This window comes from Oncorhynchus nerka, linkage group LG24 (assembly GCF_034236695.1).
Source record: "Oncorhynchus nerka isolate Pitt River linkage group LG24, Oner_Uvic_2.0, whole genome shotgun sequence".
Lineage (NCBI taxonomy): Eukaryota > Metazoa > Chordata > Actinopteri > Salmoniformes > Salmonidae > Oncorhynchus > Oncorhynchus nerka.
The window spans coordinates 42,750,515-42,804,699 of NC_088419.1; the positions used below are offsets into that span (position 1 = coordinate 42,750,515).

The 54,185-nt window shown below is 43.6% G+C and overlaps 1 protein-coding gene across 4 annotated transcripts; it reads right to left on the reverse strand.

The window, feature by feature from the left end:
* Positions 1-15,230: 15,230 nt before the first annotated feature.
* LOC115108021 (Golgi resident protein GCP60-like) lies at positions 15,231-51,800 on the reverse strand. 4 transcript variants are annotated; one of them, XM_029631888.2, is made up of 8 exons: positions 51,515-51,800; positions 26,297-26,438; positions 25,862-26,002; positions 25,579-25,737; positions 25,268-25,442; positions 19,544-19,742; positions 18,726-19,010; positions 15,231-18,422 (listed from the first exon to the last, which is right to left on the reverse strand). In XM_029631888.2, exons 1-8 carry the CDS (start codon positions 51,762-51,764, stop codon positions 18,208-18,210), a joined length of 1,566 nt encoding a protein of 521 aa, XP_029487748.1. In that variant the 5' UTR covers positions 51,765-51,800; the 3' UTR covers positions 15,231-18,207. The 4 variants fall into 4 exon arrangements, with proteins under 4 accessions (XP_029487748.1, XP_029487747.1, XP_029487746.1 ...); XM_029631887.2 differs by having other exon boundaries at positions 18,726-19,013; XM_029631886.2 differs by having other exon boundaries at positions 19,523-19,742.
* Between the last annotated feature and the right edge of the window lie 2,385 nt (positions 51,801-54,185).

Sequence of the window (54,185 nt, forward strand, 5' to 3'; positions counted from 1 at the left end):
TTCAAATAAAATCATTTACCTTTGAAGAACTTCGGATGTTTTCAATGAGGAGACTCTCAGTTAGATAGCAAATGTTAAGTTTTTCCAAAAATATTATTTGTGTAGGAGAAATCGTTCCGTTTTGTTCATCACATTTGGCTGAGAAAACCACCCGAAAATTCAGTCATCAAAACGCCGAACTTTTTTCCAAATTAACTCCATAATATCGACAGAAACATGGCAAACGTTGTTTAGAATCAATCCTCAAGGTGTTTTTCACATATCTATTCGATGATAAGTCATTCGTGGCAGTTTTGTTTCTCCTCTGAATCACATGGGAAAATACATGCAGCTGGAGATTACGCACCAATTTCGACGGAGGACACCAGGCGGACACCTGGTAAATGTAGTCTCTTATGGTCAATCTTCCAATGATATGCCTACAAATACGTCACAATGCTGCAGACACCTTGGGGAAACGGCAGAAAGTGTAGGCTCGTTCCTGGCGCATTCACAGCCATATAAGGAGACATTGGAACACAGCGCCTTCAAAAATCTGGCTCACTTCCTGTTTGAAGTTTCATCTTGGTTTCGCCTGTAGCATTAGTTCTGTGGCACTCACAGACAATATATTTGCAGTTTTGGAAACATCAGAGAGTTTTCTTTCCAAAGCTGTCAATTATATGCATAGTCGAGCATCTTTTCGTGACAAAATATCTTGTTTAAAATGGGAATGTTTTTTTATCCATAAATTAAAAGAGCGCCCCCTATATCCAAGAAGTGAGGTGGAAGGTGTGGTGAAGAGCTCAGAGCCCAAGCCTTGCTTCGATGGACATGGTTATGATAAAGAGGACTTTGACCCAGTGGGAGTGAGATTCTTTGAGAAAGTTGATCCAGGCCTATTGGCTGATCCATATAGAGACGTGTTAATTGTTTAGCAACAAAACTGATGCATGCGCATCTGGGGCAAAACAGAAGGGGTTGTCTTAGATTGTAGACAACATGAAAACTATATTTAGTCTCTAATGTGTTTTGTAAACATATATACATTTGCGCAATGAGCACTTGTTGTCTCTCAAATACCTAATTACAGTTGTTGGTTAGCTCGTGAATTTGAGCCATATTAACATTGTCATGAAATCAGTCAAAACACCTCAAAACAAGACATGGTACACTACATGACCAATAGTATGAGGACACCTGCTCTTCGAACATCCCATTCCAAAATTGCTGCGGGGTCTTGCTTCCATGCATCCACAAGAGCATTAGTGAGGTCGGTCACTGATGTTGGAAAATTAGGCCTGGCTCGCAGTCTGTGTTCCAATTCATCCCAAAGGTGTTCGATGGGGTATACTTCACTGGAACCATGAAAACAGCCCCAGACCATTATTCCTGCTCCACCAAACTTTACAGTTGGCACTATGCATTCGGGCAGGTAGCATTCTCCTGGTGTCCACCAGTCCATTGGACTGCCAGGTTGTGAAGCATGATTTGGGACGGCTGGTAGCCTAGTTTTTAGAGCGTTGGGCCAGTAACCGAAAGGTTACTGACAAGGTAAAAAATCTGTCCTTCTGCCCCTGAACAAGGTAGTTAACCCACTGTTCCCCGGTTGGCCGTTATTGTAAATAATAATTTGCTCTTAACTGACTTGCCTAGTTAAATAAAGGTTAAATAATAAAATACAAATGATTCATCACTCCAGAGATATGCATTTCCACTGCTCCGGGGTACAATGGCAGCGAGTTTTACACCACTCCAGCTGACGGCTTGTCATTGCGCATGGTGATCTAAGGCTTGTGTGCGGCTGCTCAGCCATGGAAACCCATTTCATGAAGCTATTGTGCATTTCATAAACAGTCATTGTGCTGACGTTGCTTCCAGAGGCAGTTTGGAACTCAGTTGAGTGTTGCAACCGAGGACAGACGACTTTTACACACTACACACTTCAGCACTCTGCGGGCCCGTTCTGTGGGTTTGTGTGGCATACCACTTTGCAAGTGAACCATTGTTGCTCCTAGACGTTTCCACTTCACAATAACAGCACTTACAGGTGGCCGGCAGCTCTAGCAGGGCAGAAATTTGACGAACTAACTTGTTGGAAAGGTGGCATCACAGGACGGTGCCACGTTGAAAGTAACTGAGCTCTTCAGTATGGCCATTCTACTGCCAATGTTTGTCTATGATAATTGTATGTACTGTACACAGCTGTATACACCTGTCAGCAATGGGTGTGGCTGAATAGCTGAATCCAATTTGAAGGGGTGTCCACATACCTTTGTGTATATAACGTATTTCAATATCTTACATTGTCAATTGATTTCCCTTTCCTACCCCAGGTTTGGATGAACCAGACCCTCAAAGACTGCCATTGGCAAGTACTTTGTCGGTTACCAGGAACGGTGAAGGACAATCTGAAGGTTTCATTGCTTTTTTAATCATGAAAAAGTGCTGAAAAATAAGTTTCAAATTTGTGATGCAGAAACGGTGTCTCCCGTCATGCCGAACTAGAAGCAACAATTTTTTTTTTTTTAAAGTGCTGAAAAATATGTTTCAAATTCATGACCTAGAAAAGGTTTCTCCAGTCATGCCGAACTCGCTGCATGCCGGACATGGCCTAAACAAATATTTTTGTCCATATTTGTCCATAGCTGAATATCCATGTCGTCATTCAGTCACGATTCCGTGAAGCATAGGATATTACAGTTTTTGATGTCCCCGTTGGTAGGATATTCGTGATCGTACCTCGTTTAGTTTATTGTCCAATGATTGCACGTTGGCGAGTAATATTGACGGTAACGGCAGCTTTCCTAGTTGTCTTCTGCGGGTCCGGACGAGGCATCTGGCTCTTCGTCCTCTGCGTCACTTCCTTTTGCGAATAATTGGGACGTCTGCCCTGTGGGGTGCTTGGAGAATATCGTTCTTCAACAACAACAAGCAGGGCTCACACGATGTTCATGGAAAAGTGGTGAAAAAAATGTTTCAAATTCTTGACCCAGAAATGGTGTCTCCCGTCATGCTGAACAAGGTGCATGCCGGATACGGCCCAAAAAAAAGATTTTCTTCAATGTTCATAAAAAAGTGGTGAAAAATATGTTTCAAATTAGTGACCCAGAAACGGTGTCTCACGTCACCCTGATTTAGCGGCAAGCTGGAAAGGGCCTAAAAAATTTTTTTATTCAATGTTCATGAAAAGTGGGGAAAAATATGTTTCAAATTCGTGACCCAGAAACGGTGTCTCACGTCATCCCGAATTAACGGTAAGCCGTATAGGTCTTAAAAAAATGTTTGGCCATGGCCATGAAAAAGTGCTGACAAATATGTTTCAACTTCGTGACCCAGAGACGGTATCTCACGTCATCCCGATCTAGCGGCAAGCCGGATAGGGCTTAAACAAAGAGATTGGACCATGTTCATGAAAAAGTGGTGAAAAATATGTTTTGAATTTGTGATCCAGAAACGGTGTCTCCCATCATGCCGAATTAGCGGTAAGCCGGATAGGGTTTAACCCTCCCGCTGTCCTTGGGTCATTTTGACCCAACCCGACACTGTGTTGTCCTCGAGTCATTTTGACCACACAGTGTTGACTCTCCCGCTGTCCTTCGGTCACACAGTGGCCTTTTGGCTATTTCAGTTCCATGCCATGTTAGCACCCCCTAGCGGTGACAATTGAAACAACATGATTCAGAAACAACACATTCTCTGAGTTGTGGACGGTGTGCATCTTGGGTATGGATTCAACATTCCCTGGGTTGTGAAGACGACCATGGATACCTCTTAGAAATTGTAACCGCAAAAGGAAAGACATACAAGGTAACGTTTGATAAGTCTGGGATTGAGCTTGAGACCGGTATACACTTCACCACCATGAGAGGTTTGCTGCACTACATGAGCACGGTTGAAAAGGTGACCTTTGTGACAAGAGCCTTTCCTACGATGCAAGAGCTCTGCAGGAGCAAGATTGAGAAGGATGGAGCAGGAGGAGACGATGGGAGATGGAGATTCCACCCCATCTCAATGTCACGCCTTGGTCATTATATTTTGTGTTTTTGGTATATGTTTGGGTAAGCCAGGGTGTGACATGGGTTTATATGTTGTGTTTCGTATTGGGGTTTGTAGTAATTGGGATTGTGTTGATTAGGGGTGTGTCTAGTTAGGCTTGGCTGCCTGAGGCGGTGCTTCTCGTTGTCTCGGATTGGGAACCGTATTTAGGTAGCCTGTGTTCACGTTGTATTTCGTGGGTGATTGTACCTGTCTTTGTGTATTCACCAGATAGGCTGTATAGTTTCACGTTCCGTCTGTTGTTTTGTATCTCACAGTTATTTCATGTATCGCTATTTCCTTTATTAAAGCACATGAGTAACCTACACGCTGCATTTCGGTCCGACTCTCTTCTTTCCCTACAGCAATGTGAAGAGGGCTATAGACAAATGGAGTCAAAAAGGAAAACACGGCGACGCAGAGCGAAAACCGAAAGTAACGGGGGAGAGCGCAGAGAGAGAGTGGCTGAGTCAGGAGTCAGACCTGAGCCTACTCTCCCTGTTAATTGCGAGGAGCAGCAATATAGGGACTTCTGGTCTTGGGAGAGGATATTAGACGGAAAAGGACCCTGGGCGCAGCCGGGAGAATATTGCAGTCCCAAGGAGGAAATAGAAGCAGCTAAAGCGGAGAGGCGCAGGTATGAGGAAGCAGCATGGCGACGCGGTTGGAAACCGGAAAGTCACCCCAAAAAATGTATTGGGGGGGGGGGCTAGAAGGGAGAGTAGTTATGCCAGGTAGGAGACCTGCGCATACTCCCTGTGCTCACCGTTGGGCTAGAGAGACCGGGCAGGCACCGTGTTATGCTATGGAGCGCACGGTGTTTCCAGTGCGGGTGCAGAGCCAGCTGCGACACATACCAGCTCTTCCTATTGGCCGGGCTAGAGTGGGCATCGAGCCAGGTAAGCTTGGGCAGGCTCGGTGCTCAAGAGCTCCAGTGCGCCTGCACGGTCCGGTCTATCCAGAGCCACCTCTACACACCAGTCCTCTGGTAGCAGCTCCCTGCACCAGGCTTCCTGTGTGTGTCCTCGCGCCAGTACCACCAGTTCCAGCACCACGCACCAGGCCTCCAGTGCGCCTCGCCTGTTCAGCGCAGCCAGCGCTTTTCTCCTCTCCTACTCTCCTACGCTGTTGGAGTCTCCCGCCTGTTCAGCGCAGCCGGAGCCTCCTGCCTGTTCGGAGCAGCCTGAGCTGCCAGTCTGCAGAGATCTGTCAGTCTGCATGAAGCAGTCAGAGCTATCAGTCTGCCCAGCGCCGCCAGTGCTCCCCGTCTGCCCAGCGCTGCCAGTGCTCCCAGTCTGCCCAGCGTCGCCAGTCTGCCCAGCGTCGCCAGTCTGTCCAGCGTCGCCAGTCTGCACAGCGTCGCCAGTCTGCCAGGATCCGCCAGAGGTGCCAGTCTGCCAGGATCCGCCAGAGGTGCCAGTCTGCCAGGATCCGCCAGAGGTGCCAGTCTGCCAGGATCCGCCAGAGGTGCCAGTCTGCCAGGATCCGCCAGAGGTGCCAGTCTGCCAGGATCCGCCAGAGGTGCCAGTCTGCCAGGATCCGCCAGAGGTGCCAGTCTGCCAGGATCCGCCAGAGGTGCCAGTCTGCCAGGATCCGCCAGAGGTGCCAGTCTGCCAGGATCCGCCAGAAGTGCCAGTCAGCCAGGATCTGCCAGTCTGCAGAGAGCTGTCAGCCTGCATGGAGCAGTCAGAGCTGTCAGTCTGCATAGAGCAGCTAGATCCGCCAGCCAGCCAGGAGTTACCGGAGTCTACTACCTGTCTGAGCTTCATCTCAGTACTGGGCGTCCTCTCAGTACTGGGCGTCCTCTCAGTACTGGGCATCCTCTCAGTACTGGGCTTCCCCTCAGTCCCGGGCTGCCCCTCAGTCCCGGGCTGCCTCTGTCCCGGGCTGCCTCTGTCCCGAGATGCCCCTCTGTCCCGAGATGCCCCTCTGTCCCGAGCTGCCCCTCTGTCCCGAGCTGCCCCTCTGTCCCGAGCTGCCCCTCTGTCCCGAGCTGCCCCTCTGTCCCGAGCTGCCCCTCTGTCCCGAGCTGCCCCTCGGTCCCGAGCTGCCCCTCGGTCCCGAGCTGCCCCTCAGTTATGTGGGGATCAGGGTGAGGACTATTAGGCCATGGTCGGCGGAGAAGGTGGATTATCCCAGGACGCGAAGGGGAGGAACTAGGACATTCATGGAGTGGGGTCCACGTCCCGAGCCAGAACCGCCACCATGGACAGACGCCCACCCGGACCCTCCCTATGCTCTTGAGGTGCGTCCCGGAGTCCGCACCTTAGGGGGGGGTTCTGTCACGCCTTGGTCATTATATTTTGTGTTTTTGGTATATGTTTGGGTAAGCCAGGGTGTGACATGGGTTTATATGTTGTGTTTCGTATTGGGGTTTGTAGTAATTGGGATTGTGTTGATTAGGGGTGTGTCTAGTTAGGCTTGGCTGCCTGAGGCGGTTCTCAATTAGAGTCAGGTGCTTCTCGTTGTCTCGGATTGGGAACCGTATTTAGGTAGCCTGTGTTCACGTTGTATTTCGTGGGTGATTGTACCTGTCTTTGTGTATTCACCAGATAGGCTGTATAGTTTCACGTTCCGTCTGTTGTTTTGTATCTCACAGTTATTTCATGTATCGCTATTTCCTTTATTAAAGCACATGAGTAACCTACACGCTGCATTTCGGTCCGACTCTCTTCTTTCAACAGACGAACGCCGTTACACTCAAAGGCTTCATACAGGCCAGACCACATACAAAGAGATGGAGAACATGACCATGGAACTCCTGCGCATCTCAATGAATATGTCAGCCCGTATAAGTGTAATTGAAGTGTACCATATGTAACCCTGTTACGACTTGACATCAATAAATAAAGTGAATGACCAGTAATTTCAGAGATGTGTTCTTTTTATTCATGACAGTACAACTATCATTAATATTGTCAGCTCGCTCATTTCACCCAAACGGTCAGGATTAGCATGTTGTATAAACAGGGGGCTCATTTATCCAACCGTGGCTGGTTTATCCAACCATCTACCATTCATCCAGCCGTGTCTGTTTTATCCAACCAGGGCTCATTCAACCAACCATGGCTAGTTTATCCTTTCTAGCGCAGGCGTTCCACTAGCGACTCACCTCAACAACATCCAGTGAAATTGCAGAGAGCGAAATTCAAACTACAGAAATATAAATATTTAACATTCATGAAAATAAATGTGTAATACATCAAAATAAAGCTTAACTTCTTAAGTAATTCTGTGTGATTAGTTAGTTAGTAAATAATTAATGAAGCAAATTTGTAGATCGCTGATTCATCATTTATGCTAGGGTTCGTGCAGATATTCAAGAGCTTTGCAACATTCAGAATGAGACTGATGAGGTAATAAGAATGAATGATTTGACCTGTGACTGATATAAGAGATATGTATATCTTAGAGTTTAGAAGGGAGATAGTAGCTCGTTAAATAACTTTTCCCGTGGTGCCCCAGATTACTACTTAATTAATAGTTATATGATTCATTGAATTGCGTAATAATAATTGAACGTGGTATGTAATTAACACATTAATGATAGTAATGAGGACAGAACAATGCTTGCTTTTCTCCGTCTGCTCCACTACAGATGGAGACGACTTCCTTGGCAGGTATGTTCCCGGTAGTACAGGCCAATATAATAGACAAGCCTGCTGGCCTTACTGGGTGGATAGGAACTGATGGGTTCTTAGATATGAAATATACTTATTCATGTCACTGGGGGAGAGGGGGGAATGTATAACGTTTACACTCTGTCAGAATATGTTATTGTTAGCCACCAGGGATCCTATGGGAGGAGAAGAGACACAGTCTGGTACAGTCAACATGACAGCCGTGAGTTAGGGAGGAGTGAGCAATTTGGGTTCAGGTAAGATGAAGTGAGGAAGAACATATATCATTCACCTTCTGGGTAGCAACAGAAATGTATTGGCTGTTCAGATGAGTAAAGAGGGGCTCAGCATAGGGGAAAGGGTTAAATACCAGTACTTGTGTGAATATGTTCCTTGTCTTATGCAGCTGTGGTGTGAGCTTTATTAAGCGTCCGTGAGTTTTATTAGGTTAATTTAGAATCTAACAGAACATTAACCCGAGCTGTTTAGGAGGGATATCACACCTGGCACAAATTATTATATTATTATGTATTTCCTGCAGGGGGTGCTCTATTTGCACCCAGAGGGGAGTAGTTCAACATCCGGGTACAGGGGGTGGCTTGGGCCTAAAATGATTGTGTGAGCCTTGCTGAGGGCCCTGATCTTCAAGATCTCATCCAAGCCTGTCTGTTTGACTAAGTAGTGATTTTAGATTTTTTTATTGGTAGGGAAGATTTTACAGGTCTTATTAGGCACTACCTGACTCAGAGGTTTACATAGTTTGTCCTCAAATACCTCCCATATAGTACAGTCAAAACACCCCTGGAGACCATATGCCTCCCACATAGTACAGTCAAAACACCCTGGAGACCAGATACCTCCCACACAGTACAGTCAAAACACCCCTGGAGACCAAATACCTCCCATATAGTACAGTCAAAATCCCCCTGCAGACCATATACCTCCCACATAGTACAGTCAAAACACCCCTGGAGACCAAATACCTCCCATATAGTACAGTCAAAACACCCCTGGAGACCAAATACCTCCCACATAGCACAGTCAAAACACCCCTGGAGACCAAATACCTCCCATATAGTACAGTCAAAACACCCCTGGAGACCAAATACCTCCCATATAGTACAGTCAAAACACCCCTGGAGACCATATGCCTCCCACATAGTACAGTCAAAACACCCTGGAGACCAGATACCTCCCACACAGTACAGTCAAAACACCCCTGGAGACCAAATACCTCCCACATAGTAGTCAAAACACCCCTGGAGACCAAATACCTCCCACATAGTACAGTCAAAACACCCCTGGAGACCAAATACCTCCCACATAGTACAGTCAAAACACCCCTGGAGACCAAATACCTCCCACATAGTACAGTCAAAACACCCCTGGAGACCAAATACCTCCCATATAGTACAGTCAAAACACCCCTGGAGACCAAATACCTCCAACATAGTAGTCAAAACACCCTTGGAGACAAGTGATACTGTTCCAGATCTGGACAGTTTTAACTGTGGGTTTCTCCCTCTCCAGGAGCCGACAGTAGGTTGGCCTGAGGTCGTTTTATCTGTGGGTTTCTCCCTCTCCAGGAACCGACAGTAGGTTGGCCTGAGGTTGTTTTATCTGTGGGTTTCTCCCTCTCCAGGAGCCGACAGTAGGTTGGCCTGAGGTAGACCACATTGTGGTCTGATGTCCCCAGGAAGGTCTGCTGGTGCCAGAGAAAGCATTAGGTATTGTCCCAAAGCACAAATCAAGTCTTATTTTTCCCAGTATGGCATTTCACATACCGGTGGTGCGTGAGCAGGACTTTGAGCAAAGTGCAGTTGTTAAAATCTCCTAAAATACATTTGGTTGTCGGGTGAGATGGATTCCAGTTTCTGTGACAGATTATAAATATATTAGCTTTTGGTTGAATGTACACAACGGTAACAAACAGTTACCAACAGTTACCAACAAACAGTTGGGGGAATTTACAGGGCTGGTAGTAGGGTTGCAGTGACACAGAAACCGGTTCAATGTTGGGGGTACAAAGTCTCTCTCTCACCATGATCGATTTACACCACTGGTCCCGTTTTCCACTTAGTCCGTTTGTACCGGGTATGAACACGATCAACAAGATCAATCCAACAACCTACCATTGTAAAGCTATCGTTGACAGACGGTTTACAAACAAAGTGTAAAAAGTTAAAACATAAAAGATCGCCTTTTAAAATGATAACCTTGGATTAGCTAACACAACGTGCCATTGGAACACGGGAGTGATGGTTGCTGATAATGGGCCTCTGTACGCCTATGTAGATATTCCATTAAAAAAATCAGCCGTTTACAGCTACAATAGTCATTTACAACATTAACAATATTTGATCATTAGAAAACCCTTTTGCAATTACGTTAGCACAGCTGAAAACTTTTGTCCTAATTAAATAAGCAATAAAACTGGCCTTCTTTTGACTAGTTGAGTACTTGGAGCATCTGCATTTTTGGGTTCGATTACAGCCTCAAAATGGCCAGCAACAAAGACCTTTCTTCTGAAACTCGTCAGTCTATTCTTGTTCTGAGAAATGCGAGAAATTGCCAAGAAACTGAAGATCATGTACAGCGTTGTGTACTACTCCCTTCACAGGACAGCACAAACGGGCACTAACCAAAATAGAGAGAGGAGTGGGAGGCCCCGGTGCACAACTGAGTAAGAGGACAAGTTCATTAGAGAGTGTCTAGTTTGAGAAACAGACGCATCACAAGTCCTCAACTGGCAGCCTCATTAAATAGTACCCGCAAAACACCACTCTCAATGTCAACAGTGAAGAGGTGACTCTGGGATGATGGCCTTCTAGGCAGAGTTGCAAAGAAAAAGCCATATCGCAGACTATCCAATAAAAATAAAAGATTAAGATGTCCCAAAGAACACAGACACTAGACAGGAAAAAAGGTGTTATGGACAGACAAATCTATGTTTGAGGTGTTCGGATCACAAAGAAGAACATTCGTGAGATGCAGAAAATATGAAATGATGCTGGAGGAGTGCTTGACGCCCCAAAGTCTACTTGGACTGAAACGGAGATGATGACGTGGCAGGTGGCAGCGTGGTAAACACAGCTTGTCCCATGAATTAATCACAAAAATTGAGGATTCGCTGATAACTATGAAACAAACATTCTGGATAATATGGAGAAACTGGAACTATTTATTGATCAGCATTTTGATATGCTCGGAAAGAAACGGATACATCGAAGCGAACAAGAGAAGACCTTTCCTCGAGTTCTGCTAGCGAAACGGGAGGAAAGCCCCCGTCTAAAATTCCAAATTTAACATTAGAGGGGACGTTTTTATAACTATGTCTCCAGCAGACAGAGCATTGCTTACAAGCATGAGCGAGCAGTTCCATTTTTTAATCTATTGCCTGGGCTTCTGGGGGAGGTTGAGGCCTTAAAAACAGTAATGGATTACAGTAATAAAATGATGGAAGAAATACGTGTGGCAAATAAGTTATTGAAAACTACCGTGGACTCCCTAAAAGACACTACAGAGGCTACTGTATGATAATAAAAGAATGAAAGCCGAATTATTTGATCTAAAGTGCAGAAGTATGAGAAACAATATTGTAATAATGGGAATAACGGAGGATGAAAACGAAAACTTTCAGTCCATGGAGGAACAAGTTAAGGTGTTCATGAAACGTAATCTCAAAATGACAAGACGAAAAGGTGGAAACAATTGATTTTCAAAGAGCTCACCGTTTTGGTGGCAGAGTAGAGGGAAGGCACCGTCTGATCATAGCTATGCTCACCCACTACAAAATGAAAATTGGCTTGTTTTACAACAGGGTAGGGATTTGAAGAACACCCCATTCTCTATTAATGAACAATTTCCTCATGAAATAGTGGAGAGACGTCATACATTTACATTTAAGTCATTTAGCAGACGCTCTTATCCAGAGCGACTTACAAATTGGTGCGTTCACCTTAAGACATCCAGTGGAACAGCCACTTTACAATAGTGCATCTAAATCTTTTAAGGGGGGGGTGAGAAGGATTACTTTATCCTATCCTAGGTATTCCTGAAAGAGGTGGGGTTTCAGGTGTCTCCGGAAGGTGGTGATTGACTCCGCTGTCCTGGCGTCGTGAGGGAGTTTGTTCCACCATTGGGGGGCCAGAGCAGCGAACAGTTTTGACTGGGCTGCGCGGGAACTGTACTTCCTCAGTGGTAGGGAGGCGAGCAGGCCAGAGGTGGATGAACGCAGTGCCCTTGTTTGGGTGTAGGGCCTGATCAGAGCCTGGAGGTACTGAGGTGCCGTTCCCCTCACAGCTCCGTAGGCAAGCACCATGGTCTTGTAGCGGATGCGAGCTTCAACTGGAAGCCAGTGGAGAGAGCGGAGGAGCGGGGTGACGTGAGAGAACTTGGGAAGGTTGAACACCAGACGGGCTGCGGCATTCTGGATGAGTTGTAGGGGTTTAATGGCACAGGCAGGGAGCCCAGCCAACAGCGAGTTGCAGTAATCCAGACGGGAGATGACAAGTGCCTGGATTAGGACCTGCGCTGCTTCCTGTGTGAGGCAGGGTCGTACTCTGCGGATGTTGTAGAGCATGAACCTACAAGAACGGGCCACCGCCTTGATGTTAGTTGAGAACGACAGGGTGTTGTCCAGGATCACGCCAAGGTTCTTAGCGCTCTGGGAGGAGGACACAATGGAGTTGTCAACCGTGATGGCGAGATCATGGAACGGGCAGTCCTTCCCCGGGAGGAAGAGCAGCTCCGTCTTGCCGAGGTTCAGCTTGAGGTGATGATCCGTCATCCACACTGATATGTCTGCCAGACATGCAGAGATGCGATTCGCCACCTGGTCATCAGAAGGGGGAAAGGAGAAGATTAATTGTGTGTCGTCTGCATAGCAATGATAGGAGAGACCATGTGAGGTTATGACAGAGCCATGCCCTGTACCCCACTTTCAAAGGGCTCCGAGCATAGAAGTATAATGTTCGTGTCTAGCGGTGGATAAATTATATGGAAACAATTAAATGTTTAAGGACTCGATGATTACAACGTGGCCGTGAGTCATCTATCTCCTGTTGAAGTAGTCCCCGATACATATTTTCACCGCATTACACAGTACAAATATGGATCATTTAAAAAAATAAAAAATATTTGGTCATTATGTGTACTTAAAATAAGGTTGCATTTATGGTAATGCAGAATGGGTATGATGAATTTATCCTTTTTCTATTTAGGCTATATGGAACTTGGGACTATATAGACATAATATCAGGCTTTGATTTAGGGGAAGGTGAGAATGGGTAAGGCTGAACTTTTTTGTTTTCTTTATGAATTTTTGTGTATTTAATTTGAAGATTGTACATTAGAAATACCAAGGTAGTTTTTAAAATCTTTTTAAAAATTATGGAACTGGGCAGTCTGGGCTGACATGCTTATAGCCTTGCTAGTTCTTTCAAATATGAGCATGCATGTATAAGATTGTACTGCTATTATTTATATTATATCCAAACTATGCAATAACTATTTAGGGAAGAAGCAGTCAGCTGCTATTCTGTCTATAATGGAGTGGCCAGCACAGTCACCGGATCTTAACCTTATTGAGCTGTTGAAGGAGCATCTTGACCATATGGTACGTAAAGAAGTGCCCATCAAGCCAATCCAATTTGTGGGAGGTGCGTCAGGAAGCAGGGGGTGAAATCTCTTCAGGTTACCTCAACAAATTGACAACTAGAATGCCAAAGGTCTGCAAGGCTGTAATTGCTGCAAATGGAGGATTCTTTGATGAAAGCAAAGTTTGAAGGACACAATCATTATTTCTAACCTTGTCAACATCTCGTCTCTATTTCCTATTCATTTTGCAACTCATTTCATGTATGTTTTCATGGAAAACAAGGACATTTCTAAGTGACCCCAAACTTTTGAACGGTAGTGTACTTGCGGATTGGGTGTTCCCACTGTGATCAGATCTGTGGTCTGTCACAATCCTCCGTGTGGGTGTCCACCTGTGAAGTGTTGGAGGAAGCCAGCCAGGTCCTCTGTTTCCGTGACGAGACAGCAGTCATCATTGGGGCTCGGCAGTAGGAGACACCATCAGCCACAGAGAAGTGGAAATACCCTTGAAGGGCTGCTCTTTAGATGTCGCTCTTTTGTTCTCTGTGACAGCTTTGTGTCAAAAGATGAAGATGGGACGATGACGAACTTTGCTACTGGTAGGCACATCTCAGGGCTCTTCATGTATCGGTCTAGTTTAAGGTCTGGTTTAGCAAGGTACAAGGGGTGGTGAAGTTCTCCTTGTTTCTTCCTCAAATTGATTTGAAATGTAAAATAATATATATATTTTTAAACATAAAATAATGAAAATAGTGGAGTTGTTGGGTAGAGGATACAAACCTGGTTTTGGTTTAAAGGGAAGGGTGGGGGATAGGATACCCTAAACTGGGTTTGTAAGGGGACTTGGTTTGAGGAAAGAGGTAAATAACTTGATTAAAAATAGAAAGTAGGTGATGGAAACGTGTTTGGATACTGGGAGGGAAGCAGTGCTTAGTGATTTTTGAATGTGTGACGAATGGTCGCAGTTATTGCTCAAGTTGTTTTCACTGTGTGAAGAAAAAAAATCTACTTACAATGAAGTAAAACTGCCATTTAGGTTGTTAAAATGTCAGCTTCTACTGTGGTGCCTATCAGAGGGAGTAAGAGTGGATAATATCACAATAAAATGCATCAGATATCCACTCTAAGATGGTCTTAAAAGTGATAAATATGCCCAATAGTTAAGCACAGGGGTGCTGAATAAAAATCTAGGTGGGTCAGCTTGTTCCTCCCAAATCATGGGTTTCAGAGGGTAAACCTGCACCCCAGAACAGCCATCCTCTCCTCTACTGTTCTCAGTCCTGAAAGTTAATGTATGTAGTGCGTTTGTGTACTTGGGTGTCTTGATTGCAAGGTTTTAAAGGTTTTAAAATGGTCTGAAGTTGACATGATACCTCCCCAAGTTCATACTCAGTGGCCAGATGTAGCTCTGATTGCAGAAGAAAAGGTGGGGCCATGACCAGAACAGCAAAGTACCCTCAGGTGGTTCAGGTGCTTCCTTCCCTCCCTCCTCCTGGAGCTCTATGTGGGCACTCTAGATCACTCCACAGTTGGCACACTGTGCGTCATGTTTCTCCTCAGTGTAGGTTTTGTGGTAGTGTCCCCCTCCACACCAGGTGTCTTCTGTGCAATGTTGTACGGTTTGGTTAAAATGCTGACATTTAAAACACTTTAAGAGTGTGGGCTTTCTTGATTCTGTCGTCTAAGTTGTCCATATAAAAACCCTCCTGAAGAAGTCTGGGGGCATCCTTAGGGCATGTGAAGGTAAAAGAAAATTAAGAAAGGAGCGGACTGCAGCCCATTATATGGGAAGTGGAGTGGCAGTTTCTCCTGTCTAGATGTGTGATTGTATCTTCCTAGATTGACTCCACCCTCAGGCATTACCATAGTGAGACAGGAGTAATTTAAATAAAACCTTGGCGTAACCCCTTGACTGTAATAGAGTTGAACACAAACTGTAATTGTAGATGTTTTACATTTACATTTTTTAAATGTGAGAATAAAATGACATTCAGGTAATAGAGATGAACATAAGTTTAATCAATATTAAATATGCCCGATTCTTCTTTAAACACATACAGATCAAAACAAGTCAAAGCAATACAAAAATGGATGAGCTTTTTCCCCCACATTTCATCCAGTCTTTCAGTTTACACTTTAGAGTTTGACATTTTTGGGAACAATGTACATAATATCCACTTCTCCATACTTTGCAGTGCATCAACTCTCAACTCATGCCCCCCCCCCCCCCCATCTCTAGAACCCACACTTAAACCCATTTATATAATGATATACTTACAAGGCTAGAACAATCTGTATCATTAGGCTTAAAGTTGGTGAGCAAAAGTACTTCAGACAAATGAACAGAACACAATGAAAGAGCTCAATAATGGAGACTTTCTTGAACTTTGTGGCTCCTAACTAGCTTTACCATCAATAGTGCCTTGCATGATGTATTTCTCAATTTCTGGGTCAAAACCATTGCCACAAGTCAACCAGTACAAACTACAACTAGGAGACGGAGTTGGTGATTGGCTTACCGGTAGGCCTTATTCTATTTCAATCTCTTTCTGACCCCTGTTGATGTGCAACCAATCTCGGCACAGTGGACGTTATTAAGTGTTAAGGTAATGCCAGGCATCTTTGAATGGAAAGGAGACTTGAAAACCCATCAGAAACCAAACAATGGTATGATTCATCGAAAAAGTAATTCAAAAGAAGAACAATTCATACAGAATGATCAGCTCCCGAGTTTGATTCCAGCCTGTATCACAACTGGCCGTGATTGGGAGTCCCATAGGGCGGCGCACAATTGGCGGTGTCCGGGTTACAGTTCGGCCGGAGTAGGCCGTCATTGTAAATAAGAATTTGATCTTAACTGACTTGCCTAGTTAAATAAATATTTGTTTTTCTTTAAATAAACAAACCCTGGTGGCTGACTTTGACTTCAAGTGAAACACAAAGCATGCAGATGCAATGTGGAGGAACATCTGACTGGACAATACCAAATAATGGCAACAAGATAAACAACTAAGAGATCATACAGTAAGAGTTAAAGAAAAACACACCTTCAGAGCTCAGTCCGAGTTCAGTTAGTAACTGATTACTCTCAACAAAGAGACATGGATGACTAGAGAGCTAGACGTGATCATCTCAGTTTATTAGCGATAGCAGACAGTCCTATTTGAAAAAAAAAAAAAAAATCAGAATCAATCCATCAATTAGGACAGAAAGATCAAATGCTCGAGAGAGGTCACAGTAAAACTCATCTTAAAGGGGAATGTGCAGTTGCATCATCCCTTTTCGGACTTCTGAATGAATGAAATATTCCCATTGATTCTTGAGGCATTTTCAAGTTAAATTCTTCATGACTTCAGTTCAACTGTCATAACCCATCAGAACTTCAAATATAAGCTTGTTTCACTCCAATGTTGGTAAACAAAGTAAATGTAAACAAGCACTATATATGGTTAAAACTATAATTGTAATCATGGATGGTCAGTCCTTTCATCCATAGCTCTGTCAATGAATTTGAGAGTGGTTACCTTTCTCCAGCCCTATCCCTCAGCTTTTTACTGAAACAGGGGTGGGGATTTCAATTTGTTATTGTTTCAACTGATGATTCCCTCTAAGTTATTAGCCGGCAGTTCGTATGTATGAAATAGGATTAGCATCTCCAGTCCATGGACAAACTCAACACACACAGGAGTGATCAATAGATGACAATACCCAGTCTCCTTCAGAACAGACATGGGGGTGTCCCAATACGCCTTACTGGATTCCTTTCCTTGTCCCCTGTCCTTCATAGCCACTGATAGGGAAAGATGGGTAAGTTTCCATCCTTATAATTTTCCCCTCTCATGTCCTTTGAGATCAGTGGCCATGAAGGAAAGGAAGCATCTAAAAGACTAAAGAGACATGTCTCCTGAAGCAGGGAGGCCACTGTTTGGAGATGAAATACACCCAAATATTATACAGACACAAAAATGATCCTACACTACAAGAAAGGGTGAATAATAAATATGAATTAAATGCTTTTTAGACACAATCTCGCTTTTTTCAGCATTCCATTTTGAGATACCAAACTTTTCCATGTACATGTCATATCCCTCTTCCAACCCTATACCCCTTCTAACCCCTTGCTCTTCATCATCCTTCGCTCAGTAGAACAGTGTACAATCCCAAATGAATCCCTAGCCCCTCCCCCGTTTGCACTTGTGGCGATCTGAAAGGACTTGCTTAGATAATATCAATATGATAATAGCTCCACCATGGCCTAGGTCAGGCTATACTAGAAATTCTGCAATATTGCTTATGTCTTAAATCCAACCCTCTCAGACCTCCAGAAGTATGTAGCTGGTAGGAGCTAGGGGTTGATGTGGATTTGGGCGTAGCTCTTGCAATAGAAGCGTTGCCACTTGAGGAGTAAATGATTGTGTTCAGATGAGTGTGTTTTAGTGTTACTCCGTGGTGGTCTATGAGGGACTCCTTCTGGAGTACAAAGGCATGGTGCTGTAGTGTAGTGTGTCACTATGTTGGACTCCGTTTGACCAATGACTTTCTCATTAGACAAAACCCCAACCCTGTTTGGACTTCAGTTGTGTTAAATTTGAACTCAGGTTAAAGAGTGTCTCACTCAGAGAGAAGCACAGCCATAACAATGACATGACAGGGCAGACTAGGGTTAGATGATGTTTGGGCAGGAAAGATGGCCATTAAATACAAGAAAGTCCTAGAGTTGTTCTCTAAGAGCGAGAAGACGACAGGTGGTGAACACACTACAGGGTTAACTACCTCCGGGACTCCACAGGCTCCAATGAGGTGTAAGCACACACACACACACACACACACACAGAGAGACAGGAGTCCCATCTCCAATGGGAGTGCGACGCAACTCCATCGCCCTCTGGAGATCTAGTCCAGAACAGATAATCTCATCCCCCCCTTCCTCTCTTCAAACACACACTCCCCGTCGCCTGTAGTCCCTCCAGGCTTATCTGGTGTAGTAGACTCTGTAGTAGACACTTTTTGACCTCCAAAGAGAGTAAGAGTTGTCGAACTTGAGAAGGTAGACCCCACGGCCAGGGTATTGGTGACTGCCGGCATAGACCTCCTCGTGACAGTCCCGCCTATACACCGGCACTATCTCATCCACCTGCGGCTTCCCTGCCTCTTTCTTAGCCTTCTCCTCCTCACTAGGGGGCTCACCTGGAAATAGAGGGAACGCAGACCATCAGGGGGGCTGGTCAGTAACTACTGGATCACACTACAAGATTATTTTCATCTGGTCTGAGGTGGCTTTCAGTGAATAGCCGCCTAGTGTTTTTCTAGCAGTATGAAAGGACCATACACATTAACAATAAGGGGCTATGTTAAAGACATGAAAAACTATTAACTATGACAAACAAGCAGGTATAGGCCCTCTCAATAGAGCTGTATCCCGGGTCTCACGAAATAACCCCATAACATCCCATTAGAAATCCAGCAGGCATCTCATCTTCCTCTCCTCACCTTCCTCATCCTCTTCTTCGTCGCTGGACTCGCTGACGTGCACACTGACCGAGGCATTGGCGGCATCTGTCCACTCAAAGAAGACTCCGAAGCCAATATCGTAGTGGTCCGTGGCAAACTCCCAGAAGAGGTAGGAGCCCTCCTCGTGGGTGGGCACTCGCACTGTCACTACCTCGCCACGCCCCACCGTGATTACACTGTCCACGTCCTGCCGAATCTTCTCCTTGAAGTCCTTGATCTGGGGTCGCGTCCACATGGAGGGGGCTGCTATGACTGGGGGAGAGTCTGCTGGGGGAGAGGATGGAATGAGAGAGGCGTGTAAATATAACAGTGGCAGATTATGCACAATGTACATCCATTTCTCTGGTACAACATTTCAGAAAAATACAGGATACAAACAAATGTATGCTTTTGAGTAGTAAAAGTGACTTTCATTTTCACTAGATGAGGCAGTACTGGCTTTAGGGCTATACGGGCACACTGTCTCCTTGTTCTATGCAGGATAACAAAGTAGGCAGAGATACTCTGCTGTAACCGATGAATGAATTCCATGGTTTGATTGCAATCCAGGAATTGGCATCCTCTGTCCTTGCCAGCAACTTCTTAGCCAATCGAAGGGTTAGGGAGGAGTCATTCACATATCCCTTCCACCTATTCATCCATTTCTGATCCCCAAAGTCGCATCACCAAGTGTAGAGAGTAAGGCATCACATTACAATTTGGAATGTGTGCACGCTTGTGGATGCTTGCATGTATATCTACCTGGCCGGTGTGTGTGCGTGCATGCATGTTTGTACCTGGCCTTTGCGTGTGTGTACCTATTGGCCCATTCTCAGTGGCCTCCTCAGCAGGCTCTAAGCGCTCTGGCTCTCTGTCCGTGCCCTCAGAGTGGGAGTCTGACTGGCCATTGAGCAAGGGGACCTTCTCTCTAGCCGGGAGCGCTGCAGCTACAGGCTCACTAGTGGCCTCCAGGGTGGCCTTCACCACCGCATCCTCCTGCTGCTTCTGTAAGGCTGCCTGGAAGGGTGAGGGAGGGGGAACGGAGGGTCAATGACTGGGAGGGCAGCAGAATTAAGACATTTCTGTACAATCTCAAACTTTTCAAGGACTTCAAGCAGAAGATTCGGCAGGACGTGGACAGTGTGATCACGGTGGGGCGTGGCGAGGTAGTGACAGTGATCACAAAAAAATCTCTTAATAAAAAATGAAAGACAACAGAAGTTGATAAAAACTCTAATTAGGGAAATGTTTTAGAATCAGTGTTTTAAAGACGTCCTCCAGCTATTTCTGAACTTTTCCTGTTGAAAAGCGATATCCCAAGTATAAATAGGGGAGAGTGTGGTAAGTTGAGCCAAAGGGGAAAAGTGAGCCACCCTTGTTTCTAGGAAACCATACACAAAATTAATCAATCACCAAATATTTAGGAAGAGGTCATCATTTTCATGGACACTGAAGGAAGAAACTACATGGGAAAAGTGGTAAGCAAGTTGGTGAAAATAGTTTTTTTGGACTAAGTCAAGTTAACCTGTGTTAGAAGTTTCATGATGCTTGTATCTAAACCAAAGTAGATACTTTAAAGATTCTAAGGTTCTATACATCAGTTGGGGTCTCTATTAGGTTCAATATGAGGTCCTAAACATAGCATGAAGGTGCATCCTTGTAGCTGTGTTGGCTAATTCCCTGAGTGTACAAAACATTAAGAACACCTGCTCTTTCCATGACAGTCTGGTGAAGTCAGGTGAGCTATGATCCCTCACTTGTTAAATCCACTTCAAAACAGTGGAGATGAAGGGGATGAGACATGCTAAAGAAGAATTTTCAAGCCTCGAGACAATTGAGTGTGTGTGCCATTCAACAGCCAATTTTACAGATCTTGAGGAATTTTAAAAAAAGAATAAAAGGCAAATGTTTCACAATCCAGGTGTGGAAAGCTTTTAAAGGTTACCCAAAAAGACGCATAGCTGCAATCGCTGCCAAAAGTGTTTCTACAAAGTATTGACTCAGGGGGTGTCAAGGCGCCGACAGAGATGGCCGCCTCGCTTCGCGTTCCTAGGTAACTATGCAGTTTTTTTTACGTGTTATTTCTTACATTAGTACCCCAGGTCATCTTAGGTTTCATTACATACAGTCGAGAAGAACTACTGAATATAAGATCAGCGTCAACTCACCATCTGTACGACCAAGAATATGATTTTCGCGAAGCGGATCCTGTGTTCTGCCTTTCAAACAGGACAACGGAATGGATCCCATGCAGCGACCCAAAAAAACGACTCCGAAAAAGAGGGAAACGAGGCGGTCTTCTGGTCAGACTCCGGAGACGGGCACATCATGCACCACTCCCTAGCATTCTTCTCGCCAATGTCCAGTCTCTTGACAACAAGGTTGATGAAATCCGAGCAAGGGTAGCATTCCAGAGGGACATCAGAGACTAACGTTCTTTGCTTCACGGAAACATGGCTCACTGGAGAGACGCTATCGGAGGCGGTGCAGCCAGCGGGCTTCTCCACGCATCGCGCCGACAGAAACAAACATCTTTCTGGTAAGAAGAGGGGCGGGGGCGTATGCCTTATGGCTAACGAGACATGGTGTGATGAAAGAAACATACAGGAACTCAAATCATTCGGTCCACCTGATTTAGAATTCCTCACAATCAAATGTCGACCACATTATCTACCAAGAGAATTCTCTTCGATTATAATCACAGCCGTATATATCCCCCCCAAGCAGACACATCGATGGCTCTGAACGAACTTTATTTGACTCTTTGCAAACTGGAATCCATTTATCCGGAGGCTGCATTCATTGTAGCTGGGGATTTTAACAAGGCTAATCTGAAAACAAGACTCCCTAAATTTTATCAGCATATCGATTGCGCAACCAGGGGTGGAAAAACCTTGGATCATTGTTACTCTAACTTCCGCGACGCATAAGGCCCTGCCCCGCCCTCCTTTCGGAAAAGCTGACCACGACTCCATTTTGTTGATCCCTGCCTACAGACAGAAACTAAAAAAAGAAGCTCCCACGCTGAGGTCTGTCCAACGCTGGTCCGACCAAGCTGACTCCACACTCCAAGACTGCTTCCATCACGTGGACTGGGATATGTTTCGTATTGCGTCAGATAACAATATTGACAAATACGCTGATTCGGTGTGCGAGTTTCATTAGAACGTGCGTTGAGATGTCGTTCCCATAGCAACGATTAAAACATTCCCTAACCAGAAACCGTGGATTGATGGCAGCATTCGCGTGAAACTGAAAGCGCGAACCACTGCTTTTAATAATACAAATATACAAATACAAACAGTGCAGCTATTCCCTCCGCAAGGCTACCAAACAAGCTAAGCGTCAGTACAGAGACAAAGTAGAATCTCAATTCAACGGCTCAGACACAAGAGGCATGTGGCAGGGTCTACAGTCAATTACGGACTACAAGAAGAAAACCAGCCCAGTCACGGACCAGGATGTCTTGCTCCCAGGCAGACTAAATAACTTTTTTTCCCGCTTTGAGGACAATACAGTGCCACTGACACGGCCTGCAACGAAAACATGCGGACTCTCCTTCACTGCAGCCGAGGTGAGTAACACATTTAAACGTGTTAACCCTCGCAAGGCTGCAGGCCCAGACGGCATCCCCAGCCGCGCCCTCAGAGCATGCGCAGACCAGCTGGCCGGTGTGTTTACGGACATATTCAATCAATCCCTATACCAGTCTGCTGTTCCCACATGCTTCAAGAGGGCCACCATTGTTCCTGTTCCCAAGAAAGCTAAGGTAACTGAGCTAAACGACTACCGCCCCGTAGCACTCACTTCCGTCATCATGAAGTGCTTTGAGAGACTAGTCAAGGACCATATCACCTCCACCCTACCTGACACCCTAGACCCACTCCAATTTGCTTACCGCCCAAATAGGTCCACAGACGATGCAATCTCAACCACACTGCACACTGCCCTAACCCAGCTGGACAAGAGGAATACCTATGTGAGAATGCTGTTCATCGACTACAGCTCGACATTCAACACCATAGTACCCTCCAAACTCGTCATCAAGCTCGAGACCCTGGGTCTCGACCCCGCCCTGTGCAACTGGGTACTGGACTTCCTGACGGGCCGCCCCCAGGTGGTGAGGGTAGGCAACAACATCTCCACCCCGCTGATCCTCAACACTGGGGCCCCACAAGGGTGCGTTCTGAGCCCTCTCCTGTACTCCCTGTTCACCCACGACTGCGTGGCCACGCACGCCTCCAACGCAATCATCAAGTTTGCGGACGACACAACAGTGGTAGGCTTGATTACCAACAACGATGAGACGGCCTACAGGGAGGAGGTGAGGGCCCTCGGAGTGTGGTGTCAGGAAAATAACCTCACACTCAACGTCAACAAAACTAAGGAGATGATTGTGGACTTCAGGAAACAGCAGAGGGAACACCCCCCTATCCACATCGATGGAACAGTAGTGGAGAGGGTAGCAAGTTTTAAGTTCCTCGGCATACACATCACAGACAAACTGAATTGGTCCACTCACACAGACAGCATCGTGAAGGCGGCGCAGCAGCGCCTCTTCAACCTCAGGAGGCTGAAGAAATTCGGCTTGTCACCAAAAGCACTCACAAACTTCTACAGATGCACAATCGAGAGCATCCTGGCGGGCTGTATCACCGCCTGGTACGGCAACTGCTCCGCCCACAACCGTAAGGCTCTCCAGAGGGTAGTGAGGTCTGCACAACGCATCACCGGGGGCAAACTACCTGCCCTCCAGGACACCTACACCACCCGATGTTACAGGAAGGCCATAAAGATCATCAAGGACAACAACCACCCGAGCCACTGCCTGTTCACCACGCTATCATCCAGAAGGCGAGGTCAGTACAGGTGCATCAAAGCTGGGACCGAGAGACTGAAAAACAGCTTCTATCTCAAGGCCATCAGACTGTTAAACAGCCACCACTAACATTGAGTGGCTGCTGCCAACACACTGACTCAACTCCAGCCACTTTAATAATGGGAATTGATGGGAAATGTAAAATATATCACTAGCCACTTTAAACAATGCTACCTTATATAATGTTACATACGTATGCATATGAGATGAATAATGTAGGGTATATACTGTACTCTATATCATCTACTGCATCCTTATGTAATACATGTATCACTAGCCACTTTAACTATGCCACTTTGTTTACATACTCATCTCATATGTATATACTGTACTCGATACCATCTACTGTATCTTGCCTATGCTGCTCTGTACCATCACTCATTCATATATCTTTATGTACATATTCTTTATCCCCTTACACTGTGTATAAGACAGTAGTTTGAATTGTTAGTTAGATTACTTGTTGGTTATTACTGCATTGTCGGAACTAGAAGCACAAGCATTTCGCTACTCGCATTAACATCTGCTAACCATGTGTATGTGACAAATAAAATTTGATTTGATTATTTGATTTACTTATGTAAAATTAGATATTTGCAAACATTTATAAAAACATGTTTTCACGTCATCATTGTGGGGTAGTGTTTAGATGGGTGAAAAAATATATAATATTTAAACACTTGAATTCAGGCTGTAAAACAAAATGTGGAATAAGTCAAGGGGTATGAACACTTCTTGAAGGCACTGTAGGTTGACAATTATTTGAAAATATGTCCGTTAATTCATAGTGATTTTGCAAAAGAAAAGCCACGCATTTCAATGCATGCCACTGGAACACCTAACATATGTCATACTTTGACTAAAACTATGACTTATTGACATGGGTAAGCTCTGGTCATCGTCTTTCAGCTCAGAAAAGTGGATTCCTACTGGTGAAGGCGTTTAAAAAGACAAAAGCGTTTGTGATGGTGTTAAATTGTGTTTGGTTTTAAAACGGTAGTGGTAATATTTTATTCAGTACAGAAATTTGTAGGTGGCTTAAAAGAAAACTCCACCAAAAAACAATATTTTGGTATTTGTTTCATTAGTCCATTGTTGATATAGTCCCAACATGTTTTGCATGTTGTGCATGTCAGCAACTTGATTGCTGACATGCAAAACATTTTGTGACTATATCAACAAAGGACTAATGAAACAAATACCAAAAGATAGTTTTGGGGTAGAACGGTCCTTTAACTTAGCCTGTCCTGCAGCTCAACAGACCCCATGACCGTAAGTTGTGCCAAGAGACCACTGTTTTTGGACAAGCTATGGTTTTCAAAACACATTTTTACATGAATTCTGATTATTTCTGGGGATAAACATCATCCTGAAATATATCTAGATATCTTTGTTAGAAAGAATACTATATTTTCCTTGGAGTGATGCTGAATGTAAAAAAATATATAAAAAAATTGCCCAACTTACCCCACTCTCCCCTATAGTAATGTGCACACACTTATGGATAAAAAATAAAATAAAATGTTTCGCTTAAAACAGTGCTTTTTTGACAACAGCAAACTTCAAGAAGTATTGCATTCAAGGAGTTGGTCTGATGTGATGTCATTGTCCTACCCACTTGCTTGAGGAAGATGTGGAGTGCATAGAATGTTGTTGTGTGTACCTGTTGTTGTGCCAGCTGGACCTGGTAGAGCTGCTGCATGTACTGTTGGTAGTGTTGTTCCTGTAGCTGGTGTATGAGACCCAGCTGCTGCTCAGGGCTCTCTGGGTACTGCTGGGCAGCATACTGCTGGAACTGCACCGCCGTCTGGGCATTCAGTGCTGCCATGATCTGCTGTCTGCACACAGGGAGAGGGAGGATGGAGGAGAGTCAACTCAGCACCCTTCCTTCAACAAACACTGGACTACTGTAGAGAGGTAAAGCTGAAGCTAAAGAAACTGATAATCTATCATACACACAGACACAGTACTCACTTCTGCTGCTCCACCCGTAGCCTCTCCTCCTCCAACTGCCTCCTCTCCTCCTCCTCCCTATTCAGCCTCTCCTCCTCTTCGATCATCTGTCTCTCCTCCTCCTGCCTCTGTCGCTCCCTCTCTTCATCCTCGCGGCGCTGTCGTTCCTCCTCCTCCCTCCTGAGGTAAGATGGAAGGAAAGAGACAAAAACACGACAAACTTGAGTAAACTCCCTAAGTCCTAGGGTAGTTTCCACCATGTTGCTGTCATGGGCAGAAATGTCTGTCCTCCTGGACAACTTACCGTTTCCTCTCCTGCTCATCCTTCTCTATTTGGTGGGAGGTGACATAGGGTGCAAATAAATTACAGCATTTGTTCAACAGCTTGACAAACTCCACCATAGCCTCCTCCTTCTCCATGTTACCCAGAGCAGCCCACTCTTTCCTAAAGGGGAAAGAGGGATAGTATAGTTTTTTTGTACTGTATATGTTCAATTTCTCACTTTTGTTTATTTTACTTTCTTTGGCAATATAAACATATGTTCCCATGGCAATAAAGCCCCTTTGAATTTAAATTAGAGTGGGAGATAGAGATGGGGGACAACTTTTTCACACTGAGCTGTGAAAAACCTGGATTCCAAACGGTTTCCTCACGTTTCCTGAAACACAGCTGCAGCAGTAGTGCTGGAGCATCAGCTGGAGTTAAAAAGTCACACACACTGGGGTGGGGGTGGTTTACCTGCGGTCATTTCCCAGGACGTCAAAGAAGCCCACCTCTGGAGAGGCGTCGAGGTTGTATGGCCCCAGTAACACCTGCTTGTGGAGGGCCACCAGACGAAGCTTCTCTTCATAGGTGGGGTGGAAGGCCTTGCCATCCTTATCTGAGGACAAGACAAACCAGCTAATGGGCTAGACTCTGCAACACACTATCAAGGCAAATAATATGTTGATCAGTCATTGCTAGACAGGCCTATATTGGAAATGGCACACAGAACATCTTGTTGCTAAGCGTGTTGCTAGCGAATGGTGACTGACATGTCCCTTTTACAGTGTATACAGTCAGCGAAAAAGTTAGCCATGTCAGACCTTTGTCGTAGAAAAGCCTCAATTTAGACCAGATCGAATGATGAGAGAAAGACATGCTCTCTAAATGTGCACTCCTTATATTGCCAATGCCCTTTGGGAGAAATTAACAATGACTGCAATGCACAGCTTCACTGAAGAATAGGAGAAGTCCAGCTTTAGAACCTGTTTACACAATGTTGTGACTATATTAAAGCAGAAATCCACAGATTGTGGGTGAACCTATGCCTCCCCACTTCTTGTGTAGTGTTTTCACTTTGAACGAAAACAAGGCAGTTGAGCCCTGAGCCACCTTGGGTTGGACTTTTATGCTAGGTGTGTCTCTGCTAATCCGCATACTCGAATGACCCTACTGCCCCAGAGCTGGAGAGGAAGTGAAAGTCACTTGAAACCTAATACTTCAGCCGCCAGAAACAAAGAGCAGACTGGGCCAACAAGCATCATTCTCTGTTCTTGGATCTGAATCAACTCAACCCCAAAATATAAAAAGCAGCGAGAAAGACTGCTAATGACCAATCCATAAACATGATAAACTGGATTAATTTTAACCGATGGAAGTGTGACTGACATGGCCACCGTTCTCATGGACTGGTAACGTTAGGTAAGTGTTGGGTTACGTTTTTAGCCTGCTAGCTACGTTAGCTACTAACCTTAATGTGTTCAATGTTCAAGCTAGCAGCTAACAAGGCTACCTAACATCTGAATTTGGACTGTTTTGTACTCGAAGGAATCTAACGATACCATCATGTAGCGACACTGCATAAACCCCAACAAGATGCTCAATGCCTTTATTTCAACTAGGTACAGTCAGCTAGCTGAAGCTAGATATGCAGATTGTTTACATGGTAGTGTCTCTCGTTTGTAGATGATAATGCTAACTAGCTAGGTGGTAAGACAGCAGTTTCTGTCCAGGACCACCCCCCAAAAATGCTTCTAGCTATACCATTTGGTCAGATATGTTTCTGTACATTGCCAATTACTTTATTTTTTAATTGGCAAGATAAGCAAATGTAGGTACGACATGCCAGCAACAAACGCTGACACGACAATTCCAAGTGTAACTGATTAAATTATGAAAGACAAGCATTGTAATTTTGAATTCCATAGGGTGTGGAAGATGTAAAAAATAATAATAACATCGTTGTTTATCAACAATGACAAGCCACTGGTGTTTAACTTCGATGCAAAATTACTGAGGATAACAGTGCTGATATTGCCACTCCTATTTGCCATATCTTCTATCTAAGCCTACTAGAAAGTGTGTGCCCTCAGGCCTGGAGGGAAGCAAAAGTCATTCCGCTACCCAAGAATAGTAAAGCCCCCTTTACTGGCTCAAATAGCCGAACAATCAACCGATTACCAATCCCTACTAAACTTTTGGGGGGAAAAGACATGACCAGATACAATGCTATTTTACAGTATACAAATTGACAGCAGACTTTCAGCATGCTTGTAGGGAAGGACATTCAACAAGCACAGCAATTACACAAATGACTGATGATTGGCTGAGAAATTCATGATACAAAGATTGTGAGAGCTGTGTTGTTTTTTTCTTTGAGGCTTTTGACATTATTGATCACAGTCTGTTGATGGAAAAATGTATGTGTCATGGCTTTAGACCCCCTGCTATGTTGTGGATAAAGCATTACCTGTCTAACAGAAGGGTGTTCTTTAATGGAAGACTTTCCAAAATAATCCAGGTAGAATCAGGAATCCCCCAGGGCAGCTGACTAGGCCCTTACTTTTATCAATTTTACTTATGAAATTTCACTGGCCTTGAGTAAAGCCAGTGTGCCTATGTATGAGGATGACGCAACACTATACACGTCAGCTACTACAGCGAGTGAAATCACTGCAGCAATTAAAGAGCTGCAGTTTCAGAATGGCGGCAAGGAATAAATTCCTAAACATTTCAAAAACTAAAAGCATTGTAGTTGGGACAAATGATTCACTAAAACCTAAACAGCAACTGAATCTTGTAATAAATCAATGTGGAAATTGGGCAAGTTAAGGTGACTAAAGTAACCCTGGATTGTAAACGGTCATGGTCAAAACATGTTGATACAACAGTAGCTAAGATGGGGAGGAGTCTTTCCAAAATAAAGCTCTGCCTTAACAACAGTATCAATAAGGCAGATCCTACAGGCTGTAGTTTTGTCGCACCTGGACTACTGTTCAGTCATGTGGTCAGGTGCCACCAAGAGGGACCTCGGAAAAATCCAATTGGCTCAGAACAGGGCGGCATGGCTGGCCCTTAAAAGTACACTAACAATAATATGCATTTCTTGAGCCATTCTCATGGCTCAGATTTGAGGAGAGACTGACTTCATAATTACTAGCACACAGCTCGGACAACCATGCATACCTCACAAGACATGCCACCAAAGGTTTCTTCAAAATCCTCAAGTCAAGAACAGACTATGGGAGGTGCACAGTACTACATAGAGCCATGGCTACATTGAACTCTTTTCCACATCAGGTAACTGATGCAAGCAGTAGAATAGGATTTTTAAAAACGATACAATTATACCATATTGAACAGGGGGACTGGGGACTGTGCAGACACACATGTACACATGGATGTTGTATTGTAAATATGTGATAGTGGAGAAGTGGCCTGAGGGAACACACTAAATGTATTGGGTAAAGTGTTATGAAATGTAATGTCATATTGTTAACTGTATGTAACTGTATTAATGTAGCTGGACCCCAGGAAGAGTAGCTGCTGCCTTGTCAGCAGCTAGATGGGGATGATTAATAAACCCAAAATACAACATTTCTCAGGGAGATACTGGTGGAGACAGTCTGATTTCAAGTTAACCTAAGACTGTGCATGTTGTGGTTGTGCAAACACCAACACTGAAGAATTAAGAAATGCTGTATACATCTTCTGTTTTACTTTGTGAATCAATAATTATTTTGTTGGTAATTGACCAAGGTAAGAAATGCTGTATTTGCATTTTCTATTATGCTTTGGGATTCAATAATTATTTTGTTGGTAAAATACCAAAATCGTTAGCCATGTTTGCCTGTTTAGCACATCGCCTGTATATAAACAGCATTGATTCCTACCTAGTGTGAACTACCCACCAGAACCGGCCGTGATTGGGAGTCCCATAGGGTGGCGCACAATTGGCCCAGCGTTGTCCGGGTTAGGCGGTCATTGTAATTAAGAATTGGTTTGTAACGGACTTAAAATAAATATCCAGCGTAGTCAGTATAGTAAACAATGGCTCATCTGCATGACATATTGGTGGACCATGGGCCATGAAGTCATAGGATGGTACATTAGCATCTTACACTGGTAAGAACAAAACACTACATATAAAATCATAATAAAAAAAAAAAAAGTCCTCTGTCAACTGTGTTTATTTTCAACTTAACATGTGTAAATATTTGTATGAACATAAGATTCAACGGACAAACTGAACAAGTTCCACAGACATGTGACTAACAGAAATTGAATGTGTCCCTGAACAAAGGGGGGAGGTAAAAAATAAATAAAAAATCAGTATCTGGTGTGGCCACCAGCTGTATTAAATACTGCAGTGCATCTCCTCCTCATGGACCGCACCAGATTTGCCAGTTCTTGCTGTGAGCCATTACCCCACTCTTCCACCAAAGCACCTGCAAGTTCCTGGACATTTCTGGGGGGGGCTAGCCCTCACCCTCCGATCCAACAGGTCCCAGATTGAGATCCGGGCTCTTAGCTGGCTATGGCAGAACACTGACATTCCGGTCTTGCAGGAAATCACGCACAGAACGAGCAGTATGGCTGGTGGCATTGTCATGCTGGAGGGTTATGTCAGGATGAGCCTGCAGGAAGGGTACCACATGAGGGAGGAGGATGTCTAACCTGTAACGCATGGCATTGAGATCGCCTGCAATGACAACAAGCTCAGTCCGATGATCCTGTGACACACCATCCCAGACCATAACGGACCCTCCACCTCGATCCTGCGCCAGAGTACAGGCCTCGTTGCAACGCTCATTCCTTCGACGATAAACGCGAATCCGACCATCACCCCTGGTGAGACAAAACCGCGGCTCATCAATGAAGAGCACTTTTTGCCAGTCCTGTCTGGTCCAGCGACAGTGGGTTTGTGCCCATAGACGACATTGTTGCCAGTGATGTCTGGTGAGGACCTGCCTAAAAACAGGCCTACAAGCCCTCAGTCCAGCCTCTCTCAGCGTATTTCAGACGGTCTGAGCACTGATGGAGGGATTGTGCGTTCCCGGGTTAACTCAGGCAGTTGCCATCCTGTACCTGTCCTGCAGGTGTGATGTTCGGATGTACCGATTCTGTGCAGGTGTTGTTACACGTGGTCTCCCACCGCGAGGACGATCAGCTGTCCGTCCTGTCTCCCTGTAGCGCTGTTCGGTGTCTCACAGGACGGACATTGTAATTTATTGCCCTGGCCACATCTGCAGTCCTCATGACTCCTTGCAGCATGCCTAAGGCACGTTCACACAGACGAGCAGGGACACTAGGCATCTTTGTTTTTCCAGAGTCAGTAGAAAGGCCTCTTTAGTGTCCCAAGTTTTCATAACTGTGACCTTAATTGCCTACCATATGTAAGTTGTTGGTGTCTTGACGACCGTTCCACAGGTGCATGTTCATTCATTGTTTATGATTCATTGACCAAGCACGGGAAACAGTGTTTAAACCCTTTATAATAAAGATCTGAAACGTTATTTGGATTTATACGAATTATCTTTGAAAGACAGGGTCCTGAAAAAGGGACGTTTATTTTATTTTTTGCTGAGTTTACTATCTATGTTATCAAAATCAATGTTTATTTGGCATATGCACAGGATACAGTGGGGGTGTATAAAGGGAATATGATGGTATGAATTTTTTGTTCATACAAGTACTTTGAGTATAGTTAAGAAATGTATTAATTCTCTCTCAAAACCGTGCGTATGTTCACATTATTTACTAATATTCCATCAATATTATGTTATCAAATCAATGTTTATTTTTCAGCATATGCATAGGATACAGTGGTGTGTATACAGTGTGTCATTCTGTACCATTACCAACCAGGCAAGAACATCAGTGCAAGGGGCTTGGTAGGAAACTTTTGTTGATACAGAATGGCAGCCATTCTATGGCAGCCACAACTATTTAACCTTTTCCTGGTGAAACAAATGAATATACAATTACATTAGAATCAATACTATGAAAACTTGGAAAGGCCATTGACACTTGCGCTAATAATTTCAGTGATGTGATTTCTCTCTCGCATCAGCATTAACACTGCTGTAGTAACAGATCCACGGATGAATGGGACTACTTAATGCATGACAAAAGACTTGACTCATGTAAGACTTGACTCTTGACTCATCTATTTTGTTTAGTGCCTCATGATGCTGCCACCCCCGTTCATCACAGTTGGGATGGTATTCTTTGGTTTGCAAGCATCCCCCTTTTTCCTCCAAACATAACGATGGTCATTATGGCCAAACGGTTCTATTTTTGTTTCATCAGACCAGAGGTCATTCCTCCCAGAATTACAATCTTTGTCCCCATGTGCAGTTGCAAACGGTAGTCTGGCTTTTTTATGGCAGTTTTAGAGCAGTGGCTTCTTCCTTGCTGAGTGGCCTTTCAGGTTATGTCGATATAGGACTTGTTTTACTTTTGTACCCGTTTCCTCCAGCATCTTAACAAGCGCCTTTGCTGTTGTTCTGGGATTGATTTGCACTTTTCACACCAAGGTATGTTCATCTCTACGAGACAGAACGCGCCTCCTTCCTGATCAGTATAACGGCTGCATGGTCCCATGGTTGTTTATACTTGCGTACTATTGTTTGTACAGATGAACGTGGTACCTTCCGGCGTTTGTAAATTGCTCCCAAGGATGAACCAGAATTGTGGAGGTCCACAATTTTTTCTTCTGGGGTCTTGGCTGATTTCTTTAGATTTTCCCATGATGTCAGGCAAAGAGGCACAGAGTTTGAATGTAGGCTTTGAAATACATCCACAGGAACAACTCCAATTATTTCAACTGATGTCAATTAGCCTATCAGAAGCATCCTAAGCCATGACATAATTTTCTGGAATTTTCTAAGCTGTTTAAAGGCACAGTCAACTTAGTGCATGTAAACTTCTGACCCACTGGAATTGTGATACAGATAATTGTAAGTGAAATAATGTCTGTAAACAATTGTTAGAAAAATGACTTGTCATGCACAAAGTAGATTTCCTAACAGACTTGCCAAAACTATAGTTTGTTTACAAGAAATTTGTGGAGTGGTTGAAAAACGAGTTATAATGAGTCCAACCTAAGTGTATGTAAACTTCAACTGTAATTCACAATTAAACATTACAATTAAAAGTGACTCTCACCCAAAATTGGGACAATTACATGACAACTGAACACTTGTAGAACTTAAATAAACACACACATACAAGGCAGGACATACAGTTCATATGAAAAGACCCCTTGACTTTCTCCACATCATTACGTTACAGCCTTATTCTAAAACGGATTAAATAAATACAAATCCTCAATCTACACACAATACCCCATAACGACAAAGCGAAAATAGGTTTGTAGTAATTTTTGCATTTTTTTGGACAAAAATACCTAATTTATATAAATTTGGATTCTGGGTAAACTTTGAACATTGCTATACTAGAGACATGATAGATCAGAAGTAATACTATAGTATCTGAGGGATGATAGAGAATGGTTGTTATATCAGAAGTTAATGGTTATCTGTAGGAGTCAGATGGCTTTGGAATGTGTAGGGGAGACAGGCGGAGATCTTAGAACCAAAGGAGAGGGGGAATGTATAACATTTACATTATGTCAGGATATGTTATTGTTAGACATCAGGGATCCTATGGGAGAAGAGAGAGTCTGGTATCAATAACCATGACAGCCTTGAGTTGGGGAGGAGTGAGAACTTTGGGGTAAAGGTCAGGTTAGATGAGGAAGAACAGATATCACTAAGGTTCTGTCTAGTAACAGAGATGCATTGGCTGTTTTGTTGCGGAGGAGACTTAGCCTCAGAGAAAGGGTTAAATATAAGTGCTTGTGTGAAATTTCATTTTTTTGAATCCAGCTGTATCGACCCTTTGGATAGAATTAAACTTGGTTAAGCTTCTCTATTGTCCGTCAGTTATTTACTCTGAAAATTAGAACCTAACAATAAGTATTCAGACTCTTTGCTATGAGACTCGAAATTGAACTCAGGTACATATTGTTTCCATTGATCATCCTTGAGATGTTTCTACAACTTGATTGAATTCCACCTGTGGTAAATTCAATTGATTGGCCATGATTTGGAAAGGCACACACCTGTCTATATAAAGGTCCCTCAGTTGACAGTGCATGTCAGAGCAAAAACCAAGCCAGAAGGTCGAAGGAATTGTCCGGAGAGCATAGATGAGGCACAGATCTGGGAAGGGTACCAAAACATTTCTGCAGCACTGAACGTCCAAGAACACAGTGGCCTCCATCATTCTTAAATGGAAGAAGTTTGGAACCACCAAGACTCTTCCTAGAGCTGTCCGCCCGGCCACACTGAGCAATCAGGGGAGAAGGGCCTTGGTCAGGGATGTGACGAAGAAGCCGATTGTTCATCTGTGGAGATAGGACAACCTTCCAGAAGAACAACTCTCTCTGCAACACTCCACCAATCAGGCTTTTATGGTAGAGTGGCCAGATGGAATCCACTCCTCAGTAAAAGGCACATGACAGTCCGCTTGGAGTTTGTAAAAGGCACCTTTTGGTCTGATGAAACCAAGATTGAACTCTTTGGTCTGAATGCCAAGCGTCACGCCTGGAGGAAACCCTACGGTGAAGCATGGTGGTTGCAGCATTATGCTGTGGTGGGGATATTTTTCAGCGGAAGAGACTGGGAAACTAGTCAGGATTGAGGGAACAATGAACAGAGCAAAGTACAGAGAGATCATTGATGAAATCCTGCTCCAGAGGGCTCAGGACATTATACCGGGGCAATGGTTCACCTTCCAACAGGACAGAGACCCTAAGCACACACCCAAGACAATGCAGGAGTGGTTTCAGGACAAGTCTCTGAGTGGCCCAGCCAGAGCCCGGACTTGAACCAGATCGAACATCTCTGGAGACCTGAAAACGCTCCCCATCCAACCTGACAGACCTTGAAAGGTGCTGCAGAGAAGAATGTGAGAAACTCCCCAAATACAGGTGTGCCAAGCTTGCCAAAGACTCAAGGCTGGAATTACTACCAAATGTGCTTCAACAAAGTAACGAGTAAAGGGTCTGAATTCTTATGTATTTGCAAACTTTTCTAAAAACTTTTGATTTGTCATTATGGGGTATTGTGTGTAGACTGACGAGGGGGGGAAAAACAATTTAATGAATTTTAGAATAAGGCTATAATGTAACAAAATGTGGTACAAGTCAAGGAGTCTGAATACTTTTTGAATGCACTAGCTATCAGCTCCCAGGTAAAAAGCCTACATGGTGCCACAGCCTCTCGTGAGGCCAGTACCAACCACACACAGCAGTTTGGAATGACGACCCTTTTGCCAGGTCCTACACCTCCAGACCACAAACCTATGTGCTGAAAGGTGGGAACCAGGAGCAACACCTACTAGGTCATCAGAGCAGGTAAGACCGCATTGCATCCTAACGGGCCTGCTACAGAGGTTACATTTTCAATGGCTTAAGTGCATTTTATCATGTGAATTGAAATAATGAGACTAAGTTGATTTGGTTGGTTTCTGTACCAGATAGAACGCCACATGGATACTTTTGATGGTGATGCACATAGTGTAGCTAAAGGGTTAGGATGTTCGTCATCATCTATGGTTGACTTGGTTTCTTCCATCCAACAGGTCCAAACTATCCTGCGCATTATAGGTTGACATTGGGAAAACATTTTTACATCAATAGTACACGGTACATTGCAGTCATTTCCTGTATATATCAGACTGCATCCTATGCATATACCAAAAAAAGGTGATTTTGATCACATAATATTTATGGAACATGAGTACATTATAGCGAGAACACACCATTTATGAATTCAACCACTTCTTCAATGCTGTCCAGGATTGTGAATCACCATCAATGCTGTGTTGACATTACCACCAAATAAGTCTGTCACAACAATGTCCTTTACATACAGTGCACTCGGTATTCAGACCCTTTACTCTGTACTTTGCTGAAGCACTTTTGGCAGCGATTACAGCCTTGAGTGTTCTTGGGCATGACACTACGAGCTTGGCACATCTGTATTTGGGGAGTTTCTTCCATTCTTCTCTGCAGATCCTCTCAAGCTATGTCAGATTGGATGGGGAGCGTTGCTGCACAGCCATTTTCAGGTCTCTCCAGAGATGTTCGATTGGGTTCAAGTACGGTCTCTGGCTGGGTCACTCAAGGACGTTCAGAGACTTGTCGCGAAGCCACAGCATGATGCTGCCACCACTATGGTTCACTGTAGGGATGGTGCCAGGTTTCCTCTAGACGTGACACTTGGCATTCAGGTCAAAGAATTCAATCTTGGTTTCATCAGACCAGAGAATCTTTTTTCTAAATGGTCTGAAAGTCCTTTAGGTGCCTTTTGGCAAACTCCAAGTGGGCTCTCATGTGCATTTTACTGAGGAGTGGCTTCTGTTTGGCCACACTACCATAAAGGCCTGATTGGTGGAGTGCTGCAGAGATGGTTGTTCGTCTGGAAGTTTCTCCCACCACAGAGGAACTCTGGAGCTCTAACAGAGTGACTATCGGCTTCTCGGTCACATCCCTGACCAAGGCCCTTCCTCGATTGCTCAGTTTGGCTGGGCGGCCAGCTCTAGGTAGTCTTGGTGGTTCCAAACTTCTTCCAATGAAGAATGGAGGCCACTGTGCTCTTGGACTTTCAATGCTGCCGACATTTTTTGGTACCCATCCCCAAATCTGTCCGACACAATCTTGTCTCGGAGCTCTATGGATAATTCCGTCGACCTCATGGCTTGGTTTTTGCTAACTGTGGGACCTTATATAGACAGGTGTTTGCATTTCCAATTCATGTCCAATGAATTGAAATTTAGCACAGGCGGACTCCAATCAAGTTGTAGAAACATTTCAAGGATGATCAATGGAAACAGGATGCACCTGAGATCAATTTCTAGTCTCATAGCAAAGGGTCTGAATACTTAAGTAAATAAGGCATCTTTTTTTAATTCTGAATAAATTATGGGGTAGTGATAAAAAAAACGATTGAATCCATTTTAGAATAAGGCTGTAACATAACAAAATGTGGAAAAAGTAAAGGGGTCGGAATACACTGTACATAGAATGTGGCGATGTGTATAACCATGTAAGATGTCATGCTAATGTAAAATCCTAAGATTTCATTAACCCATAAGTCCACCAATATGTCATGCAGATGAGCCATTGTTTACTTTACTGGCCATGATGGATATTCATTCAGTTGGGTTACTCTGGGTAAGAATCAATGCTGTATATAGGCAGGGAATGTGCTGAACAGGCAAACAAACTATTTTGGTCAATAACCAACAAAATAATTGAGTCACAAAGCATAACAGAAATTGCATACATTTCTTACCTCTTTCAGTGTTGGAGTTTTCACAACCACAACTTGTTGTCTCAGGTTCCCTCGAAATCAGACCGTGTTCACCAGTATCTCCCTGGGAAATACATGTTCGTGTGATGTTACTGTACCAAATTTTAAAGCTAGATACTTTTTGGGGGATTGGTCCGGTGCTGGAAATGCTGTCGACCACCTAGCTAGCATGATCATCTACACACGAAACACTATCATGTCAACAATCGGCACACCTAGCTTCAGCTAGCTAACGTTAGCTAGTTGAAATAAAGGCATTGAGCATCTTTTGGGGTTTATGCAGTGTAGCTACATGATGCTATTGTTAGATTCCTTTGAGTACAAAACAGTCTGAATACCAAATATGTTAGCTAGCTTAGCCATCTCAGCTAGCATGAACATTGAACACACTGAGGTTAGCAGCTAACATAACTAGCAGGTTAAACACGCAACCCAACACTTACCTAATGTTACCAGTTCATGAGAACGGGGGCCATGTCAGTCACTCTTCCACTTGTTAAAATTAATTCCAATGTTAATCCAGTTTATGGATTGGTCATGAGCAGTCTCTCGCTTCTTTTTCCCCTTTGGGATCAAGTTGATTCTGATCCAAGAACAGAGAATGATGCTTGTTGACTTCTGCTCTTTTTGTTTCTGGCGGCTGAAGCGTAAGGTTGTTAGTGACTTTCATTTCCTCTCCAACTCTGGGGGAGCAGAGTCATTTGAGTAGGCAGGATTAGCGCAGACACACCTAGCCCAGAAGGCCAGCCCAAGGAGGCTCAGAACTCAACCCCCTTGTTTTCGTTCAAAGTGAAAACACAACAAGAAGTGGGGTGGAACAGGGTCACCCACAACCTTCAGATTTCTGCTTTAAAAAGGTGTATATCGGAAGCGATGGTAATGGCATTGGCTCAAATGTATTTCCATGCTTATCCATTGGCTATGAAATGTGTATGTGGTCTACATTCAATGGCCCTTCAAAGGAAACAGGGACTTTCTTTTGATGTGAAGCCAAGTGCATTTAATTATGAAGATTGGAAGGCAGTCAGCCTACAATTAAGCAGTAAAAGTCAAGTCACTAAGGCACAGAAGGATCTCCAAAGGCTGACCTCTGAAAACTACACACTGCTTGTCGATGGGCTGAAAAACTGTCCGTGTCTCGAATCTGGCTTGCATACCACTTGTTTAAAAGGTTGTTCTATTTGATATCACTTTTTGACCGCACCCCTTTTTGATTTGAACAAAACTTTCCATGTATTACTTTTTTAATTTGTTAAATGCAACAATGTAAAAGATTTTGCTGAGTTACAGCTCATATTAAGAAATCAGTCAATTGAAATAAATTAATTAGGCCCTAATCTACGAATTTCCCATGACTGGGCAGGTGCGCAGCCATGGGTTGGCATAGACCCACAGACTTTGGAGCCAGGCCGACCCACTTGGGAGTCAGGCCCAGCCAATCAGAATGAGTTTTTCCCCACAAAAGGGCTTTATTACAGACAGAAATACAACTCCGCACCACCCCTCCGACCATCCTGCAGGTGAAGAAGCCAGATGGAGGTTCTGGGCTGGCATGGTTATACGTGGTCTGCGGTTGTGAGACTGGTTGGATATATTGCCAAATTGTCTAAAAAGAGGTTGGCGGCTTATGGTAGAGAAATTAACATTCAATTCTGTGGCAACAACTCTGGTGGACATTCGTGCAGTCAGCATGCCAATTGCATGCTCTGTGGCATTGTTTGCTTCTTGATATGCCACACCTGTCAGGTGGCAGGATTACCTTGACAAAAGGATAAAATGCTCACTAACAGGGATGTAAACAATTTTGTGCACAAAATGTTTGTGCGTATGGAACATTTGAGAACTTAGTGAAATGTTATTGGTCACATACACATATTTAGCAGATGTTATCGCGGGTGTAGCGAAATGCTTCTGTTCCTAGCTCCAAAAGTGCAGTAGTAACAATTCACAACAATACACATGAATCTAAAAGTAAAAGAAATGAATAAATATATAAATATAAAGGATGAGCACTCTCTGAGTGGCATACCTCCACCAGTCATATTTAGGATATAATTTTTATATATATGTATATAATTATTTTTTTTACAAATATGTTGTTTTTTGGATCAATTAGTATATTTGAGTTCAACCACAATATTTGTTGTATTATTTGTTCTGTATTTTCTGGTGGATTAAATTGAAATTGCAAACAACTTCATGGTTGTTTTAAAAATAGCAATAGTAAGCAGATGATTTCCTTTTCAAATTACTGAAAGTGAGAGGGTGTAATCTGAAAAGCGAAAAAGGTCTTTCTTGAACATAGGGTGAGACATTCTTACTAATTTGCTAGAGAACCAGTTTTCGATTTAAGTATAACTTTTGTATGACTGAAGCCTTTAGTGAGAGGTCTAATGTTTTAATATTTAATCATTTTTGCCCTCCAAATTCATTATATACAAAAGGCCTGTTTAACATTGTCTGGCTTGCTGTTCCAAATCAAATATAATATTTATTTATCATATCATCTAAAACACATTTTCTAGGTGTAGGCAAGACCATAAGCAAATAGGTATACTGGGATATGACTAAAGAGCTAATCAGGGGGATTTAAAAAACAAACAAACAGGTATTTGCCTTTTCATGGAAGCAAGATCTTACCTATTTTTGCTAACTTCTTATTAAAATTTGTCAGAGTGAGAATTTCTTTCAGGATATGTTCACTGAGAATACTATAATGGTCTGGTGGTGATGTGGATAATGTAAAAGTTGTAAACTCAGCAAAAAAAGAAACATCCCTTTTTAGGACCCTGTCTTTCAAAGATAATTCGTAACAATCCAAAAAACGTCACTTATCTTCATTATAAAGGGATTAAACACTATTTCCCATGCTTGTTCAATCAACAATAAACAATTAATGAACATGCACCTGTGGAAAGGTTGTTAAGACACTAACAGCTTACAGACAGTAGGCAATTAAGGTCACAGTTATGAAAACTTGGGACACTAAAAAGGCCTTTCTACTGACTCTGAAAAACACCAAAAGAAAGATGCCCAGGGTCCCTGCTCTTTTGCGTGAACACGCCTTAGGCATGCTGCAAAGAGGCATGAGGACTGCAGATGTGGCCAGGGCAATAAATTGTCATTTCCGTCCTGTGAGACACCTAAGACAGCGCTACAGGGAGACAGGACGGACAGCTGACCATCCTCGCAGTGGCAGACCACGTGTAACACACCTGCACAGGATCAGTACATTCGAACATCACACCTGCGGGACAAGTACAGGATGGAAACAACTGCCAGCCTATTGCGGACAGAGGCTGGACTGAGGTCTTGTAGGCCTGTTGTAAGGCAGGTGCTCACCAAACATCACAGGCAACAACGTCACGTATGGGCACAAACACACCGTCGCTGGACCAGACAGGACTGGCAAAAAGTCACGGTTGTGTCTCACCAGGGGTGATGGTCGCATTCGCGTTTATCGCAGAAGGAATGAGCGTTACAGAGGCCTGTACTCTGGAGCGGGATCGATTTGGAGGTGGAGGGTCCGTCATGTTCTGGGGCGCTGTGTCACAGCATCATCGGACTGAGCTTGTTGTCATTGCAGGCAATCTTAACACTGTGCATTACAGGGAAAACATCCTCCTCCTTCATGTGGTACCCTTCATACAGGCTCATCCTGACATAACCCTCCAGAATGACAATGCCACCAGTCATACTGCTCGTTCTGTGCGTGATTTCCTGCAAGACAGGAAGGTTAGCCCGGAGCTCAATTCCATTGAGCACGTCTGGGACCTGTTGGATCGGAGGGTGAGGGCTAGGTCCATCCCCCCCAAGAATGTCCAGGAACCTGCAGGTGCCTTGGTGGAAGAGTGGGGTAACATCTCACGGCAAGAACTGGCAAATCTGGTGCAGTCCATGAGGAGACGCACTGCCGTACTTAATGCAGCTGGTGGCCACACCGAATACTGACTAGCATTTGATTACCCCCCCCCTTTATTCAGGGAAACATTATTCCATTTCTGTTAGTCACATGTCTGTGGAACTTGTTCAGTTTGTCTCAGTTGTTGAATCTTGCTATGTTCATTCAAATATTTACAAGTTAAGTTTCCTGAAAATAAATGCAGTTGACAGTGAGAGGACAATTATTTTCTTGCTGAGTTTATTTGTTAGTGATCCACTACATAATATAGTACACGTATCATAATTTGGTTGTAATCCAGATGTTAGAAAAATTCTCGATCCTGAGGCTCTGGACTTAGTGTATGTAAACTTCTGACCCACTGGAATTGTGATACAGTGAATGATAAGTGAAATAATATGTCTGTAAACAATTGTTGGAAAAATTGCTTGTGTCATGCACAAAGTAGATGTGTTTTAATGACTCATACCTAAGTGTATGTAAACTTCAGACTTCAACTGTATATCTCACTAGGTCATGATATTTAAGCCTCCAAATATCCACAATTTACAGATCAACCGCTAAAAGGATTTCCAATACACTCACCTCAATTTGCTTTAAATATATGTACACACACACATATGTATCTTCATTGCCATCATTAACAATTAATATGCGTAATAATGTGCAAAGGATTGTTACCTATAACCTGGATTGCAATTACATTGCATTTTTGTCAAGCAATTATTCTACCAAAGAATAATTGTGATTCATCCTATAATTGTCCCTAATATCCTTACACCCCTTGCAACAAATGTGGGATACACACACACACACACAAAACCCCTTTGACCCAGAATCAACCATAAATTCAGATGCTCAATGGTTGTTACATCCCAGAGCCCAACTGATTTATGAATGCATATACAGTTACAGCTGTTTGAGCAAGCATGCAAGATTGAGCAAAAATAGGCACAAATTTGAGATTTGATTAACCAATGTCAAGTCCTAGGTAGAGATCAGATCCACCCCGTTCCCCTGAAACACATACACTTGTCCCCCTTGTGACCATTTTCGCAAGCATCTCTGTGCAGTCAGACCTTTGATGATTTTGTGCCACCAGGGCCACAATAATATGCCCCCTCTCTGATTGTCCGAGTGCGACCCCCCCCCCACGGGTTACTGCAGCCAGTTTTGCCAGCACTGCCACTACCTGGGTGGGGGTACCCCACCGGCTAGGTACAAGGTCGTCAAGGTTCTCATTAGCAGCTTTGAGAATTTCCTTGTACATTATGCTCTCCATCAGGGAGCTCTGGATTTGGAGGAACAACCCTGCCAAGCAAGCTCAGAGTCTTGAGGGGACGGTGCTGCTCTAGTCTGTCTCTGAACACATTTATCTTTCTGTTTTGGCTACATATAGGCAGCTCACAGGAGGCCCATAAAACAGATAAGGACTTCGCATTAGTGTCGTTCAGATGGGTGTCTAGGGTATAGGGTTGGGGACCGTTCCGTCATGATAGGGACAATAAAAAAAATGTGTATCCCTCATCTGCACAAAATTGAACACGCTCTCTCCACCCCTGCTCACAGACACATTGGTTCTGGGATATGCAACCATTTCCTTACTCACTTAATGCAACACATTCCCACTTTCCCAAGTGTTGCATTATATTGTGATAAATTGCAGGCCACACAACTTACCTAGAGAGTTTTCAGCTATACTTTTCATGACTGTTTATTTACCACCACAGACAGATGCTGGCACTAAGATTGCTTATTTCCTTATACAGCTGACTGAGTACAAACTCGAAATCACTCACCCAGACGCAGCGCTCCTAGTGGCCGGAGGCTTTAATGCAGAGGGAAACTTAAAAACTTAAAACTTCAACCTAATTTCTATTAACATGTTAAATGTGCAACCAGAAGGGGGAAAAAAAATCTAGATCACCTGTACTCCACACAGAGACTCGTACAAAGCTCTCCCTCGCCCTCCATTTGGTAAATTCGACCACAACTCTATCCTCCTGATTCCTGCTTACAAGCAAAAATTAAAGCAGGAAGCACCAGTGACTCGGTCTATAAAAAAGTGGTCAGATGAAGCAGATGCTAAACTACAGGACTGTTTTGCTATCACAGACTGCAACATGTTCCGAGATTCTTCTGACGGCATTGAGGAATACACGACATCAGTCACTGGCATTAACAACAAGTGTATCGAGGACTTGCCCCACAGTGACTGTACGTACATACCCCAACCAGAAGCCATGGATTACAGGCATCATTAGCACTGAGCTAAAGGGTAGAGCTGCCGCTTTCAAGGTGCGGGACTCTAACCCGGAAGCTTTTAAGAAGTCCTGCTATGCCCTGCGATGAACCGTCAAACAGGCAAAGAATCAATAGTTTCTCCATTGCACTCCACACTGCCCTTTCCCACCTGGACAAAAGGAACACCTATGTGAGAATGCTATTCATTGACTAAAGCTCAGCATTCAACACCATAGCACCCTCAAAGCTCATCAGTAAGCTAAGGATCCTGGGACTGAACACCTCCCTCTGCAACTGGATCCTGGACTTCCTGACGGGTCACCCCCAGGTGGTGAGGGTAGGTAGCAACACATCTGTCACGCTGATCTTCAACTGGAGCCCCCCCAGGGGTGCGTGCTTAGTCCCCTCCTGTACTCCCGGTTCACCCACGACTGCATAGCCAGGCATGACTCCAACACCATCATTAAGTTTGCAGACGACAACAGTAAGTTTGATCACTGACAACGACGGGACAGCCTATAGGGAGGAGGTCAGAGACCTGGTCGGATGGTGCCAGAATAACAACCTATCCCTCAACGTCACCAAGACTAAGGAGATGATTGTGGACTACAGGAAAAGGAGGACCGAGCACGCCCCCATTCTCATCGACGGGGCTGTAGTGGAGCAGGTTGAGAGCATCACGTTCCTTGGTGTTGACATCACCAACAAATTAGAATGGTCCAAACACACCAAGTCATTTGTGAAGAGGGCACAACAAAGCCTATTCCCCCTCAGGAGACTGAAAAGATTTGGCATTGCTCTGGAGATGCTCAAAAGGTTCAACAGCTGCAACATGGAGCATGACTGGTTGCATTACTGCCTGGTAGGGCTAAAAATTGTCAAAGACCCCAGCCACCCCAGTCATAGACTGTTCTCTCCACCGGAGTAGAGAGAACCGGTACCGGAGTGCCAAGTCTAGGACAAAAAGGCTTCTCAACAGTTTTTACCCCCAAGCCATAAGACTCCTGAACAGGTAATCAAATGCCTCCCCCCCCAACCAACCCCTCTTCTACACTGCTGCTACTCTGTTTATCATATATGCATAGTCACTTTAACCACACATTGATGTACATACTACCTCAATTGGCCTGACCAACCAGTGCTCCTGCACATTACATTGGCTAACCGTGTTATCTGCATTGTGTCCCGCCACCCACTTTTTACGCTACTGTGTTATTACACTCTGTTCATCATATAGGCATAGTCACTTTAACCATATCTTCATGTAAATACTACCTCAATCAGCCCGACTAACCTGTGTCTGTATGTAGCCTCGCTACTTTTATACCCTTGCTACTGTTATTTCACTATTGTTGTTTTTTCTTTACTTACTTGTTGTTCACCTTAAACCTTTTTTGCACTATTGGTTAGAACCTGTAAGTAAGTATTTCACTGTAACGCTGGATGCTACCGCTCCACCTGCCCATAAGACGTTAACATACTTGTATGCCATCTGCAAATATGAATAAAAAATTTAAATTACGGGCCGAGTTGGTTTAGCCTCAGAAAAAGACAAGGCGTCCATGATTGAGACTAGAGGTTGACCGATTAATCGGAATGGCCGATTAATTAGGGCCGATTTCAAGTTTTCATAACAATCGGAAATCTGTATTTTTTTTTATACCTTTACTTAACTAGTCAGTTAAGCACACATTCTTATTTTCAATGACGGTCTAGGAACGGTGGGTTAACGGTCTCATTCGGGGGCAGAACAACAGACTTTCATCTTGTCAGCTCGGGGGATCCAATCTTGCAACCTTACAGTTAACTAGTCCAACGCAATAACGACCTGCCTCTCGTTGCACTCCACAAGGAGACTGCCTGTTACGCGAATGCAGTAAGCCAAGGTAAGTTGCTAGCTAGCATTAAACTTATCTTATAAAAAACAATCAATGATTGATAACTAGTTAACTACACAGTTGATGATATTACTAGATATTATCTAGCGTGTCCTGCGTTGCATATAATCTGACTGAGCATACAAGCATACAAGTATCTAAGTATCTGACTGAGCAGTGGTAGGCAGAAGCGTAAACATTCATTCAAACAGCTCTTTCGTGCGTTTTGCCAGCAGCTCTACGTTGTGCGTCAAGCATTGCGCTGTTTATGACTTCAATGTTTATGACTACAAATAGATACAAATCGGCCAATTAAATAGGTATCGGCATTTTTGGTCCTCCAATAATCGTTATCGGCGTTGAAAAATCATAATCGGTGGACCTCTAATTGAGACCATGATTGCCTCAGAATGGGTGGGCTGGACATGGCGAGGGATGAGTTCAGATTGGTCTGCCATGTAGCATGCTTCTGTCTATAGCGTGAGCTGTTCAGTATGTGTAGGTTACACTTTCTAACATCTTTTTTTGAAAGATATCACGTAGTAGAACTGCAGAAGTGTTGCTCTCCACTTTCTGGAGGACCGCGTTTTGAAAATCAGTGGAATGCACGGTGGAATTAGAGTATGATAGCTAAGGAGATGGAGAGAACTCTGGTATTTTATTGCAAATATGCAGACGGAGTCATAAAGAGAACACACAGAAGGCTGTTGTATAAAACACCGTCTCCAGATTAAATCTAATGAAGGCAACTCATGACAGAGGGAGAAGCCTTCATCCACATATACGGGCAAGAGTCTACTGTTGGCTAACCCCATTTCGTACAAATTCGCGCAACCGTGGCATTCAAACGAGGCTGCAATGAAAAGTAATGGGACTGTATCGACTGTTGGCATTAAATATTGTTAATCATCAGTTACACTAGAGACATGAGGGGTGCCATAGTCTAGGGTTTACACCAGAAGTTAATGGTTATCTGTAGGAGGAATGTACATGGTGGACACAATTAAGCTTGGAATGTACAGAGTGAAGGAAACATAATCATGTGGCAGGCACTGATAAGGATGGAGAGCTGTGGAGTAGTGAGGAAGGGGGTAGAGGTCAGGTCATCTTATGAAAGAACAGCTTGTAGCCGTAGCACTTAACTTCCTACCTAGTAACAAAGATGTCATTTTTATATATGTATGAGAGAGAGAGCACGAGAGCGATTAATTATACACACACTACCACTGGTGGAAATATGCCTGCCTGTGTCTTATGCAGCTGTGTGACCCAATGGGTAAATAAACTTGGTTTAAGCTTTACTAAATTGTCCATTACATTTTATGAGATTAATTTAGAACCTAACAGCATCAATCTGGGGTGTGAACTACATTTCTATTCAAGAGTTGATTGACATGGTAATGGCCCGATAGTATTGGAAAAAAGTTTAATTTTTAAACAGACCCCTCTGACGCTGTACGTTAAATTGTGTCGTGTCATGCCGTAACGTACAGCACCCATAACGCAATTAATTCTGTGTCGTACAGCCTCTCTCCACCAGGTGTATGATTTGTGAAGTAATTTTATTCATATCTCAGAGCCATTCGCATTGCTAGTTATAGCCTAATGTTCGCTCAAAGTTGACCCATTTTGCATACTTCATATCATATATTTTTTAAATTTAATTAGGCAAGTCAGTTAAGAACAAATTCTTATTTACAATTGACGGCCTACCCTGGATTAGACATCCAAGTTTTCATCACTGGAAAAGGTTAAAGGGCTAGGCCCCTTTTTTCTAAATTTCCACCTGAATGACGTGCCCAAAGTAAACTGCCTGTTGCACAGGCCCTGAAGCCAGGATATGCATATAATTGGTACCATTGGAAAGAAAACACTGAAGTTTGTAGAAATGTTAAAATAACAATATAGGAGAAAATCCAAAGAAAAACCAACCAGAATTTCTTTTTTGAGAGACCATCCTCTTAAAATGGCCAGTCTAAGGGCACACTGAACATATCTCCCTGGATGCAATTACTATGGCTTCCACAGGGTGTCAGCAGTCTAGGTTCAAGGTTTCAGGCTTGTAACTTAAAAAAACCGAATAAGAAATATCCGGTTTAGTACAGGGACAGTCTTGGAAATTAATGTTTGCGCGCGCCATGAAGACAGGACTCACCTGCTAAAATCGGTTTCCTATTATTGAACATACTTATTCCCATAAGGAATATTATAGTTTGATTACATTTTAGGGTATCTGAGGAGTAAATAGAAACTTATTTTGACTTGTTGAAACAAAGTTTAGGGGTAGATTTTTGGATTCCTTTCTCTGCATGTTGAAAGAGTGGATTACTCAAATCGATGGCAACAGCTACTGACTTTTTGGGATATAAAGACGTTTTTTTTATCTAACAAAACGACACTACATATTATAGCTGGGACCCTTTGGATGACAAATCTGAGGAAGACTCAAAAAGTGAATATTTAAAACGCCAATTGAGAATTTATGAAACCTGTGCCGGTGAAAAAATATTTTGTGGGGCACCGTCCTCATACAATCGCATGGCATGTTTGATGTAATAGCTACTGTAAATCAGACAGTGCAGTTAGATTAAAGGTTTAGCTTGATATCATTTAAAAGCTTGCAAAAAAGGTGCCAAAACATTCTCAATGGGATTAAGTTCTGGGAATTGTCCTGGCCATGGACCCAAAATATGTTTTGTTCCCCAAGCCACTTAGTTATCACTTTTGCCTTGTGGCAAGGTGCTCCATCATGCTGGAAAAGGCATTGTTCATCACCAAACTGTTCCTGGATGGTTGGGAGAAGTTGCTCTCGGAGGATATTGTTGGTACCATTCTTTATTCATGGCTGTGTTTTAGGCAAAATTGTGAGTGAGCCCACTCTCTTGGCTGAGAAGCAACCCCACACATGAATGGTCTCAGGATGCTTTACTGTTGGCATGACACAGGACTGATGGTAGCGCTCACCTTGTCTTCTCCGGACAAGCTTTTTTCCGGATGCCCCAAACAATCGGAAAGGGGATTCATCAGAGAAAAGGATTTTACCCCAGACCTTTTGCAGAATATCAGTCTGTCCCTGACATGTTCCTGGAGAGAAGTGCCTTCTTTGCTGCCCTTCTTGACACCAGGCCATCCTCAAAGTCTTCGCCTCACTGTCCATGCAGATGCACTCACACCTGCCTGCTGCCATTCCTGAGTAAGCTCTGTACTGGTGGTGCCCCGATCCCGCAGCTGAATCAACTTTAGGAGACGGTCCTGGCGCTTGCTGGACTTTCTTGGGCGCATTGAAGCCTTCTTCACAACAATTGTGCCGCTCTCCTTGAAGTTCTTGATGATCTGAGAAATGGTTGATTTAGGTGCAATCTTACTGGCAGCAATATCCTTGTCTGTGAAGCCCTTTTTGTGCAAAGCAATGATGACAGCACGTGTTTCCTTGCAAGTAACCATGTTTGACAGAGGAAGAACAATGATTACAAGCACCACCCCCCTCCTTTTGAAGCTTCCAGTCTGTTATTTGAACTCAATCAGCATGACAGTGATGCTGTCCTAGTCAACACTCGCACCTGTGTTAACGAGAGAATCACTGACATGTCAGCTCATCCTTTTGTGGCAGGGCTGAAATGCAGTGGAAATGTTTTTGGGGGATTCAATTCATTTGCATGGCAAAGAGGGACTTTGCAATTAATTGCAATTCATCTGATCACTCTTCATAACATTGTGGAGTATATGCAAATTACCATCATACAAACTGAGGCCGCAGACTTTGTGAAAATGAGTGTCATTCTCAACTTTTGGCCACGACTGTACAAGTCAGTTCGTCAAATTTCTGACCTGCTAGAACTGTAAGTGCTATTATTGTGATGTGGAAACGTCTAAGCGCAACAACAGCTCAGCTGGGATGTGGTAAGCCACACAAGCTCACAGAACGGGACCACCAAGTGCTGAAGCGCTTAGACAATTTTTAAGGGCTATCGTCAGTTGCAATACTCACTACCGTATTCCAAATTGCCTCTGGAAGCAGCGTCAGCACAAGAACTGTTCAAAGGGTGCTTTGTGAAATGGGTTTCCATGGCCGAGCAGCAGCATACAATCCTAAGATCACCACGCACAATGCACCGCCGTACTCTGGATCATTGGAAACATGCTCTCCTGTGCAATGAATCACGCTTCACCTTCTGGCAGTCTGACGAACGAATCTGAGTTTGGCGGATGGCAGGACAACGCTACTTGCCCCAATGCATAGTGCCAACTGTAAAGTTTAGTGGAGGAGGAATAATGGTCTGAGTCTGTTTTTCATGGTTCATGCTAGGTGGCCCCTTAGTTCCAATGAAGGGACATCTTAATGCAACAGCATTCAATGACATTTGACAATTTTGTGCTTCAAACTTTTTGGAAAGTCCCTTTCCTGTTTCAGCATGACAATGCCCCCGTGCACAAAGCGAAATTCACCGTAGAAATGGTTTGTCGAGATCGGTGTGGAAGAAATTGACTGACCTGCACAGAGTCCTGACCACCACATTGAACACCTTTGGGATGAATTGTAACGCTGACTGCGGGCCAGACCTAATTGCCCAACATCAGTGCTGGACCTCACTATTGCTCTTCTGGCTGAATGGAAAGTCCCAGCAGCAATGTTCCGACATCTAGTGGAAAGCCTTCCCGTACGATTGGAAGCTGTTATAGCAGCAAACTCCATATTAATGCCCATGATTTTATGCCCATGAAATTAGATGTTCGACGAGCAGGTGTTCACATGCTTTGTCAGTCTGAAAGAAGTCACCGTAAAAAAGACTGAAGGCTCTACAAGCCAGAATGTTGAATAAAATTATATTTGAGTTTACTTTACTGGTTGCCCGTGCTGTTGGTCCTTTTGCCGGAAGGTAGAGATCAAATGTCCACAGTAAAGTAATGTTTATTCGACTTCTTGAGGTGCCAGTATATTCTATCGCTTATATCTCGTAACGCATTTCATGAGATGTACAATATGTAAACAGCCGAATGTAACCAAACATTGTCGACCGAAGGAAGTTACCTCGCAATAAGCTGCTAGTGCTTGTTAAATTTGCCAGCCGATTGTGTGGGATAATGTTCTGTCTGTTTTTTTACATTTAAGGACTCTTGGAAGACTAGCCCTTGGACTAAAATAACTCCTAATAAAATGTAAATCAATCTCAGCCAATATTGATATATCGTGCAAGTCGCGAGCGAATTGCATCGGTATTGAAAACACAAACCGGAAATAGAAAACCGATAGAGAGACCATTGTACTGAAAGTCTGGTTACTAACACTACTTTGTGGATACTTTGTCTCAGATTACCTCCTACATAAAGGACAAAAACTGCAGACAACAGGAATAGTATGTTCAAATGAAGCTAATTCAACATTCTGACTTGTAATGGGACTGTTCACTGAAAGTGAGCCTACAGGTTAGATAAGAGAGAGGAGTCTTCCAATCTCGGATTCGTAGAGGCTATGGATAAAGGTGAATTGGCTCTGGACGCCAAAACGGCCAAATACTCCATCTAAAATGTATCGGTTGTCAATTGCGGTATTGTTCTAGAAACATAAATACCTCTAGTTTCATATATGCAAAATACACACTGTACAGTTTTAACACAGTTGCAGCGAACCTTATTTTTCATTAACACGTTTGTGGCGTCCATCTTCCGTGTATACACAGGTGTTATGAGATGCATATCGCTATTTAGCACAGGTAGTCGACTGTAAACACGGGCAGTAACATGGAGATATGGCAGTGGGGCTCGTAACAAAACTCCCCCATACAGAACACCCTTCGTCCAATGTGTAATGGAACCGAGACATGATCATGGGTTAGTGGAGGGTGTGTGCCTGTCACATAACTGGATTCTCATTCACTAGACTCTAGAGACTGACAGCTAGCTAGCTACGTGGAGGATCCACATGACCATAAAGACACATTTACACGTCAAGTTAACTGTCGCCGCCTCATCTTTAAATCTGGACTCTAAACATTACAGTTAGCCTTTTATTCTTGCGTTGTCTGAACAACAAGAGACACCATCCAACAATCATGCAGGTACATTTGGAATTCAGAGATTCTGATGGATGAAAAAGCTTCAATTTGCTTCATGTTGTCAGTTAGCCAAGCATCATTACCAAGTGGCTAGCTAGCTAACGTTGAGCTAAATGTTAGCTAGTGCACCGCAAGAAAACAATGAACACAGGGATGAAAAGCTGTCTAACGTTACCTAGTCAAATCGTGAATAAAGGCTATTATACATTTTATTATCAAATACGAATATAAAATACCTTTGAAGAATTTCAAGGCTAGTCTGTATAGCTCCAGCAAACCAAAGCCCCATTTCCTCTCTATCGTGGTTTTGGAAGACTCGACCTCTTCCCTATCGTCGGTGGCGCTCTGGTCTCCGGTATCATGGTCAGGTTCAGCGACTTGCTCACCCTCGGGGTCGGGGCTGAGGGTGAGGCCGTCGATGGAAACTTCGAGCCGGCTAGAACTGCCATTGTTGAGGTCGGCGCTCTGAACCTCTGTCGCCATCATGCAGAATGTCAGCTGCCTGAAGCGGCCACGTACCTACTTCCGTTTTTAGCGGAAGTTCCGGTAGATACTGTTACAAGATGTAAATAATGACGTACCCAGACAGGACCTAATGCTGCGTTCACAACAACTGGGAAATCGGAACTCAGAAATCTCAAACTACAGAACATTCAAAACAACTGGAGCTGAAGATCACTGATGTCGTGATTTGACCAGTTTTTTTTTTTAACTTCCCAATTGACATGAAAGCACCATAAGCAACAGGGCACATGGGGTTGGGAGAACATTGGCCAGTTTCTCTGAGTCAGGTGAAGAAGAAAGCAGAAACTGAGGTTGTGTTCGAAACTGCTAGTGAGTCAGGTGAAGATGATGCTGAGGTTTGAGAAAGTCTTGCAGGTAAAAGTACAGATAGGATTCCTTAGTTTCAATGTTAGAGAATTTGTCGCATTTGCACTGCAGAATTTTAAATGCCAAAGAATGGGACATGTAGCTGCTCAGTGTAAAAATGATTGTTGCTATCAACAATGACACGCCACCGGGGTCTAATAACTTGGATGGAAATTTACTGAGGATAATAGGGGACGATATTGCCACTCCTATTTGCCATCTCTTCAACTTAAGCCTACTAGAAAGTGTGTGCTCTCAGGATTGGAACGAAGAACAAGTTATTCCACTTCCTAAGAATAGTAAGGCCCCCTTTACTGTTTCTAACAGCCAACTAATCACCCTGTTACCAACCCTTAGTAAAGTTTTGGAAAAAATTGTGTTCGACCAGATACAATGCTATTTTACAGTAAACAAATTGAAAACCGACTTACAGTGCGTTTATAGGGAAGGACATTCAACAAGCACAACATTTACATAAATGACAGATGATTGGCTGAGAGAAATTGATGATAAAAAGATTGCGGGGGCTGTTTTGTTAGACTGTACATCCCCTGCTATATTGTGGATGAAGAGCTGTCTATCAGAACACAGAGGGTGTTCTTTAATGGAAGCCTCTCCAACATAGAATCAGAAATTCCCCAGGGCAGCTGTCTTGGCCCCTTACTTTTTTCAATCTTTACTAATGACATGCCACTGGCTTTGAGTAAAGCCAGTGTGTCTATGTATGTTGATGACTCAACACTATAAACGTCAGCTACTACAGCGACTGAAATGACTGCAACACTTAACAAAGAGCTGCAGTTAGTTTCAGAGTGGGTTGCAAGGAATAAGTTAGTCCTAAATATTTCTAAAACAAAAAGCATTGTATTTGGGACAAATAATTCACTAAACCCTAAACCTCTACTAAATCTTGTAATAATTCATGTGGAAATTGAGCAAGTTGAGGTCATGGTCAAAACATATTGATACAACAGTAGCAAAGATGGGGAGAAGTCTGTCCATAATACCTTATTAACAGAACTATCAACAAGGCATGTCCCTAGTTTTGTCACATCCAGACTATTGTTCAGTCGTGTGGTCAGGTGCCACAAAGAGGGACTTAGGAAAATTGCAATTGGCTCAGAACAGGGCAGCACGACTTGCCCTTAGATGTACACAGAGAGCTAACATTAATAATATTCATGTCAATCTCTCCTGGCTCCAAGTGGAGGAGAGATTGACTTCATCACTATTTGTATTTGTGAGATGTATTGACATGTTCAAAGCACTGAGCTGTCTGTTTAAACGACCAGCACACAGCTCAGACACCCATGCATACCCAACAAGACATGCCACCAGAGGTCTTTTCACAGTCCCTAAATCCAGAAGAGACTATGGGAGACGCACAGTACTACATAGAGCCATGAGTACATGGAACTCTATTCCACATCATGTAACTAATGCAAGCAGTAGAATCAGATTTAAAAAACATAAAAATACATCTTATGGTACAGCCGGAGACTGTGAAGCAACACAAACATAGGCACAGGCACAGACACAAGCACAAGCATACAAACACACATGGTAACATACACACTATACACACACGTACAGATGGATTTGGTGTTGTAGATATGTGATAATGGAGTAGGGGCCTGAGGGCACACACTTAGTGTGCTGTGAAATCTGTTATGAATGTATTGTAATGTTTTAAAATTGTATAACTGCCTTAATTTTTGCCAGAACTCAGGAAGAGTAGCTGATGCCTTGGCAGCAGCTAACGGGAACCCATAATAAATACCAATACAAATTACAGTACTTGAATTTCTGAGCTCCAAATTCAAGTAGAACCCTTGTATTGTCTGAAATTGCAGTTGTAACATGGAAAACAAAATGTATTTGTCATGTTATTTCATTATTAGATGATAATGTGAATAAGGCCACTAGGCTATGTAATGTTTTGTCATTATATCCAGAATAAATCAAATTTTATTGGTCACATACACGTACAGTAACAGTCCACAATTTGGACACACCTACTCATTCAAGAGTTTTTCT

Excerpts from the sequence above, each read along its gene's own strand:
- LOC115108021 (XM_029631884.2), bottom strand. The coding sequence starts at position 51,764 with ATGATGGCGACAGAGGTTCAGAGCGCCGACCTCAACAATGGCAGTTCT. Across the intron at positions 26,003-26,296 it reads GTCCTGGGAAATGACCGCAG|GAAAGAGTGGGCTGCTCTGG; the intron begins GTAAACCACCCC and ends TTTCCCCTTTAG. Across the intron at positions 18,423-18,725 it reads CGAAGAAGAGGATGAGGAAG|GTGAGCCCCCTAGTGAGGAG; the intron begins GTGAGGAGAGGA and ends CTCTATTTCCAG.